The sequence below is a fragment of the Panthera leo genome, chromosome C2, assembly GCF_018350215.1.
Source record: "Panthera leo isolate Ple1 chromosome C2, P.leo_Ple1_pat1.1, whole genome shotgun sequence".
Taxonomy (NCBI): domain Eukaryota; kingdom Metazoa; phylum Chordata; class Mammalia; order Carnivora; family Felidae; genus Panthera; species Panthera leo.
Genome location: NC_056687.1, coordinates 19395010 through 19467098, shown reverse-complemented (window position 1 = coordinate 19467098; position 72089 = coordinate 19395010). Strand labels below are relative to the sequence as shown.

Here is a 72089-nt window from a genome sequence, read left to right as displayed (position 1 = left end):
TGCCCCTATTTATTTACCTTTTTAAATTTTTTTAAAATGTTTATTTTTGAGAGAGAGAGAGAGAGAGAGAGAGAGAGAGAGAGAGAGAGAGACAAAGCACAGCAGGGGATGAGCAGAGAGAGTCGGAGACACAGAATCCAAAGCAGGATCCAGGTTCTGAGCTGTCAGCACAGAGCCCGACGTGGGGCTCAAACCCACGAAGTGTGAGATCATGAACTGAGCTGAAGTCAGACGCTTAACTGACTGAGGCATCCAGGCGTCCCTATTTACCTTTTAAATTAATAAATTTAAACTGTTTTCTTTTCCTTAAACTGTTATTTGTTTACAGAAAAACTGAGTGAAAAGTACAGAGATTTAGCATATACCCCCTCAGCCCTCTGCAGTTTCCCCTATTATTAACGTCTTGCATTAGTGTGGTATCATTGTTAAATTAACAAGCCAATATTGATACATTATCATTAACTAAATTCCATAATTTACATTAGGGTTCACCCTTGGTGCTGAACATCCTTTCAGTTTTGACAAATATTTAATGACATGTATCTACTACCATTAGAATACTGTACAGAATACTTTCACTGCCCTAAAATATGCCCTGTACTTTACCTATCCCTCCCTCCCTCCCTCCCTCTGTAAGAACTCATGGCAACCACTGATTCGTGCAATATCTCCATAGTTTTGCCTTTTCCAGAAGGTCACGTAGTTGGAATCATACAGTATGTATGTAGCCTTTTCAGATTGGCTTCTTGTGCCTAGCAATATGCAGTAAAGTTCCCTCCATAGCTTTTCATGGCTTCATAGCTCTTTGATGTTGTTATTACTGCCTTTTTTGTTTGCTTGTTTGTTTTTTTAGTGCTAGATAATATTCCACCGTGTGGGTATACCATAGTTCGTTTCTCCATTCATCTATTGAAAGACATCTTGATTGTTTCCAAGTTTTAGGAACACACTTGCTGGATCATACTTTATGAGTATGTTTAGTTTGGTAAGAAACTGCCAAACTGTCTTCCAAAGTGTACATACTTTTGATTTGTATCAATAATAAAGGGGAGTCCTTGACGCCTCATATTCTTGCTAGTATTTGGTTTTGCCAGTGCTTTGGATTTTAGCCATTCTACATAGGTATGTAGTAGTATATCCTTGCTGTTTTAATTTACAATTACCTAATGTCCTATGATTTTGAGCACTTTTCATGTTTGTTTGCTGTCTGTATATCCTCTTTGGTGAGGTTTCTGTTCAGATCTTTCTCCCATTTTTTGGTTGGATTGTATTCTAGTTGTTGAGTTGTTTTTTGTTTTTTATTAATGTTTTTAATTATTTTTGAGACAGAGAGAGACAGAGCATGAGCAGGAGAGGGGCAGAGAGAGAGGGAGACACAGAATCAGAAGCAGGCTCCAGGTTCTGAGCTGTCAGCACAGAGCCTGATGCGGGGCTCGAACTCACAGACTGTGAGATCATGACTTAAGCTGAAGTTGGACGATTAACTGACTAAGCCACCCAGGCACCCCACTTGTCGTTGAGTTTTAAGAGTATTTTTTCCAAAGGATTTCTAGGATTCCAAAAGAGAATACACTACCTAGCTGTCAGAAGTAGGTAAGCACAAGGGTGCCTGGGTGGCTCCGTCAGTTAAGCATCGGACTTCGGGTCAGGTCATGATCTCACAGTTCATTAGTTTCAGCCCCCACAAGGCTTTGTGCTGACAGCTCAGAGCCTGGAGCCTGCTTTGGATTCTGTGTCTTCTCTCTCTGTCCCTCTCCTGCTCATGTGATCACTCTCTCTCTTTTTCTCTCTCTCTCTCAAAAATAAATAAACATTAAAAATATTAAAAAGATGTAGATAAGCACATGAAGTATAAACCTCAATAGTTTTTTTTTATTTTTGTAATGCAAATATTTTAAGCTTCTATTGCCAAAGCATCCACTTCAAAGAGACATTCCCTTCAAAGATGAGTATCTCAAATATAAACACTTTACCAGGCACACACCAGATAATGAGCCAGGCCACTTTCACCCACAAAGATCCTGGTTGATTTCAGTAACTGACCATTTGGGCCATTTGTTTTTACTCTTCGTGCACTTTAAATTCTGATCCTTATTTTTAATCCAACAATAAACATTGAGCCCATGAAATCCTAGATCCCCACTCTTACACCGGTAAAAGCAGAACCCCAGATTCGTGTGTTTTCTTTCTCTTTACCTGTAATCTTGCTATGTGCCCCAGATGTGTTGTGTAATTTCTAGGTCGTATACATAATAAAGCTTTTGTCTGTTTGTTTTCAAAGTTTCCTGATGGTTACTGCTGAAGGGCATCTTGCAGTAGTAAGAACCACAAGGGCCAATCCAACCACAACATTGGTTATTGAAAGGCTGAGACTAGAGTGTCTGGGTGGCTCAGTGGGTTAAGCCTCAGACTTTGGCTCAGGTCACGATCTCACCCTTTGTGAGTTTGAGCCCCACCTTGGACTTGGTGGGACCCTGGAGCCTGATTTGGATTCTCTGTCACCCTCTCTCTGTCCCTCCCTCCCTTGCACTGTCTCTGTCTCTCAAAAATAAATAAACATTAAGAAAAAAAAAGGCTAAGACCAGTACACAACAACACATCAGGCCCCAATGTGACCTTTTTTATGTAAATAGTGCTCAATTTTATTTTACAATGACCGTTCCTTTTTTTTGCTCCCATGGATTCCGTATTTGGAAAAATTTTGTACGTAAAATAAAAGGCACCTCTGAAGAGATTTCCTATGTTTAAAATTAATCACATATTTGTACTTAATTACAGCTTTTAAATTAAAATTAGATACATGGTTAAGGAAATCACTCAATTCTAACCAAAAACGAAGGAATAAATGATTTAAATACTACTTGGTGAAAATATTTTTGAAAGTTTCTATTTAATAATTGGAACAATCCTAAATACTTATTATTGCCTCAAGTTCCCAGGGCTGGTTTGGAAAAAATGATGAAATCCTGCCTAGCCCGGAGGCTCCTAAGAAATGTCTTGGTATTATAAATAAGCATTTTTAAATGTTTTCTTAGATAATAGCTTCTTTTGATTCATAGATAGTTTCTATGGAATGATTTGAACCATTCTTTTCATCAACACAGATGATGCTCTAGTTTATATTTCACTTTCAATATTTCATTAACAATGATGGTAGCTAATATGAACGGAATAACTATTGTTGTCCTGGCGATGTGATCAGTACTTTACATACACTTTGATATTTGTTTCTCTCAACAATCTGAGAGGCAGGTATTATGGTCCCTATTTGATAGATGGAAATACTAAAGTATTGTTAATAAGATCGGTGTGGGGGGCATCTGGGTGGCTTGGTCGGTTAAGCGTCAGACTTTGGCTCAGGTCGTGATCTCACAGTTTGTGGGTTGGAGCCCCATCTTGGGGTCTGTGCTGACAGCTCAGAACCTGGAGCCTGCTTTGGATTCTGTGTCTCCCTCTGTCTCTGCCCCTCTCCCACTCATGTTTTCTCTCTCTCTCTCTCTCTCAAAAAATTAAAATAAACATTAAAAAAATAATAAGATCGTTATGAGACCTCAGATGTGACTTTTATCGTGGCCCCAGTCAGTCTCCTCTTCTAATAATGATGTACACTCCAGCCATAGTAATTTATATAAGACACATATGCAATCACACCACTGTTGTTTTTAAAAACTTTGAGGCAGTTTCCCACTTCTCTAACAGGTCAAAATCCCTAAACTATAAAAAGAAGTTTCTAATCATTTACTCCCATCTAACTGTTGATTTTACTGGCCTAGATCTATGTCAAAGGTTGATAGAAAATTTTATATGAACAGAGGAAAGAGTGATTTAAGAGTTTAGAGGTAGAATATATAACATTTAATATGAATCCTAAAAAGTAGATTAGTTTTTACTAGCAAAAGATGATGGGGAAATTATTCAAGACAAAAAAAAAAAACCTTTACTCATTAAGAAATTGCTATTTACCACACATAGATATCAACCGATACATACGGATAGAGAGTGATGTCATATTAAATATCACTATCAGAAGGCCATCACTTGTAATAAAAAAGACTATGCACAAGTATATAAACTGAATAAAAAGTAAAACAAATAAAAATCAAGAGTTGGCATACACCATGGCCTTCATTTTGTTTAAAGCATCTCGATAGTACCAAAATCACTCTGCGGCAAATAACATTACAGGATAGTTTAAAACCAAATTCTTCCATTTATGCCTCTGAATAATTAAACATTATATCTAAAGTAAAAAAAAAAAAAATTACTATATATATAATGTGTGTGTATAGATACGTGCACACACATACATACACATATATACTAGTATATAATATGTACTACTATACATTTATGTACATGGATATATATATATATATACACACACACTAGTCTGTGATGATCTGATAACTAAATCCTTAATAAATATAAGTGGTTCTTGCTTATTAGAAATTAATAAGGGAGTTGAGGGATAAATGAACTGTTCCATGCTTAGCTCTCCCTTTTTTTTAATTTTTACAAAATTTTTTACTTTATTTATGTTTAAGAAAGAGAGAGAGAGACAGAGCATGAGTAGGAGAGAGACAGAGAGGAGAGGGAGACACCAGAATCTGAAGCAGACATCAGGCTCCAAGCTGTCAGCACAGAGTCCCATGTGGGGCTCGAACCCACAAACCGTGAGATCATGACCTGAGCCAAAGTTGGACACTTAACCTACCGAGCCACCCAGGTGCCTCTCAGTTCACCCCTTTTAAGGCATTATTACCCACTGGGTCAATGAGACCTATTGCCAGTCATTGTCCCTTCTGTTTTTCTGCTACCACAGTTATTTCAACCTGAGAAATATTAGTAAAAATTTTAAATGGGCCACTACAAATTAAATCCATCAGTGCTCCTTCTTTTCACTGTTCTCCATTGTACCCCCAGGATAAAAATATGGAAGAGAACAGAGAGATAGGGAGCACGGGACTGTGTACAACATTTCCTTGAACTTCAAATGTATTTGGACCATACACATGAACTTGATTCAAAGACTCCGGAAAAGAACACAGAGTTAATCATTGAGACCAAGTTTTGGAGGATCTTCTTTTGTGCAAAATGGGCAGGTGAAATTGTTACTGAACTGAACCCATGTAGTAAGTGCTAACCAAGTCAGTTATTAGACAAATGCCTGACCCGGCTATATACTCAGTACTGTTCTCCTAGGTGCTATCAGGAACACAGAAGGAGACAGGCTTAACATTATTTTGAAGAAAAAAAGACTAAGACATGTAAAGTAACAGTTTCCTAAGTGATAAAGCCTTGAGGAAACATTTGCATAAAGAGAATAATTTGTTCCAAGAAACACTCATCTTATATATGTAGAGATTTTATCACATGCAAAAAATTTTTCGCCTTCAAACATAGTCATAATTTTTCCATTTTTGTGTCTCTGTCACTCTTTTTAATTGATGCATTTTTCCTTCTATCGAAGACTGATGTGTTTTCATTAACATTTTTGTTATGACTGTTCTGATAAAAATTAAATGATAAGTCAGAAATTTATTATTTAAAACTTAAATTTAGTCAGTCCAGAATAACTAAGAATAGATTTTTATAGTAGCAGTACCAAAACCTTTCAAATAATATAGAAGAGAAAACAGCATTTTAGAAACATTATTTCCTTGGCGACCTTAGCTTTTACATTAATTTACATCTTCTTTATGGGTTCATAAATCAAGTTCTATAAATATTATCTCATTTACGAAAAGTTCCTGTGCATAATAGGATGTGGTAAATCTGCATTCATAATTCCTTTTATGAATATAGAGTAATTGACTTTGTATGAGATTTTAAAGAATTAAGCAGAGCAGAATCTATTCTTAAAAGAAGATGCATACAAATTTCCTCCTCATTGGAAATTCGGCACTGGCTTTCACAGCTATTAATTACACAATAAAAAATTACAAAAGTGGCTTCTCACAATATTATTAGGGTAGTTATTAAACTAAATTTTTTCAGTGCCAATGATTTCAGTTTTCATCTTTCTTAGTTACTGCACAACATTTTACAAGGCTGCTTTCTTTTTGCCTACTGACTCTTATAGGAAACAGTTATTTTTATTTAGTAAATTAGACCTTCATAAAGTCAATTTAAAAAAATTGTGGAAAACAGTTTAAATAACTGTGTGCATATGCATTCTGTGCACATCAACTTAAAAACTAATTTTTTTTTTTTTTTTTTAGTTTTCACCCCTTCTTTCTCCTCCGTGTTCTTAATCCAGTCTGTTATCAAGTCCAGTCACCTTCCTGGAAATGTCCTTTCCCTGAGTCCTCTGTCCTCTTCACTCTGGTAGCTCCTTCTTACCCTGTAACTGTCAACACTGATCGCAGTCTGGTCCCTGGCCCACCAATATATTCTTAAAAGCCAGATAAATTTGACTAAAACACTTTTTTTTTTAATGAAATTACTTGCTCAGAGACATGTGAGGATTGCCTAATACTCTCTCACATCGTGTAAAAGTCCTTTTCTCCCCAGGATGCCCGGGGGGCTCAGTCGATTAAGCATCTGACCCTTGATCTTGGTTCAAGTCATGATGTCACGGTTGGTGAGTTCGAGCCCTCTGTCAACGCTCTACACTGACAGCACAGAGTCTGCTTGGGATTCTTTCTCTCCCTCTGCCCTTCCTCTGCTTTCATCCTCCCTCTCCCTCTCACAAAATAAATACATCAACTTAAATAAATATATAAATATATTAAATGTATACATATTTATAAACTTAAATATATATAAATATATTAAATATGTATATATTTAATATATTTATATATATTTAAGTTGATGTATTTATTTTGTGTATATGTGTGTGTGTGTGTTTGTATATATATGTATACTTATATCCATATATATATATATATATATATATATATATATCCTGAATGTTCATTCAGAGAATGAACATTCTCCCTGAATGTTAATCCTTGCTTCAGGAAGAAGATTCCTTGTGCACATCCTCATAGCTGTCTCTGTACCATTGCAGAGATGTTGCCACAACCTGAAATGTCTTCCTCTAAAATCAGTAAATGTGTGTGTGTGTGTGTGTGTGTGTGTGTGTGTGTTATATACCTTCTGCATATAAACCTTACTCTTTAAATCTACAGTTTACATATAGATTCTAAAAGACCAAACTTTCAATGACTTTTCATGACAACTGTGTCTCCCTTTCTGTCACAAAGTCAAGGGATGCAGCCCTTTTTTTGCCTTGAGGGTTTCCATGGTGACCCCACCCAGCCAGTCATCTGAGACTTCAAGGAAGCTTCAGTTTTATTAAAACCATTCAAAACAATTTTTTTTAATGTTTATTTATTTTTGAGAGAGAGAGAGACAGAGAGCGTGCCGGGGAAGGGCAGAGAGAGAGGGAGACACAGAATTTGAAGCAGGCTCCAGGCTCTGAGCTGTCAGCACAGAGCCCCATGCCGGGCTCCAACTCACAAACTGCTGACCTGAGCCGAAGTTGGACACTTAACAGGCTAAGCCACCGAGGCACCCTAAAACCATTTAAATCCCCAGCTCACTCCCTGGTCTCTATTACTCCCAATAATAACCATCAGCTCTTGACTCAATCTAATCTGTAGCAGGTTGTAAATGCATTATATTGGAATTTGCTCAATACGTCCCTGCTATTTCATGTAATCATGTCAAAAAGGTGTAAGACTGGCAAGTTGATTATTATTTCTTTCATTTTGGAGGTCAGGAAATAGGAAATAAAGAGATTAAAATTTCCTCAAGATCACAGGGCAGATAAGTATTAAAAATAAATCCTGTAAACTCAGGTTCACATTTTTTTCCTTAAAAAAAAAAAAAAAATGACCTCTGCTACTTCCTAAGGAAACAAACCTGGCCTGTGCTTATTGTACTGACATTTTCTTAGCCTCTTTTAGATGATTATGTCAGCACTCTGCTGTACTCCAAATAGGCCCCAAATAGTTTGGTTTTAAATGATCTCCATGTCGATGAATGAGTTCAAAATTTGAGCTGCTAGAGTTGCTACTTCACACACACAAACACACACACAAGAAAATGATGAGGATGCTAAAACCAAACACAATTTTATTTCCTAACGGGCTGAATGAAACATAAATATGACAAAGTGCGCATTGGGGAGTAATTATCAGCCTTCCTTTCAGACAGTATCAGGTTCCACAAAGTCAATTGGAATATAAATGCAAAATATGTTGACAAGAACACATTTAGTGAAAAGCAATAATAGTTACTAAAACAGACTATTAAATTATCTTTTAATAACCTTATAATAGCAATGTAATACTGTGAGAAAAGCCTAGGATCTCCAAGAAAAATCACACATGTATGATTTAGAAAAAATAAGTATCATTTAAATCAGATCAAATTTTATAAAGAGTGCCATAAAGTGAATTTATTTTGCTAACATATCTGCTGGAAATGAGGAACCATGGAAACAACTATGTTCTTACAATTTATGAAATAGAAGGATCATAATAAACAGAAAAACACATTTATAGCATATATGTATAGAAGAGAGAGGCAATATTAGTATATTACTTTATGGTTTTTATATTGAGGTTTGATTTAGGATGTTCATCTGATGTTATAAATTTTAAAATATGGTTTACATTGGAAAGGGAATGTGTGTGTGTGTGTATGTGTGTGTGTGTGTGTGTGTGTGTACTGTACTACACAGGATTTTAATGTTTAAATTATTTGGTATTGCCTAGCAGTAGGTTTTATGCGCTAGCAGCTCTTATTTGGAGTTGATAACTAACTAAATTGATTGAAAATAAGAAAGAAGGGAAAAAATAAATATGCTTATCTATGATGACTTCTGAGCAAAGTATATAGGAGTATTTTGTGAGTTTGCATGATCAGGTGCATACATACGATTGTCTTACTTTGGAACATAAGTGCAGAAAAGGTTACTGCAGTAAATTGCAAGGATGGCCCCAACTTGTACTTCCTCTTATTTCTGTCCTTCCCCGTATACTTGCCAGCATCCTCCATGGAGTGATAAGAAGTGTAATTTCTCAACCCTGGGCTTAGGCAGGTGACTTGTTTTGGTCAATGGTATGTTACCAGCTGTGACATAAGTAGACATGAGAAAGGGGATTGCACCCTTGCCACCGTCACGAGGTAAACATAGTCAGATTCGCTTTTTGTTCCCATAGAGAAGACAGAGGAGACAGAGCAGAGCCAAGTTGTTTCAATGGCCCCAGACGAAGCCAGCTTATAACAGCTAATAGCTCTTTCTCCACTGGATATGAGTGAACACATCTGAGATGAGCCAAACCCTGAACTCAGAACTTGAGAGTTATTATAATAAATGACTGTTGCTTTAAGCACTGAGTTTTGGTGGTGGCTTATACAGGAATGGCCAGCTGACACAGTGACAATATGACCTCCCAGATCAAAATATCATTACGTACAAATGACAAGAAAAAGAAGCAGCTGTCTCTGGAAAATAACAGAAACAAACCTGCTCTGAGAATGTTTTGGGGGCTTTCTTCCCTTCACAAGATTGCAGTAAAAATTATTATGGTACAAATACCAAGACGAGTTTTGTCTACAGTTTTATAAGTTACCTTGCCCACTCGTATTCATTTTCTCATGTGACTGTCAAAACTACCTAGCAGATGGGGCACATATTTTCATCCACTTTTAAATAGACGCCTTCCAGCAGAGTCAACATTAAACCCAAGGCTTCTCAATCCTAGTTCATTCCCCCGTTCTTGACTTGCCAGGGTACATTTTCACACAATAGAATGTAACTTAAAAAAGAAAAGCAGGAAGCCCAAATGACAGTGACAAATAAAAACAATGCTACCACTTAGTAGCAGGGAAAAAAGTCACATTTCTGAAGACTGGACCGAGTAGATTCATCCAAGACTATGGCTCAGACAAAGGGCAGACTTCAAGAGCCATGTGGAGCTCACTTTGCAATACAAACCTGAAGCATCATCCTGAACCCCATCCTAAATCAGGCTTTCCACTCACCGGTATGCCCTACTCCCTCTGAGGGTAATTTTTACTTGCCAAAATTTAGGGACCTTCGTGATCACAAGAAAGCACCGTTGAAACATAGTTGGGAACAGTACACCTTTACAAAGAGGATTACATCAGTGTCTGAGTTCTAGGAGCAATGCCATTCTCTTCAAGGACATCAAACACACGTACTTCTATCTTACCTATGTCCTCACATCCATAGGCAGATTATTTCGATAATTCATTTCACTAAGATACCTTCTTGTGATGATATTGCACACTGTGAATTGAGAAGAAAATCACCTATATCCACTCCAAATTTTTCCTTACAGAATTATTTTCCACATAAACAATGCAATATCCTATCTCCCAAGCACGGTATGAAAAAGAAAATTCGGGCATGACTTCTGGCTGCCTGTACCAGATAAAGTAGAGGCAAATGAAATAAGTTTTTTGGTTTTTTTAAAGAAATATGTATATAATTTGTATTTTAAGAAAGAGTTTTTGAAATATTTCTAATATTTTATTTTATACCAGTGATTGGCACAAAATTGATCCAAATGTATCTGGTGTAGAAACAAAAAAGGAAAATCAGGGAGAAATGGAGCAGGCAAACCTCACTCAGAGTACAAATGACAATATCCAGAAGTCCCAGGTGGCTGAAGAAGGAAACTTTACAGAGAAGTTTGGGCTTCAGAGACTGTGAATGCCACAAGCTATTAAAACTGTAAAGATTGCTTCTCGAAACTGTTTATTCCTGAAAGTGAGTGGGGAAATCTTACGGCCAAAAGGAAACAGAATGGAATGAGTTTCCAGTGTCTTGGGATTTGGGGCTTTCTTTTCACCTTATTTTCTCGCAGTTGAAGATGAAAATACAAGTTTGTCTCTGAGATCCAAAAGGGAGGAGAAATGGCCAAGTTCAGTTGGAAAGGCCAGAGTCCGGCCCCAAGTTTGATCTGATGTTCACTGGAGTGGAGTCAACCTACAAAATGGTCAGATCCTGAAAGAAAAGTTTCTAGCAAAAAAAAAAAAAAAAAAGTTCCGCTTTGCATAAGTTTTGTAAAACTAAAAGTCTTACTGGTGCACATCAGTGTTATGCTGCTTCCGCACAGAAATAAAAATATTAAAAGGTATGACTGGTCTAGGCTTATTTTTAGAGACACCTTTGTGTATTAGCATTATTATTATTATTATTATTATTATTATTATATTTTTGGTCATTAGAGGTTGGAAAAAGAATCAAATGAATTATCAAGATGTGTCTAAAGTTTTTCTTTATTTCTTTCTTTTCTCTTCCCTCTCATGTGTCCTCAACACTTTTCCAGGGTATCTTTTCTAGGGACATCCTCTGCCAGGGTCCCGCTTATATGTAAAATTGTTTTGTAGGTTAACTGTCCCCAAAATGTCTGTATTTGAAATACTGAATGGAAAATAGCCCAACTGCATCTTGGGATTCAAGGTGCAGGGACTTCTCTTAGCTTTCCGCAAATTATATCCTACAAGCAATTAATAGTACAGAATGCTTCCGATAAGAATGAGTTTCAAGGGCTCCTGGGTGGCTCAGTTGCTTGAGTGTCCCAGTCTTGATTTTGACTCAGGTCATGACCCCAGGGTTGTGGGGTCGAGCCCTGAGTTGGACTCTGCACCGGGTGTGGAGTTTGCTTGAAATTCTTTCTCTCCCTCCCTCTTCCCCTCTCCCCTGTTCACGTGCTCTCTCTCTCTCTCTCCCTCTCTGTCTCTCCCTCTCCCTCTCTCTCTCTCTCAAACTTAAAAAAAATAATAAAATAAAATAATTTTAAAAAAGAGTGAGTTTTGTAGGTGGTACCAATGATAAGGATGGAGAGGAAAATTCAAAATTGTATATTCCATAATAAAATCATACTCACAAAACACCATCACTCAAAAAATGTAGACCATTTTCCCTTAATTACCTTCCCTTAATTGAGAACTTAAAGCAAGTTGCCATCCCACCAATCCATTCCCCAAAGCAAAGATGGTGAAAAAGCATAAAATCACTTCTCTCTAGTAAAGCAGACCAGGTTCCACACTGAAAATGAGTTAAAGTAACTCAACCAAGGCACAATCTGTTTCCAGTTCTTCTGTTGATTTGTGATATCACATTATCTTAAAAATCATATAAGTTGTTCCAAGTGTGGTCATCCTCCAAGCCTGAGTATTTTGCTCTCATTTCTCTCCTTTTCTTGATGAGGGGATCATTTCTGCCTTAATGACTCTGAAAGTTATACCTCTGCCTTAAGTTCTTTTTTTGTTCATTTAGATTTGTTTTAACTTAAAGTTCTACATCATGTTGTTTTCCATCTTACAAAAACATCACATATATAACGACTATCATTATTTCTTGTTCTAAACAATAACCTCTCTCTAGTTTGTTCCACACTATCAAATGGTGGTACAATTAACCCTTCAACCAGTTTGTGAAGTTTACTATAGACAAGGAAGCTAATTCTTTACTTCCGATTTTCCGGTTGGTAACGATATATCAAATGGTATAACAACCTCAGTCAAGGTCCACAATTTCAGTACTTCATACAAGCAGTGACCCTTCTTTTCTTACTGTAAAATCTTGGATCTTCGTACACTGATCACACATCCCCACTTGTCCATTGCAAAAGGCCCTACCTGGTCTAACTCAAATATTAACCATGAGCTACAAGGATTCTCCAACTCACTCCTTCCCCCACTGGCTTTTCTTGTCCACTATTCCTGACTTTCCTATCTTGAATTTACTAAAACATACATAACCTGCCTTTAATTTTTTCCCCATTCCTTAAAATGCTAGTTAAGTCTGACATTCTTCGTCAAGTATTCCATTAAAAAATTCTACTTAATTCTACTTAATTAAGTATGGCTAAGTATGTGACTTTGTGTTTTCTATGTAAGCTACTTAACTATATTCTTGGAAAATATCCTTTCTTTCTGAAAGATATTTTTAAACTTTCCTAGGTTTTCTGTATGGTAATTTTATGGGTAATATTTTCAAAACAAAATAAACTGATTTTAACTTTTAGCACTGAACAATTTCTCAAATATTTGGGAAAGAACGTTTTCTCTATCTCCCATCTCTACTGACTCTCTGTATAAAATGTAAGTATATCTGTTCTAGTGAAGAGTTTCCTACTCTACATTAGAAATCAACATTTATCCACTGAAACAATTCATTTAGGTATCCAACAAGTATTTATTGTCCACAAACTATAGTTGACTGTGACCTTGGGCTGTCTTTCACGTTGAGAACAATGAAGTCAGACATCTCCTTGCTCTCAAAGAACTCTTGTTATAGGGAGAGAGACAGAAGGCTGGTGGAAGAGAGTGAAAAGGCTGTTATGAGCTGCAATGTATCACCACCCCCCCCACCCAGAATTCATATGTTAAAGTCCTAACTTCTAGTACCTCAGAATGTGACTATATTTGCAGATAAGACTTTGTAAAGCGGTGATTAATTTAAAATAAGGCCATAAGGGTGGGCCCTAATTCATTCTGCCTGGTGTCTTTGAAAGAGGAAGAGATTAGAACATATTGAGAGACATCAAGGATACGGACGCACAGAGAAAAGCCCATGTGGAAGCCAAGGAGAGAGGTCTCAGAAGAAATCAACACTGCAGACATCTTTTTTTTTTTTTTTTTTAATTTTTTTTTTTCAACGTTTTTTATTTATTTTTGGGACAGAGAGAGACAGAGCATGAACGGGGGAGGGGCAGAGAGAGAGGGAGACACAGAATCGGAAACAGGCTCCAGGCTCCGAGCCATCAGCCCCGAGCCTGACGCGGGGCTCGAACCCACGGACCGCGAGATCGTGACCTGGCTGAAGTCGGACGCTTAACCGACCGCGCCACCCAGGCGCCCCAACACTGCAGACATCTTAAGTCTCAAACTTTTAGCTCCCAGGACTGTGAGAAGATAAATATCTGTTGATCAAGCCATCAAGCATATGGAATTTTGTTATGGCAGCTGTAGGGATCTACTTGGAACCCCAACGGTGGTATGAGGATTTGAGATTCAGTGGAAGACTGAAAAAGGCCTTCACAGAGGTTCTCTTGTCTGACCAAGTGCAACAACAACTGGGAAAAGAAGCTATCATAAATCCCCTCTTTGGAGAGTCTAATCCCAGGAGAGAAATGACAAGTAAACCTACCATAAATTCCTTCTCTGGGGAATGTCATGTCCATGAATAAGAAAAAACACTCACAGCTGCATAAATAAATCTATCTCAAACTTCCCTATCTCCCACTTGTTCTTAAAAAAACATTTTTCTTTGTAAAGAAAATGGTTTGTTTTTCCCATGGAAGTCTTTTCTCTCCCCTCCCTTTCCCCTACTAAATAAGGTAAGGTGTGCCTGTAACTTTAACCACTTAGCTAGCTAGATATTTATTTTGCTGATTGCCATACACACGTGTACAGACAAACCTGTTTTCTCCAATTAACCTGTTGTGATTTTAATTCAAAGGCCCCCCAGGAATGGACACTAAGAGGGTGGACGAAAAGTTTTCCATTTGCAACAAAGCCCTAGCAATCAAGCATGCCATCCAATGGTGATGTGTACTACACAGAAAAGGAAACAAGGGGATGGATGCTATCCATGAGTTTAAAGGCCATCGGAAATGTCTTTGAAGAGGTGACATTTGAGCTGAGACGTGAATTAAAAGATGATTTGAGGGAGCTGACATTTGAGCTGCTAACCGAATTACAAGATGATTTGGGGAAAGATGAACTATAAAGTGCAAAGCCCCCAAGGCAGGGCAAGCTTGGCGTGCTCTGGGATTGGAAAGGCCAGAGTGCATGAAGGAAACTAACTACCATCTGGGATGAGTGAGGGCCAATGTCATCAGCTTTGTAGGCAGGGTAAGGGGCTTGGTTTTCATTGTCACTCTGAGGCAAGCTGTTGGAGGACGTGAAGCAATACTTGAAAGTCAAGTTTAAAGTTGCAATTTGTGGAAATATTTAAACAGGCACACAGAGAGGGTTTCTTTTTCTAAATACTCCCCAAGTCTAATTCCATAGTCTTCTTGCCATCTTTTTTCAAAATCCCCTTTGAATGTTCAATCCTTGACCACAACTTTCCAGTAAGAATGGCATTATTATAGTTTATTTTACTGGGAAGAAATTCATTTTCAAAATGAACAGCATTCCCAGAGATAGTCTGTACTCTATCTCTCATCTTTTATTCCATTGACACCAAATTGGTTTTGTATTTTGTACTCATTAAAATCCCACAACTGTTTAGTTAATTGGACTATAGAATAAACATAATGGATGCTTTCAACTGATAATTTGTTTTTGCTTACATAGCTTTTCTTCTTAATATGACAACATAATATGGAAAACATTGGTGAAAGGATCTATCACAGAGCACTAATTTAAAAATTGGTTGTTGTTAGTAAAGTATAATAAATGAAGTATATTTAGAAGGAAATTATTCAGAAGGAAAATATCAGGCCCTTAGTATAGAGTTCTTAGCATGAGAGCTGAGCATCTTTAAGATATTGCATTTAAGACATCTCTAGGTAGGACCTGTAAAAACTCAACTTTGTTTTTATTATTTGGTTATCAGTTGGATATCTTATACTTCTAGCCTAACATAAATACTAATCACATTCTCATTTGATTAATTAGGGTAAACGAATTTAAGTGTCACTCCCAACTGTAGGTTGGTGAGTAAACATTTGCTAACACCTCTGCAGGAGCATTTATGCAGCAATGGGCAGGAACACTTTAGTTTAGTAAATACATTCTTCATAGAAATTCAGTTGGCGTTTGGTAGTCAGTAGTGTGTACATGCATTATGTATTAATTCTTATCATAATATGGACATCCCGAGGCTCAAAGTAACTGTGACTATTTAGAGCAATTGGTTTCCTGGGCTATTCTGCCTGGTAATAGGTTGTTAGTTATAATAATAGACTTAATATCTGCATTCGTAGTCATATTTATTGTGGTTAAAATTTTTCTCTGACACGGGTCCTTTGTAGCAGGCTGTAATTTCTCCAATTTAATTGCTTTGCAAAATGTGCAGTCATCAAAGCTGTCAGGGACGGAAATTCTTGGACTTAAGCACATTTTTCTCCCCAAACTAACAAGGTTTTTTGCATATTGAGAACTGCAAGGTCACTGTTCACGTAGAACACACGGAGGAGAAACAGAACAGGCAGAAGTTTGTAGCCATCTCTGCTTTGTGCCAGGCACTGTGCTGTTTGTTCTGAGTCTTCATGGAATCTTCATGACACTTTCTTGAGTTGGGGGTTATAGCAGGATGTAATTCACAGCACCAGCCTTTTAGAAATCAAAGCTAGATCTAGTCATGTAAATTGCTATCCACACGGAAGTAAAATGTGTTGACCCAAAGTCAGTAGAATGAAGACTCTTTAGCGATTTTTCCTGCAATAATAATAGAAAAAATAGAATAGCTAAAACAAATGAAAAAGTAGTGGTTACAGTTGTTAGTTTTCTCGCAGTCTTGAGAGCTTCTTGTAAACCTTCTCCCTGAATCTTTCTATCATTCTGTGAGGTGTTCATTAAACTGATTTTTATTTTGTAAGTAAAAATATTACTATGCAAGTGAATGTTTTTTTACCATAACCACACACAAAATAACTTGCCAAGTGAGAGCTTAATCCTAGGACTTTGATAGCTAAATATCACCTCTCTTTTAAATTTTTTTTAATGTTTATTTATTTTTGACAGGGAGAGAAAGAGCGAGCAGGGGAGGGACACAGAGCAAGGGAGACACAGAATCCGAAGCAGGCTCCAGGCTCTGAGCTGTCAGCACAGAGCCCAACGCGGGGCTCAAACTCACGAATGGTGAAATCATGACCTGAGCCGAAGTCAGATGCTTAACTGACTGAGCCACCCAGGTGCCCCTATCACCTTTCTTACTATAACATTTTGGAGATGGCTCTTTACTGAGACATGCCATAACATGCTTTGGTGAAGACTTTTTAGTTGAAATGAGAAAGCAGGTCCAAAGAAATAGCTGCTCCACGCAAGGTTAGCTCACATTTATAGCACCTTTACCTTGGGCCCATTTTACACCACAGTCTCCCTGATAGGGTCAACTTGCTCAGACATCCAGAACCAAGCACCTTGCACCTGAGAGCTTACTTGGAATTCTTTTGTGCTATACCTGATGTTCACAGTCCGTATCGACACCCTAAGATGTTGCTTGTAATTTTATTGTTCAAGTAATGATGAAGATGTCATGTATTTGTATGCAAAAACACTTCATCGGATATCCTAAACATATATCTTTAAAGCAACAAAACGTTCCAAAAGTGATTTATATTTATCACATGCAAATATTTTCATCACCAAAGAATATAGATATACAAATCATTTACTACACTTCATACATCTCTAATTACTATCTAGATGTTTTCTTTCAATATTGTTCTTATAAAATAGTGATGCTTTATTGTTAGAAACAAAATCAAAACACTTAGACAAAAAGAAGTGGAGAAACTAGAATGAGCTAAAATACAATTCACAGTAAAAGCAGGCTTGATGAGTTTGTTTTGATTTTTGTTTTTATTCATGTGAAAACAAGAACTCTTTGGAAGGAAAGATTTAAACAGGTTTTCTGTGAACTCACAATAGAGAGAAGGGGTAGAAAAACAGATAAACATGAAGAATTATTACTTATTATTTATATATCATTAATTAGATATCAGAAAAGATACACGACTTACTGTCACACATTGTGTAACTTAAATACATTTTGTCAATGATGACAAAAATGCTTCATAATTACCTGAGTAGTAGTAGGTTTTCGAAAGATTTTAGAACACATATTTTAGCACCAGGCTAAAGAATTAAATTCCCCTAGAGATTGATATCATTAGACATTTCAATCCCTGAAACATCTCGTATCTGTGTTTCATTCTCATAGATGACAGACGGCTTGAGTCTCTATCAGATCCAGTGTTTTTCCCTCTCATAGTTTAAATAATAGGTTGCTGCTTCAGATCAATATAGCAAGCAGATTAAGCCATGAAACTCAGAAAGATAAAGCATTCTGGTGCTATCCATCTCATCACATAATCTTTCCACCATTGCTTCAAAAATTGAACACATGCCTTCATGAATAACAGATAGGTTCAATCAGACATTACAAGAATCATCGGCAATACGCTTACAAATCTTCACTAGTCTCTTTCACGTACATTTGTTCATTTCCATGTCACTTCATTGTGATTTATATATTTCATAAGGAATTACTGAATTATCCATTTTGACAAATATTGCTAAGTGTATACTCTACAGCAGCCATTATGCGGGGGTTGGAATACACAGATGAGCAAAGGTAGCCAAAAACCTTACACTGAGAGAAATTAAAATCAAGCAGGGGCTGAGGAGCAATATTAAATGAAAAATCACAGAGATAAATGCAAAACCACATTCTGATAAGTGTTTAAAGGACAATATAAGGTTCAGTAAATGCTCCTAATAAGGGGACCAGAACCAGTCATGTAGTTAAGTAGAAAGGGTCCTGTGATGATTGAATTGAGGGTTGCAGAAGGGTTTGAATGGTACATTAGTGTCCTGGGGCTACTGCAACAAAGGGAGTGACTTAAAACAACAGAAATGTATTCCCTCACAGTTGTAGATGCTAAAGTCTAAAATGAATGTGCTGGCAGGGCCATGCTCCCTCTGAAAACCTTCATTGCCACTTACAGCTTCCAGTGTTCCTTGGTTTGTGACAACTTAACTCCAATCTCTGCGTTTGTCATCACATGACATTCCCCTGTGTACCTCTGTATTTCTTCCCTCTGTGTGTGTTATCTCTGTACTGAATTTCCCCTACGTGTAGGGACAGCAGTTGTGTTGGACGAGGGCCCATCCTAATGATTTCGTCTTAACCTTATCATCTCTGTAAATACTTTATTTCCAAAAAAGGTCAATTCACAGGTACTGAAGATTAAGACTTGAACACATCCTTTTGGAGAACACAATTCAACCCATAACAAATGGGGTGGACAGCATTTCAGATAGTCTCTGTGGCTGGAGAAAGCTTGATGCATTTGAGGAACTGAGGGAAGAGACTGTATGCTTAAGTGAAGGGGACACATTTCATGAAATAAATTTGCAGATGAAGTCAGATTTGGAGGCCAAGGGAAATCCAATCAAAGCATTTGAAAGGTTTGGAGAGCTCATGGCTTAATTTTTACATTCCCAAGGTAAGTTTGGCTTCAGTGCTTAGAAAAGCTATATGGATATGTGTCAGGCCATGTAAGAGCATTTGATGTGGGGAGGGTGAATTTAGGAAGATCAGTTAGGAAGTTATCAGAGTCATACAGATGAGCAACAGGTGGATGGGATCAAGATATAGCTAGGAAGTAAATGTATAGGTTTCCAGATGGATTGGTAAACCACATAAGGAAAATGGAGGTGTCAGGATTGACACTCATTTTTCTACATTGTGAAATTAGAAAGATGATGATATCACTTTGGGGTTAGAGATTAATTTTTGATGAACAAGATTGAGAGAAGATCGTAAGTTCAAGTTAGAATTTGTTGAGTGCAGAGTTTCTTGGAGGAAACCAAGAAGACCTATCTCGTAACTCATTTTCTTGAAGTTAACTAAATATGTGGAACTCAAAGGAGAGATCTGGGGTAGGGTAACACATTTTCAGGCCATCAGAATAACAAAGTAACTGAAGCTTTGCTTTCTATAGGCAACTGTATTTCTTATTTAAAATGAGTAGTGATGTTATGTAAGTCAATTAAAAACATTGTTAATTCATTTTTTAATGTGATAAAATTCACCTAGTATCAAATTAACCATGTTAAAGTGTAGGACACAGTGGCATTTAGTACATTCACCATGTTGCACAGCAACCACTTCTGTCCAGTTTGAAATCATTTTCATTATTCCCAGAGAAAACCCTGGACCCATTCCGCATTTCTATTCTCCCCCCTCTACAGCCCCTGACAACCACCAATCCATTTTCTATATCTACAGACTTACCTATTATGGATATTTCACAAAAAAAGTCACGTTATACGCTTATTTTTGTGGTAATAGTGTCACTACTTGGAAAATAAAAGTAACTTACAGCTTTACAATCCCTAGAGGCTTGGTTTCATGTGAACTTAGATAAAATAAATCTAGTAAAAAATAGTGTTCCTTTATTTACAGCTAAAAACATACAGTTGAAAAGCATCTCCTAAGGTAGAATTACAAAGTGTCATTAAAATCAGTTTAATTAGTTTTGCAATATCCATTTGATATATTCCAGACTTAAATAGTACTTACCATGACCCAGTATTATTCTAAGTTCTTTACAAATATTAATTCTCTTGATCCTTGTTTCCACTTTCTGAGAAAGTTACTATTATTTTCTCTTTTATAGATGAGGATTCTAAAGCATAAAGGATATTAAATAACTCACCCAAGTAAGCCCAGCAATACAGTGGAAAATCAGAAAGTCTGGCTCCAGGATCTGTTGTCTTAGGGTGACATAATTGTTCTCATTTATTGACTTCCTCCTGTGTAAAAGACTATCTATTACCAATCACAGCCATGGGACTCATAATGCCATACAAAGGATGAGTATATTCCTTGCCCCAGTGACTTTTGATTTAGTCTCATGACATATTTTGGCCAAGGAAATGAGCAGATGTGTTATATACATGGTTCTGAGCAAAGACTTTAAGACCCTTCTCTATGTGTTTCTACCACTTCTCTCTCTCTCTCTCTCTCTCTCTCTCTCGGGCAAAAAAATGGCATATGGGGATGATCTTTCAGCCTAGGGCTCATAACAAAAACACACAAAGAAAAAAAAACCCTACAGCCCTAACATGCAATGTGAGAAATAAAGTGTTGTTGTTATTTACTGTGGTCCATGGTCTTTTTGTTCTCACTTAGCCAAAGCTAACTTTTTGACCACTATACTATATTTCCTTTTGTATGTCCTGCTACTTTATTAAAGATCAAAGTTATACTCAAGACACTGAATGTTTTCGTTCCACGGCATCACAACACCATTTCTTCTTGACAGTAGACCTCATTTAGCAGTTGCATTTTCTCATTAAAAAATTTTCAGTGACCACTGGACAACTGGGGTATCCTCTGACAATATTATTTATTTATTTTTAATTTTTAATGTTTATTTTTTGAGAGAGAGAGAGAGAGAGAGAGAAAATCTGAAGCAGGCTCCAGGCTCTGAGCTATCAGCACTGAGCTGGATGCAGGGCTTGAACTCACAATCCATGAGATCGTGACCTGAGCTGAATTCAGACACTTAACCAAATGAGTCACCCAGGCACCCCCTGATAATTTTAATAAAAGTCCCTCATATAAAAGTCAGTCTATCTTCAAAACTTCATTGTATTTCAAATTTAACGGTGTTATATTTATTCCTAGACTTTTACAAAGAATTTAAAAAGTGGACTCTGTTGACCCTTACCATATGATTGTATTAACAAAACCCAAATGTTCAAGCAAAATTTTCCATGTTGCCTTGTTTATGGCATGCACAAATACCTACATGATTTATTAGGATTAGCCCATATATTCTATGCCCCCTTTTTAGTTTTTTCTTTATTTTCAGAATTAATTCTCTTTACTTTTTTCTCAATAATGGCAACCATGGCAAGAACACTGTTTAAAGCAGAGCACAAATCCTGGCCCATTACATGAATTTAATCACGGTGTAAAGAATCAATCATTTAACTCTTGATTAAATAAATGAATACATGTATCAATTTATAAAAATGGGCATGTATTCAAGATATTTTATATTAAAGTGAAACTGCAATGTGCATCCTCCATTTTCTCATAGCTTTGCTTGTTTTTTCATCATCCCATTCACGGTAATAAGCCAAAGTGATCAACTTCAGCTGTCTTTAACTTCTTCACACGTTTGTGCTTTGGTTCTCATCGGGACCCATTTTTATTGACTTTTAAGTAAATTCTCAAGTACAATTTTTTTTTAACACTTTGGTTCTCCTAGAGTGGGGGAAGCATTATTACTTTTTAAAAATTTTTCATTGATTACATATTTTTATTAAATCCCTACCATAGGTTAAGCTGAGTGCTTGGTTATTCTCAAAAGTATGGTTCAGAACTGCTTTGGATTGTTGAAGTGCCATTTTCCTTGAAGGTTTCTACTTCCCATGATTCATGTGAATGTCATTTTATGATTCATTAACATTTGTTCACAGGCCTTTATCCAGTTGAGATCCTTCCCATCTCTAAAACTTCAATAGGAGGAACAGTTTTTGGGTTTTTTTTAAGAAATTATTTATGTCAAATTAAAAACTTAACTTTTAAGAATTCCAAAACTAATGAAACACAAGTCACTAACCAGAAATAATAATGCAATCTTTATTTTTTAAAGCCTGGAATATATAAAATGTTTGGTTTGGGTAGCTTGAAGGATAATGTCTTGAAAGAAAAATTGATTTGAAGGATAATGTCTGGTTCAAACATTTTTTTATACCTTGCCCATAGATCAATACTGAGTACAATGTTGTTGGAATATTGGAATACCTAAAGTGAAGAGTGTACCTGGCATTAAGAAGTATGTGTGTGTGTGTGTGTGTGTGTGTGTGTATATATATATATATATATATATATATATATATAATTGAACTCATTTCTACACAATAATAAATTTTCCTAACCTCCCATTTTGTGGAAGAACATAATATTGTCATTGTTATTAGAATATTAGATAAGCAAAAAATAATCATTCTATGTAGATATTTGAATTCTTTCTCAGTTGGTGACTTTCATTGCCATGTCCTGTACATTAATTAAGAAGTCTAAAAAGTACAAAGGAACAAAGACTTAAGACAGCAGCAATGGGCCTCTCCTAGAGAGCAGCAAAAGAGTTGCACACTAGGTTTAGTCTCAATTCAGTATGTTTTCTGCATACTCTCTAAGATAGCTTCTTGTTAGAGAAATCCATGAGTACTGGAGTCATTCCTTTGGTTATTTGATGTCGCAGAAGCTGAGACCACACATCTGCAACTTTGACTAACACATACATTAAGAAACTCTAGCTCCAACATTCAAGGAAAATAGGGTAGAAAGAATGAGAGAGGAAACAAAGAAATCTGATTTACTATCCTTTCTTGATTATTTCCCTCTGCATTTATTTTCTACAAGGAATCCATCCATTTTTCCTGTTGATAAGAAAACTTGAATTTCCAGACTTCCTCCAATAATTTTTTTTAAATGGTAGAATCTGCCAGGTTTTTCTCCATTTGTAACATTATCAGCATTCTATTCCTAAGTAAAGGGAAGCAAGTCATTAATTATCATCAGCACTGGGTCACATTGAGAATCAACAAGCTTCCAATATGCAATCAAAGCCAGCCATCTATGTAGAATACAACCTATAATCAGAAGAGAGCCATTGTACAAAGCAGGTCAGAGATAAGTATAGCAGACATGTTTCAGGCTACAATAATCTAAGATTGTGCAGCATTAACTATTTTTTACCAAGGCCAATACACTTGCAGAAACAAAGACAAATGTACTTTACCATATTATTTAAGTGATGACCCAGCTGCAGAGCAGGGTGTGTACCAACCACTCAACCATTTCCAAAGATATCAATGAGTCCTGAGGATGCACTCCGGGGGTGTCATGGTGGCAGAAAAGCCATTTGAGAATTGGTTTATCCTTTTGATTTTCAGCCCTCACCTTTATAAAGTACCACTTCAAACTGTAAGTTTCTCCTCTCAAGCTTATTGTCTGTTGTATTTTCTTTCCTCAATTTGATTTTATCTGCACAGTAGATTTGATTTATATTGAAAAAGATCTACAAAATTATAGAGGACCAAAAGTGTTTGGTTTATGAACTGTGTTGCAGGAACTCCCTCTTGCTTCTTTTGAATAATAATGATGACACAAAAGACAGATGGATTCTATAGTCCAGTCCTTTTGTTGTGTTATATTTTATACTCTCTATACTGTATAGAGACAGTATGCAGTACAATACTCTATACTATACTATAAAATGCAAGTAAATAATATTAACCCTCTAATTATTTATGTTCTTAGTATTTAGCCTAAGTAGAGCCAGACAGCTGCTTTCTTCATTTATGTAACAACTCTATTATTGTTTTAAAATATTAGGCATGAAAATAAGCAAAGTACAAAATAACTCTTAGTTTGGAAAAAAATATCCATACTACTTAAATATTAAAGGGCTCTTAGATAAGTTCTTTAATGAAGTATAGGATGAAAAGTCCAAGAGGCAGATTTGCACAGCCCAGTGGGAACAAATATGCTTATAATGGCCATAAAAACTTGCTTTAAATATATGACCATTTTCTTCAAAAAAATGCTAGGAATAAAATGAAATGACATTGTAGGAGTTGCCTTCACCTCCACTTAAGTGTAAAAGATTCTTTGTCCTATTGTTATTTTGGTTGCCATGGCCAGCAGCACCGACTTTGTGGCTGGTGAGTCCTTGATTCTGCTTATTGCAGAAAACTGTAACACCCATCTTTCTTACATTTTGAAGAGTCAACCATAGGAATACACGATGATATTTTCAATAACTAGTTATTTCCCATCCCTTTCATACCTGTGAAACTGACAAAGAATTATCCTGTCACCTGTACTAAAACTATTTTTTCAAAGGTCAGCGATCACTTCCTCACTAACAAATCCAATAGTCTGATCACCCATTGTAGAGATGTGATTCAGAGATGGGAGTACAGAGGCCTTGCTGATCTATGGAGACAGAAATGGGAGTTTGCAGGTACTGAGGAGACTTGACTTGTTAGAGAAGACACCAAAAAGACAGGATATTCAGAGAAGGAGATCCAGAAATCTATATGTAAAGCTCTGGCTAATCTTTGACTGATTATAAGTGCAGAGGCACAGGTTAAGACTTCATGAAACCTGGCAAATTAAAATAATAAAATAAAAATAAAATAAATAAAATAAAATAAAATAAAATAAAATAATAAAATTTTAAAAAGAAAAGAAAAGGGAGAAAAGGGGCACCTGGGTGGCTCAGTGGGTTAAGCATCAGACTTCAGCTCAGGTCATGATCTTGCAGTTGGTGAGTTTGAGCTCCCACATTGGGCTCTGTGCTGTCAGCTCAGAGCCTAGAGCCTGTTTCGGTTTCTGTGTCTCCCTCTCTCCCTGCCCCTCCCCCACTCATGTTTTGTCTCTCTCTTTTTTTTAAAAATGAATAGACGCTAAAAAATTTTTTTAAGAAAAGAAAACAGCATCTACTGAAATTGTGCTGAATAACTGTTAGATGTCACAAAGGGATAAAAAATATTTGTGTGCAAACCACCCAGGGTGGAGAGACCACCTTCTACACCATGGATATTGAGTAATAATATTTCCAAAACATTACACTGTTAGAGAATAGGTATTTTAGATCTAAAATAAAGGCAATTCTAGAACTGACCGAACATGGCTGAAAAATAGGATTTTAATACATATGCTGATTGTTAGTATTAAATGAACTGCCCATAAGAACCAAACTCACTACTTTATTAGGGAAGATAATAAAATGAAGATACACAACGTTAAGGATTCTTAATATCTAGCATGCAAAAATAAAAATTCTAAACATGTAGAAAATCAGAAAAACTGTGAGCAATAGATATGAATAGGGGATAAATAAGGAACCTTAACAAAGACATAGAAACTATAAAAATCAACCAAACATACATCGTCTAAAGTGAAATTTTTTTGGATGGATTTGACAACAGACTAAACCTGTAGAAATAAACTTGAAGTGACTTTGAAAATAGATTATGAAAATATCCAACAGAAACAGACTATGAAATAAAAGTTGGAAAATAATTGAATAACACTTCATTAATCTATGGTATGTTATAAAGTGGCCTATGTGTGATTAGAATACCATAGTAAGAGAGAAAGGAGAGAAGAAAATCATTGAAGAAACAGTAGCCACGATTTTTCAAAGAATTACGATAAACACCAGGCAACATAAACATACAAAGCCATCTCAGTCAATCATAATCAAACTGCTGAGAACTAATGATTGAGATAAAATATTGAAAGTAGACAAAGGAAAAATCCAAGTCACATGTCAGGGGGGAATCGTTAAGGATAATTCATAAGTCCTTGTCAGAAACAATGGAAGCAAACCAAACAAACAAACAAAAACATTGGAAACAGCATAAAGACCTGGGGAGAAAAAGTGACCTACAATTCTATACCTATTCAAAATTGAAAAAAATTCAACCTAGAATTCTATAGCCTTAAAAAAATAAAGACCAAAAAAATATTGTCAAATAATAGACGCTGAGAGAATTTGGTACCAACACTTGTACAAAAAGTGTTCAAGAAAGTTGTTCAAAATGAAAAAAAAAAATGATATTAAATGGAAACACCAAGAACTGGAGTGCACCAGAAATGATAGATATGTTAAACTGATGGACTCTTTAAAACAAACTAATAGTAAGTTTGGTGTTATAGAATGTAAAAAGGAAAAACATGTCTGAGAATACCGGCACTAAAACAGGGAATGAAGTATGCTCCTAAAAGGATCTTACATCGTACATCAAGTGATAAAATATGATTTCAGTGGAGGCTGTGAGAAGCTAAAGGTATGTATTAAAAACTGTGCAGAAACCATAAAAAACCAGGGAGAAGATGTATACTAATGAGACAATAAACACACCAAATGAAATGCTTAGAAGACCAACCATTCTTTGACTTTAGGACCTCAGAGACATTCTACACACCAATGCAATGGTAGGTTAATAAAACAAGTTTACCAAAGGCAACTGTTGGGCTTAACAAAGTTTTAGTAAAGATTTTGAGTACACAAAACAAATAGGAAAACAGAGACATGAGAGTCCTGGAATCAAAAGCCTAAAAGCAGGAAGTAGAATGTTGACACCAATGCAGCTGGAAGCCTCAGAGCTGTGTTGCCTGATACCAAGAGGAAAGTTTCTGCCCCATTAAGGCAGTTAGAATTCAGCGTGACAGACTTCCAGTTACACAGGTAATGAGTAATGAGAGGAAAACGAGCAAGTTCAGGGACATGCTGGCTGGGCTGAGATAAAATGTTAGAGATAAGACCAAGAGAGGGAAACCTAGAAATGACTGAGGGTCATGGGATGCTATCATCTCTGGAAACCACGTTGTCTCTCAAACCAGAAATTTGGAGAGCAAGATTATCTTCAGTTATAATTTTCAAAAAAAATAGATGTTCTCTTTCTCAATGCTTCATGCTGAAATAGGTTATACAATGTTCTTCTCATACAAAGAGCTATAAAATATGAGCTTAGTAGAATTTTTAACAACTGATGATTGGTGATATATGTTCTATTTTCCAAAATCATGTTTCCAAACTGTGGTTGAGAGTTCTCTAGATTTCCTGAAATTTTTGATACGTGTGGGAATGAATTTTTTTTGGAATATTTTTTTTAATGATTTTGAAGTTCTCAGTAAACTGCTGAAGGAACTGGTATCAGAGATGGACTTGTTTTCTTCTAGCTGAAGAATATAGGAAACACACTTTGGAAAGGAATGAATGTTTAGAAATTGAACATCAGCTGTGCATATATCGTAACAGAACATGGAATTCATAATGCTTCTTTCATTCCATAAAAAAAAAAAAAAAAAGAAATGGCCTCTTGGTAAGAGAATACATCTTGCAATCCCTAGAAAGGAGTTTGGTATGATATATAACTCAACTACTATTAAAAAAAAAAAAACAAAAAAACAAAAAACAAAAAAAAACCTCATTGAGTGTTGGGAAATAATGAGAATATTAAGATAGACCAATAAAAATACTCCTTGTCTTTTCTAATTCCAGTAATTCTTGTGAAAGTCAGAAATATAACTTAACTTTGATCACATTAGATTTAAGAAATCTGTTCTCTTTCCTAAGATAAGTAGTGAGTACATAGAGAATCATTGCGTTTTATTTTTATTAATCTTCAAATTATATGTTATATTTGATATACTATCTTATTTGTATGACATTTTAAAATAAAACATTTAACACAATAAATACATCAGATATAAAGGTTATTTAGCAGGTACAGTTGGTAAGATGTGCATGTTTCTGATGAAGGCTAGGAAGAGATTCCTTATAAAAGGATCCTCAAAAGTTCAAGCCGCTTGCAGATATATAAGGGAAACAAATTCAAGCCATGACTCATTCAGTGTAGAGCAGGTCTGGTATCCAGGTGTGCCGGATGGTGAAAGAGAGGCAGCTTCTGTGATGCAGGGAGATGAGGTTGGCAACAGTCAATGGACTTCTGAGGTGCAAGGGCATATCCTAGGCCTTCTCCCCCAGCAAAGATTCACAATGCCTTTTCCACATTGTAACACACACAAATGCTTCACTTTAGACTTTTCTACGTAGGCTTCCCTGACCACTCCTTTCCCCGGTAGAATTAATAACTCCATCCTGTGTCCTCCCATTTTACCTTCGATTTCTTCTGAGTTCTGAACTTACCAAGCATACTGTAGTTTGTGTGTGTATGTGCAAAATTTCTCTCTAGAACAATTTTGAGTACTTCAAGGAGTCTAGAAAGAAGATGAGTACCTAAGTAGTCTCTCTATCCCTGGTGCCTGAGTACCTATCAATGTGTAAATGTATAGAATGAATTATCAGTGTAGCTCCTCATTATTCTTACCTTTTTTCCTTCCTTCCTCTTCATGCCTATATTCTTTTCTTGGAAAGCTTTTTTTTTTTTTCACTTTATTTATGCAAGTCCACCCTCCATGATGGCTTCTTTCACATTTTTTTAATTTTTTTTAATGTTTATTTATTTTTGAGAGAGAAAGACAGAGTGCAAGTGGGGGAGGGGCAGAGAGAGAGGGAGACACAGATTCTGAAGCAGGCTCCAGGCTCTGAGCTGTCAGCACAGAGCCCAATGTGGGGCTCAAACCCACAAACCACAAGATCATGACCGAGCTGAAGTCAGACATTTAACTGACTGAACCACCCAGATGTTCATCTCACAGTTCGAACCCACAATGGCCACCTCTCTTCTGAAAAACCACAGGGCTAATATTATGTGTCTTAATCAGCTCAGGCAGCTATAATGAAATAACACAGACTGGGGTGCTTAAATAGCAAAGGCTTGTTTCCCTATCACAGTTCTAGAGACTTTGAAGTCCTAGGTCAACGTTCTGACAAATGAGGTCTCTGGTGACAGCCTCTTCTTGACTTGCAAACAGCCACCTTCTCACTGTGTCCTCACGTGGTAACTCTTCCTCTTATTACAACACTAATCTCAGGATGGGGACTCTAGCCTCATGACCTTATCTTAACCTGATTGCCTCCAAAAGGCCCATCTCCAAACACCGTCATATTGGACATTAATGCTTCAACATACAAATTTTGGAGAAACAGAAACATTCGATCCATATGTGACACACAATTTAGTATAAATATAGCTGATGATTAGAGGTCAGAAGACATATTTCCTCCCTTCACATGAGGCACGGGTAGTTGAGGAGCACTCCAGTCATAGGCTCTCAAACTGTTTGCTAATCCCAAATCATGGTCAACAGCAAAAAAACATTTCATGCAGCAGATTGCTTGGGTTTTTCTAATCATGTGTGCATTAACAGTCTTGGCTCAAATTTTCCTCTTATTCTCGATGAATAGGTTGCTCTTAAGAAATATTTCACTGTAAAATTATTTCATGCAAGTTGACCCTTAAGAGATCTGTTTCCAATAGTTCTCTCCTTCTTCCCATCTGTCTCACCCAATAAACAATAAAAACATAGATGATAGATAGATAGATAATAGATAGATATTCAGGATGAATGTATGTATGAGCATTAAGTTTCTCTACACTGACAGTTACAGGCATATAAGATTCCAATAGAGATATGAATGAGCACTTTATGAAATTTATTAAAACATTCTGAAGAGCTCAGATGTTGATAGAAGAAGGGGCAGTCTAGAGAGATGTTCTTTTTCAAACTGAATTCCAAAATGGCACACAGCAGAAATCATGATCATTCATCTCAATAATATTCTGGTAATGCATAGTTGAAAAATCAGTCTTTCAGTCCCCCTGGCTTCTCCCCTGACTCCAGCTCTTGGCTAATACCAAAGGCAAGTGGAGAAGGCAGCCCTCTGACCATTTCAAGACTCCATAATCACTTGGAAAAGAACTAATCCCTGAACTCAGCTTTTAGCAGGTAAATAGAAAAAGCAATCTGTTTTAAAGGCTAAAAAACAATCATAATCTTTATGTGCTTTTCTCAACCTCAGTACAATTTCATTTATAATATGCTGGAAATTTCAGTGGAAAGGGTATACTTTATGAAGTAGAAAATTGTATTTTTTATTTTCCCAGAATGCTGCTTCTATTACTAACCTCTGATTCTGTTAAACCCCACTGTGATATTTTTCCTGCAGTTGAGCCCATGAAAAGTATAATTCTTTAGGAATTTCATTAAGAGCCCATGAACTGCCTCCAGACTTTTTTTCCTGTGTGGACATTGTTCTTCTCATCTTCTCTCCTCCTGGTGCTCACCCTCCATTGTGTCTGGGGAGAGAAACCTGATTTGCAATTTTCTGGGCAATGAAGAGGGAATTTCTCTTTTTCCAAAGCCTAAAAACCTAAGTGTTACTTACACATTTGTGAATTATTCTAGGTTACCCCCAGATAAGGTTTTAAAGAATTGCTTTAATTGGGGCTGTGGTTACAAATAAACAATTTTTTTTTTTTTTTTTTTTTTTTTTTTTTTTTTTTTTGCATAGAGGGGAAAGCACAATCATGGCCACTGCATTCCAAAATGAAATTTAGAAACAAGGAATATATTCACTTTCTATACTCTTAGAATAAAAATTGGGCTGGCATAGGTCATGATGATGTCACTCATGTGTACCCTCTCCAATCTTATCGAGGAGTATAGAATAAATACTTGCAGCTTTTTGTATATCAATCATATCTCAATAAAGCAGTTAAAAAAAGAATTGGGTGGTGCCTGGTTGGCTCAGTCAGTTAAGCGTCTGACTTGGGCTCAGGTCATGATCTCACGGTTCCTGAGTTCAAGCCCCATGTCGGGCTCTGTGCTGACAGCTCAGAGCCTGGAGCCTGCTTCGGATTCTGTGTCTCCCTCTAACTCTTCCCCTTCCTGGCTTGTGCTCTTTCTCTCTCTCTCAAAAATAAATAAACATTAAAAAAAAAGAATTGGATTGGCAATCTCTTCATGTTATTAATCAGTGCAGCACTTAAAGAGAAACCATATTTCTAAAATAAAGATGTATTTAGGGTGACTATGAAACAAAATATTTTTAACTTATTAAAGTATTGTAAGTCCACTTTTTTTGAAACCCTCACCCCCAATTTATCTGTAATCTGTAGTCAAAGCCTCTCTATGTCTAAGTCAAGGCCACCTCAATATCCTTCTCACCTCATTAAAGTGACAGTATTCTTCCATGCACCCTATTGGTTATGACGTGTTTTTTGAGAGAAATTTCATGACTACTCCACACCCCATCTTCTGTAGCTACCAGCTCACAGGCTCCCCTGCCCACTTGGATGGCACAAGAACTACCATAAGCTCAGGAATTCGGTCCTTCTAGAAACCACCCAGACACCACCAGTGTCCAGCTCTTAGAGCTCTCTGGAGACTGAACCCACAGGATGTCAGATAATCCTTGGATGGACTGTAGCTCCTCTTACATGCAAAACTGCCACCGAAAGCCATAAACACTGTGTCCTCATGTGGGTTGCTGATTGTCCCTGCAGCCTGGCCAGGTCATGGAAAGTGATGAAACTCTAGGGCGGGAAAGATTCCTGTCCTGATCCCACCCTCCACAAGCCATCTTGCTATCGTACTGCTTCTTCTTGTCAGTTCAGCTCCTATTAGCTAAATATAATTTCCCAGGTTCCTCCTGCCTGAACTATTTAAATGCCACACCTATTTGGGACTCATGCCCCTTAAATCTAGCCTCTGCTTAATTCCCAAGCCTCATTTCTCACTACCTATCCTCACTACTCCAAGCTTTCATGCTCTCCTGCCAATCCTCCCACTTTCTCCCATCTGCTGGCTCTTTCTGCTTTCCAATCCTCTGTGAAGGACACTGTCCCTGCCCCGCTGGGGTAACTTTATCTCATTCTTCTCTAGGCATTAGTTGAATCTTCACTTGCCTTGGAATGTGTGTCAGGAACCCTGAGACTTACGTGGGCTCCCGTGCCTTAAAACTCATAACTTAATTGCCTGTATTTTTGTGTTATAAACTCCAGAAGAGATAGGACCATCTTTATTTTTCTTTCCTGCACTCTGATACTTAATTTGTGCAGTTATATAGTTTGCACCTCAATGTACACTTAATGAATTGAAGGTGGCAAGATTTTATTTATGCACCATACTGCAGAATTAAGCTAGGATGCAAACAAAAATACCTAAGGTATACTTTTACCACTGTGGTATTTGTTATCATGGCTCTCATTTATATTTTATGGTGGTTCTTCACACATGCTGGCTGAGATATTGTTTGATGAGTGTACCATCACGTATCTCTCCACTACCAGTACACTATGAAATTCTATAAAAATTACTAATGTTTTAAAATATGAAATGTGGCTGTCAGGGAACCAGAAACTCCCTAACTCCCACATCAGTTGGGATTCAAACAGAGAATGCCGAAGTTTGGGCAGTGACATTCTGAAAAGGGGGAAATGGGGAATGAGAGATATCACCAACCAATCAATCTGAGAAATCGTATACATTCAGCCAGTGACAGGCAGCATGAAGGGTAATGCAAAAATCCATAAGAATTCTTTGAGTCTGCAGCCAGGAACATGGGATAGGTCTCGTTGGTCAGCAGCAGGAGAGGTGAGCTGGATACAGAGCCCTGGAATATTAGGATATGCTAGAATCCTCTTGCCTGTGTGAGTCTGTCACAACCACTGACCACCACAACCTTCAGAGATCAATGGGCAATGCCTCACTCCTGCTTTCCAAATCTCGCACAAGAATCTCTTTCGGTCAATGCTGCCAAAACCACTTCAAAAAGGATATTCTGGGAAACATAGTTCCAAGTTAAAAATATAACAATGCAGCCAGTTCCTTTTTTTATTATAGGTAAATTTCAAGGTACACCCACACCCACACCCACACCCACACCCACACACACACACACACACACACACACACACACACACACAGTAGCTTGATAATTCTAAATGAGACAAACTTATAAACTTAGGAAAACTTTAAGGAAAACCTAACATAATGATCCTCATTGTTTAACATTGCTATAATAGACATTTAATAAAATATTTTACAATGTTTATTTGTGTTGTCTTCTGCACAATGAACTGGTCCAAAACTCAGTGACTTAAAACAACAGCAATGATTTATTTGCTTACAATTCTGCAATTTGAGCAGTGCTTGGTGGAAATGTTCCAAGTGGGGAGAATCAAGCTGGGAAGCTCTACTGGGGACAGAGAATTTACTTCCAAGATGGTTTGCCTCTCAGTGTTGAGCTCTCAACACAGCATTGGCTCTCAGGTGGAACTCAGCTGAGTGGGCAGTATTATCCAGGCCTCAATTCTGTCACTATTTGGGCTTCCTCACAGCATGGCTGGTGGGTTCCAAAAGGGGAAATCTTTTTCTTTTTTAATGTATTTAAATCTAAGTTAGTTAACATATAATGTAATGATGATTTCAGACGTAGGATTTAGTGATTCATCACTTACATATAACACCCAGTGCTCATCCCAACAATTGCCCTCCTTAAAGCCCATCACCCATTTAGCCCATTCCCCCCACCCCACACCCCCCAGCAACCCTCAGTTTGTTCTCTGTATTTAAGACACTCTTGTGGTTTGCAAAAGGGAGATTCTTAAGTGCCAGTCTTCTGAAAAGTTTAAACCCTCCACTGGCACCATGTCGATTCTGCTATATTTATTCTAGATTAAAGTAGTCACAGATCAACTAAGACTCAAGAGGATGAAGAAATATATTTTAGCCACAAATAGATTTTAGAGACAACCCGCCAACAATTGCTTAGGTTTGTTTTGCAATTATAGTATGTAGTCCATTTTAACAGGTAAATTTTAAACATATGCATCATAGGTATATGGTAATTAATAATTGCTAGAAAAATGTGGGCGTACGCTGGCCTTACATTTGTATGCAGTTTTTTTTAAAGTTTATTTTTATTTATTTTGAGAGGTAGAGAGTAAGCAGGGGAGGAGTAGAGAGGGAGACATAATCCCAAGCAGGTTTTGCCCTGTCAGCATGGAGCCTAATGCGGGGCTTGAACTCATGAACTGTGAGATCATGACCTGAGACAAAGTCAAGAATCTTCAGACGTGTAACCTACTGAGGCACCCAGGTGCCTCTGTATGAAATTTTTTACTTTCTTTCTGATTTTTGCTATAGTGAGAGGCAGATGGTGAAAGGGTAAAAGTATGGACCCTGGGCATGTCATCCAAGATTTGAAATCCAGATTTGACCTTAAATTATATAACCTATCTGTGTCTCAGTTTCCTACTAATAAAATGATGCTAATAATAGTACCTACATCATAAGCTTATTTCAGGATTTTAAGTAAACTAAATGTAAATATAAATAAGTAAATTGGCAATACATAAATCATTAATAAGACTATAAGCAGTATTTAAGCATTCACTGTCACTACTACTATGTCTTTTAGCAAATCTTCCTTGAATTTGAGATGAATATGGCATGTATTATTAGTGAAATGCAAAGGAAAAACAATGTAATTGTTTTAATTAAAATTAAATATTACTACTTAGAAATATATAAAAACCTACATGGACTGAGTTTACTTTTTTGAGTTGTAATGCAAGTGATATGAATGTACACAGAGATGTCTACTTAACACGTCTAGAAAGAGATAAATCTACTTAGAGCAGTGGCAATGAAATATGGAGATGTTTCATGATTTTTGGAAATACTTAAAGTTTCCATGGTAAGGCAATGTGTTACATTATCAGTAAACACACTGCCCTGTTTTGACCCAAGTTTAACACATCCTCGTTTCTTGACTCTTACCTTGGGTCTATGTTGTATAATTGCTGTGTTTCCATTTCCTCACCTGTAAGGTAGATAAAGTAATAGTTCCTATTTCATAAGTTGTGAAAAATGGTATAAGCTACCAAATGTTAACTACATGGAATACTGCCTATCAGTTAACATACCAAAGCTGTTGCTATTATTATTATTATTATTATTATTATTATTATTATTATTATCTTTAGCAACATTTTATTTATAAGAATATAACACAATCGTCAGTATTAAAACTTCCATAACAATCAACATATTGATTCCAACAGCATAGTAAACATGGTTTACTATGGCACTCCACCTTTGCATGATGTGGTTTCAAAATAAAATACAATCACTTAAAAAAAAAAGAACTTGTCGAAATGGACGTAGCTCACTGTTTCACTAAGGGGGAGGAATATTCTGTTCCCTGACATAAGGATAAGGGCTGCAGATTTTCCTCGTTGGTGGGGACAACTATTTAGGAAATCAGGCTACAATTTCCACCTTACTGTTGTTGTGAAAAGTTAGAGAAAACCATACCCTACTGAAATGGGGGGAGAAATGCAAAATGTTTCTGAATTATAACTGGAACTTCTAATCCTGGGGAAAAACTAATAATGGAGTTGCTAAATAAATTGAGAAATATTTTTTGTCAGTTACTGGAAGTGAAATATAAGAATAGCATTGATGATGATAGGAAAAAAATCCAACAATGCTTTGTGCATTAGTTTTCTAGGGCTGCCATAACAAAACACTGTAGACTGGGTAACTTAACTTTGTTTTCTCATAGTTAAGGAGGTTAGAAGTCTAAGATCAAGGTGTCAGCAGGTATGGTTTCTCTTCAGGTCTCTTCTCTCCTTGGCTTGAAGATGGCTGCCTTCTCTCTATGTCTTTATGTGGCTTTCCCTCAGCACATACACATCCCAGTGTCTCTTTGTACGTACAAATTTCCCCTTCTTATAAGGACACCAGTCATATTGGCTAGAGCCTATTTTAACAGCCTCAACGTAATCGCTTTTTTTAAGACACTACCTGTAAATATGGTTACATTCTGAGATATTATGGATTGGAATATCCATAAGAATTTTTAGGGGACACAGTTCAGCCTAAAACATTTACCATTCAGATACTAGAGAACAGATTTTGTATTAGTATTCTCCAGAGAAAGAAGCACAAGTGTGTGTGTGTGTGTGTGTGTGTGTGTGTGTGTGTGTGTGGAGAGAGAGAGAGAGAGAGAGAGAGAGAGAGAGAGAGAGAAATATTTTAAAAAATTGGCTCACACAGTTATGGAGGCTAGTAAATCCCAATTCTGCATAGTGGGTCAGAAGCTCAACCTAAACAAGAGCCAAAGTTGCAGTTCAAATCCAAAGACTGTCCACTGCAGATTCCCAAACTGGTTCCCTGAACTGTGGAGTCAGGGCTATTGTGGTGGAAAAGGCCAAGAGGAAACCACTAGAACTGCTTCTACCCGGAAAAGTAGTAAACCAAAACAGTACTGTATTCCTGGAGGGATTGCAGCGATTAGTGCCATCATCAAGGACTTGAAAGATGCAGGGGTGGTGATTCCCATCACTTCTCCATTCAACCAGTCTATCTGGCCTGTGAAGAAGACAGAAGGAACTAGAGAATGACAGTGGATTATCATAAATGTAACCAAGTGGCACCTCAAATTGCAATTGCTTTAACAGATGTGGTTTCATTGCTTGAAAAAATTAACACATCCCCTGGTACTTGCTATGTAGCTGTTAATCTGGTAAGTGTTTTTTTCCCCATCACTTTTCATAAGAATATGTCTGGAATACAAGAAATTCCTTAGGGTGTTTCTTGTTATTATCATTCCCTGTGTTTAAAGTCAGTGGAAAACTACAATAGCCTAATCCGGGCAGGACTACTAATGAAATAGACCCTTCAGGAACAAAGATTTGGATCACCTCACCAGGTAAAGAACCATGACCAGTTGAGAAGCTTGCTGAGGACAAAAGGCATACAGAATGAATATTGGAAGGAGGTATTTATTAATACCAGATGTGACCACTTACCTACTTACATAAATGAGGACTGTAATTATCATGAATATTCTTCCACATTTTGTTATGTTTGTGTGTGAATATGTATTTAGTAATGAATAGATCTATCTATCTCTTTGTTGTTGTTTTTTTCTCTTAACCCCTTGTAATGTAACTTAAAATGTATTGACTCCATCATGGTATTTAAGTATTGTTAACTTTCTATCATAGTGTTTAATTTACAGAATACCAAAGAGAAGAGTAAACATCACCCGAAGACTTTTTGTCTTCTGGGGAAAGGGTTAGTTCATTTTCAATTGTACATAGGAGAGCTGTATAATGTTAAGTTGAAGTATGACCTTATTATTGTCTTTATTTATAGAGTAAGTATGGCTTAAGGAAATGCATATGGGAGCCAGGTTGGCAAAGGATGAATTTGCGATGGTTCATTTTTATATGTCAACTTGGCTGGGCCACAGCACCCAGATACTTAGTCAAATATATTCTGGATGTTTCTGTGAGGATGTCTTTTTTTTTTTTAAACCCACATCCAAATTGATCAATCTGAGCAAAATACAGGTAGTAACAAAGAAAAGTAATTTTCGTATTTTATAATTTTACAATATTGTTTATCATAGAAAAAGCTTTAATATCTTTTAATAAAATACAAAAGCAAATTGTTAGTGTTGCCAGAGATTGCTTGCCTGCCCTTAAAAAAAATTAACAATACCTGTTTGCAAACAAAAGCATTGCTAGAATGTAGTCAAACCTTTTGTTCTCTTTTCAGGACCCAGCCCACTGATCTCTTTTCTGTTCAGTGACTAACACATAGTAGGCGCTGAATAAATATTTGTTGACCGATGGTGTGTTCTTTAATCCCTATCATTTATTTCCTGACCCTAAATTGGATCTTCATTCACGGGGGAAAATCCACCACCCTCCACCCCCATTCCTAGGGTAGCCCAGTGTCCTTTCATTGCCTTTGATCCACGACATTGGCCCAGACACACTTGCCTGAGGGGAATGACTGAGGGTTTCCGAGGGTAAAGGAAACATTTAGAGGATAATTGTCCTCTTAATCCCTTTCACCTATTTCAGCCATCCCTGTGGCAACCATTAGTTTGTTCTCTGTATCTGAGACTGTTGCTATTATGTTCTGTTTTTTCTAAGCCACTAAATTTGTGATAATTCCGCACAAAAACAATAGGAAACTAATACAAGCAATAACCCTGGGATAGTTAGAGTCCCAACTGTTACCCTGTCTAAGCCTAAGGGATAAGGGGAAAGAGTAGTTAGTGGAACCTCAAGGAAGGAAGCCATGTAGAAAAACATGGACTTAGGTCTATAGATCGAGCAAACTCAAGTCAACCTTGTCAAAATGGAGCCAAGAGACTAAATGCCTGGCCATTGCCCCACCCTTCCCCCACTTCCCTCCAATCTCCTTCTGAGCTTTCCCAATTGCTGGATCCAAAGGGAGCTATAGGGACAGTGGTTTTGGACAATGTACCATAGGTCAGGAACAAACAGCAGTGTTTAGATGGACAGAGTATGGAAACAGAAAGATAATCTGACAATATCATGAACCATGGAGACATGAGACATGAGAAGTAAGGTGCCACATGTGCTGAATCAGAAGAAGATGCACATCTCTTCATTGTGAGTCTGGCGTTTATGCCCTGTTGCAGTGGATTCTCAACTTTGCTGTGCATCAGAATAATGAGAGGAACTTAAAAAAAAATCTCCGGATGTCCAGGCCCCACTCACAAACAACTCAATGTTTCCCAGGGAGCAGCTCCAGAAGCTGTATGCTTACTATTATATTGTCTTCCCAGTGGTCATTTTTCTGGCAAAGCAACTTCATCTTTTCACCTTATGTCTTTAGACTCAATATCTTACTTCACCACCAAAATGTTCTTCATCCTGAATCAAATAGACAAATCATTTGTCTTAATTCACATGAACATTTCATCACCTGAACTATGCATTAAAATGGACTGTTGTGCAAAGATTTTCAAGTGAAATCTCTTCTGGTTTCACAATAAATTGAATGGGCCTTGACCTTAACCCAAGCGTGCTTGGCATTATGTTTATCCTGCGTATCATTCAGTTTCTCTTAGGGCTTTCTCAAAAGTAAGATGGCTCATATTTGTCCCTCAAGAATGCAGAATCATCTTAACTAAAAATGAGATGCCTCCACGTTAGTTAAATTGTCAAAACAGTGGTGTTTCTTTGTCTATGGCTTCAACTAGATTTAGATTTAACTCATGTTTTCTTGTATGCTCATGAGCTTATACATTTTTTTAATGTTGCATAAAATGAGCCATTTATTCTGTAACTATATAATTTTTGTCCTAACTGGAGGAATTTTAAGAGTGAGAAAGGAACTAGTAATAATATTCAGGCACAAACCAAGCATTAATCAGGCCTGCCCAAGGGCACACTGGGATGTGCGTTCACTCTTGGTGGTCATCACCCAGAGCTAAGGATGCAGGAGGTCAAGGGCAAGGGGTCTGGTGTGCATTCATCACGCACATGTTGAGGTCCGGTTTCATATTTAACATGGTTAGGTCTTTGGTTACAGCATCCTCTCTGGCTGCTGCATGAAATTAGATGGGGAGCCTAGTGACAGTGACCTAGGGAAGAGATAATAGTGGTTTGCATTAGGATGATGGTCATGCAGATAGAGAGAAGAGACTAGAAGGACTTTGAAAGTAGAATCTATAGGAATCTGAATCGATTGTATGTAGGCATAAGGACATGTCAAGAAGGGTAGCAACTGAGTGGGAGTAGGGCTATTACACAGGACATTTTGGAGGTATAGTGGGTTATCCACAGCTGGCTTCCCCAAGGGTGACAGCAAGTCTGTGGTCCATTGTGCTCCTGTGAACAGATGATTTTCTGGGGACAAAACTCATTCATGGTAGATATGAATATTTGTGAAGATAACGTATCTGGCCCTGCTTTTCTGCCTGAGTCCTGAACTCCAGAACATTAACTACACAAACCTGGCCTCACCCCACCCTCCAGACCAGGCTGCTTATGCCCTGTGTGTTTGTTTGTGCTATGCCTTCTGCAGAAATACCCCTCCTCCTTCATCTTTCCCTCACTCCTACCCCACAATCACTTAAAAATCCTCACTATTCCATGTCTAGTACCCCAGCATAGGCATCATCTGGGAGCGATGCAGAGTCTCAGGGCCACTCAAGAGCTGATAAATCAAAATCTACATTGTGATAATATATGCAAGTGATTCATATATCCCTTAAAATTTGGAAAGTTTTATAGATAAATCCTGTTCATCCTTAAGTATTCAGTTCAGGGGCTACCTCTTCCAGACAGGCTTTTCTGACACTCCCTTCCCCACCTTCAGTCTGCTGCAAGAACTGTTAGAAAGCCATACATGGTGCCAGCTATGGCTGTGTGCACCATATTCAGGACCGTATCTAGTTCATGAGTCTTTTCCATTAGCTGTGCACCCTGAGGGTCTAAACTTATTCATCATAGTATCCCCAACTAGTAGGGATGATGCTGTAAATGCATCATCCCTGGGAATCCTCATCTTGCACTATTGTTGGACCACCTGACGGGTGAGACCACCTGGTCCTGAGGGCCTTCAGGTATTGTAGAAGCCAAACTGAAGTCCAAGACAGATATGCTTTACACCATATTTTGTCCTGTAAAAAAAAAAAAAAAAAAAAAAACCAAGATTTTTTTAATAAACCTACACCTTGCTGACTTTTTTTCAGGGATTTCATGCAGAGATTTAACTATGACTTTTAAAGTAGTGTCAAACAGTATCCAGGGTAGTTCGAAAACGTCTAAGAGTTGTATTGCCCTCTGCAAAATCTGTCCTCACTATTCCAGATTCATGATGACAACCCCAGTGTCAGCCCCCAGTGCTCTCTTGCAGACAGCTTTCTGTCCCCTCAGCAAAATACCCCTCTCCAAATTCCAGTTTTTGCTCAACCAAAGAGATATATGCAGAATATACATCACATCATGTCCCCCCTCCCCCTGATTCCCCATTTTCCCCACAACAAGGACTAAATCTCTCCCTGGTGTTATACACTGAACCAAACACAGTAGCTGTGCAATTGGCCCTATGCAACCTCCACCATTCTCCTCTATGCTGTGACCTTTGCTCCATGTCCCTGGCTCCAGAAACCAAGGTCTCAGGGCCTTTCTGCTACCACCGTTTCTTTCTCCCTGGAATATTGTGCTCGCTGACATTCTTGGGCTGTCTTCCTCTCATCTGTTAGATCACACCTTAAATGTGACCTCTGATGTTATTCTATAACCCCCATTATCTCTTCACCTTATTGTAATTGTCTGCATAGTACTTAGCACTATCTATTTGTTTATTTGTTCATTATTATCTCACTTACTCCTTACCAGATTATACGCTCTGTGGGTCCACAGGTCTCACTGGGTTGTTTTTCTATCACTGAATTCCAAGCATCTAGAATAGTGCTGAAAACACTGTGGAAGCTTGTTAGGAATTTATTAAATAGATGTTAATGTATGCAATAACACACACACACACACAGTTTCAATCAGATAGAGCCAAATGTGCTAGTCATTGTCCAAATTCATCAAATTTATTCTGTACCCATGACTTTTTGCCCTGTTCTGTCAAAGGGGCATGTGAGCCAGGGACCTGCCCCCTTCCCGGGAACCCTAATAACCCATGGGATCCCTGGACCCTTCGGGACTTCTGTGGGCTATTGGTGGAGCAGCAGAAGCAAAAGGGCCACTTGAGAAAAGCCAGAAGCTGGACTCGAACTTAGTCCAAACTTACATGTTATAAATCATTTTGATCTTTCAATCGACAGAGCTGCCTCCAACTTTCTTAACCTCTTTTCTGATAGAAGAGAATCTCCTTTTGATAGGAGGGAGTGATTCTTTCCAATTCTTTGTTCATGTCTTCTGCCAATTTCTTATAAAAGTTGCATATTTGATGTTTCTACACACATTGAGAAATTTCTTCTCTATTTCTAAGCAGTGTATTTCCTCCTCAACCAATTTTCTGTCAAGTCACATTACATGTTCTTGATGCAGGCAGTATTTGAAGCTTCGGCTTAAGCTTCTGGATCTCACTTTCCAACTGGGAAATTTTCAGACTGCATATACTTGCTTGGTTTGAATTTTTTATTTTTCCTGTAAGCTCTTCATTCATTTGGTTTTCTTCACACAATTGCCTGGATATTTCTTGTTGTTTTTTTTTTTTTTTTTTTCTCTTTCAGGACTTTTAAAGGACATATTTAAGATAACATCGTCAATGAGACTCTTTAGATCCACTTCTAACTAACAGACTAGATGGTGGCCATTTTGTGCTTCCCTCTGTTTCTCTACTTCCACGTTTCTGCCATCCGTGTGATTTCTCCCAATATCAGGAAACATCTGGCCTTCAGTATGGTTTCAGCCAGAGATTTTAATTGTCTCGCTTTATCATTCATGACCCGGTTCACTCGTGCATTTGAGTGTTCTGGCATTTCTCCATGTTCCTTCTTTTCCCACACTTTTTCTTCCCTCCCTCTTCCTCTTCCCTCTTGGGCACCTCTGGACTGTGATAAAGATGAGCATTTTTATTCAAATATTTCTTCATTTTCTTCTGAAGCTTTTCTCCATTATTCTGTAATGCTTTTACAATGTCATTAACCATAGTTATTTGGGAAAGTTTACAGGGCTTGCTTTTCTGTCCTTTGTCAAGAAAGTCTATTATGTCATCAGGTGAAACCTTGTTCAGAATTTGAACTTGCAAACACAAAACTTGCAATATTGAAGGGCTTGCTTCCAGCCCAGGTGACTGGAGGGCTTTGGTGACTTCTGTCATTAGTTTATTCTTTTCACTGCCTTTTCCACACACTTCAACTTAAGGAGAACACCCTTTGGCTGGCTCTTTTTTTTTCTAAAGGAGACCTGGGACTTGTCTCAAGCATTCACATGTTATCGGCAGAGCACTTCAAAGCTCCTCCAAGATTGGCTGAAAAAACATCTCAGTGGCAGGCAGTGGATCCTTCATGGCTCTGAAGGGCTCTGCAGTTCTCCTTCCAATGTCCAGTGTCCTATAGGCCACAAGTGACCACATGGAACCCTGTGAAGTATTCAGTCTCTAATGTATAGAAGTGCCCAGCAACCAGGGCAATCCAGTAAGTAGTTGGGCTGGGGGAAGGGGAGGCCAACCAGGTTCTAGAGAGCAGTCCTTCCTAACTTTGTTCAGCTCACTGCATAAATTGAAAGTTATATTACCTATACAATAAACCAGAGGAAGTGGAAAGGGCTGAATGCAGCCTAGAGCTCGGCCATTCTAGGCCCCACCTGGCCTTACAGCAAACCTAGAAGTCCAAAGCAATCCCATGCCATTACCCCTCCTCTGCACACAAGTCTGTCAGGGCATAGCGGTGGGGCCACACTCATGAGTGAGGCCTATTCTCTTGATTTCAAGTTTCCTTTGATTTTGCCTATAAAGTTCCCAAGTATCTCCCTCCTCTGAAGTTTCCTTCCTCCTTTGTGTTTAGTCAAGGTGGTCAGACAGGGGCAGAAGATGAAGGGTATACCCACAGCAATTAATCAGAATCCTGCATTTAAATCATAAGGACTCAGGATAAGTCAATTAGAAATGGCAGGGCCTTAAAATTTCATGAATTTTCTATGGAGTCAGCATGTCCCTGTTTGATCCAAGTGTTCCTAGAAGGGAGCGACTCTGCTTCTGGGCTCTTTCTTTCACAAAGCCCTGCTATTTTTAGCACATCCTCCCAAGGTTGTCTTGAAGACAGTCTCCAATCCACCAATTCATCTTCAGAAGTATACCTCTACAATCAATTGTATTTTTTTATTCTTCATAATATGTTCCTGAAATAATGATGTGCTTTCAATAGTCCCCTTTTCTTGACTCTAGATTTATGTCTCCAAATCTGAGAAATAGTTGTTTCTGCTCTTGGATGCTTAATATCAACTATGGAAGTGTTATATTGTAAATTACCAGGCAAACAACAGCAAAAAATACCACTTTGTTTTAATTAGGTTTTAATAAAGACTTAACATATTATTTTGTTTTCACTTTCGATGAAAGTAATCAATAGTGCATTAAATTTCTTACAATGACCATGACGTTTCAGAAATAGTGACAAGTAGTCATTATGGTTTTCATTCAGTAACAACACAAAAATGCTCTTACCACACACTTTATAGGTACAATCTCATTAGTGTTTGTCAATCCTTCCAATTTTTTTATTCACCAATAGGGTTAGGAAACAATAGATCGTCTACATTTGTCATTCATAAATGTGGACTTTCCATCACCAATAAGAGAAATGAGACATTATAATTTGAAAATGCCTAAAGTATTTGCCAATAGATATAAAATATAGAGGGAAAGCAGATGTTCAATGAGTAGTCTTTCACTGGGGTAAAGACTACCCTGGGACAGCCATAAGTGATAAAAAATAACAAGGACTCAAAAGGAATAAAACACTATCAAAACATATGAGAAGGAAAGAAGGAAGGAAGGGAGGGAGGAAGGGAGGAAGGAAAGAAAAGGTAGAGGATCAATTTTGATCTGCAGTGTCCCCAGAACACTTGACAAAGAATAACATGAGTAGTGTGGGAATATAAAAATTATTGGATATAAGACTTCTGAAGTCAGAAAAATGTAACCTAAATTCATCAAATCCTTGTCTTTATTTTTTTCTTTTAATTTTTTTATTACAAAATTTATTGTCAAATTGGTTTCTATACAACACCCAGTGTTCATCCCAACAGGTGCCCTCCTCAATGCCCATCACCCACTTTCCCTTCCCTCCCACCCCCATCAACCCTCAGTTTATTATCAGTTTTTAAGAGTCTCTTATGGTTTGGCTCCCTCCCTCTCTAACTTTTTTTTCCTTCCCCTCCCCCATGGTCTTCTGTTAAGTTTCTCAGGATCCACATAAGAGTGAAAACATATGGTATCTGTCTTTCTCTGTATGACTTCTTTCACTTAGTATAACACTCTCCAGTTCCATCCACGTTGCTACAAAAGGCCCTATTTCATTCTTTCTCATTGCCAAGTAGTATTCCATTGTGTATATAAACCACAATTTCTTTATCCATTCATCAGTTGATGGACATTTAGGCTCTTTCCATAATTTGGCTCTTGTTGAAAGTGCTGCTATAAACATTGGTGTACAAGTGCCCCTATGCATCAGCACTCCTGTATCCCTTGGGTAAATTCCTAGCAGTGCTATTGCTGGGTCATAGGGTAGATCTATTCTTAATTTTTTGAGGAACCTCCACACTGTTTTCCAGAATGGCTGCACCAATTTGTATTCCCACCAACAGTGCAAGAGGGTTCCCATTTCTCCACATCCTCTCCAGCATCTATAGTCTCCTGATTTGTTCATTTTAGCCATTCTGACTGGTGTGAGATCCTCGTTTTTAATAAAGTGGTAATTTTATTACAGTTTGACTTTGTGGCTTTCATGATATTTGATCACATGAATATCCAAAAACTATTTAACTTTTGATTTATCCACTCTAATATTCAATTACTATTTAACCCGGTCAACTATAAATTTCCTTTAAAAGACCGTGACAAAAATATGATGATCAAGCAAAGCTAAATTCACCACTTGTGTGACAGAGAGATTTCTGTCTTCAGATTGCCAATTGTGTTTCAAAAGGGGAAATTTAAGATAGGATATTTGTAAGGTTTGGGGACATGTTTTTGCGTCACTTAGGTAAACTTTTTTAAGGTAGAGAACCAGGATTTGGATTTGGGAAAGTTCACAAGATAATAGTTCAAGACTTGGTGGACATGGTCAGTTAAATGCCCTGTGTGAATTTTGATGAGCAAACTACTACCCTAAAAAAAGCATTATTTTCCCAGATGAGCAAACTGCTTGCTTGACTAATTTGGTTAGCAAACATTTTCTCAAGTAATGACATTATTTACTGGCTTTCAGCCTGGTGTTCCAACATAAGAACTCAATGTAGCAAATCATTGCTAGATTGACAGGCAGTCTTAGCCCTCCACCTTCATCCAAGTTAGATGTTTGAGTAGCCTCAGTCCAAACTACTTCTCTCAAGCCTCAGCTGTCCTTTCATCTAGGACAATTCATCCAATTTTCAGAGATTTTCAATTTCCCAAGTTATCTTTTCCATGGTGTACTAGATGCCTCCTTTTGGCAAACACCAAAGAAAAAGCAAGTGCGGTTCTCTAGAACAGTGATCCATACATCTCTTATCAACAACGGTTTAGGATTTTTTAAATGGTTCACACTTTGTTTCTTTATGATATTTCCATTACTAAAAGTCTACAACAGTCATTCATAGAGGAGGAAAGGCTTCTAGTACACCTTTGTGCATACAGACGTGTGTGCCTGTGTGCATGTATTTCTAGTTTATATGGAAAGGTTGCATTTTTCAAACTTACATACTGGAAAAATATATATACAGCCCCATAATGTGAAATTTTATAATTTACTATTTGATTTTCCTGAACAATTTGTGTTATCCAAAAAAAAAAAAAATGATTTTGGCTACCTTACAAGAAAGTCCATGTGCTTTTTCGATTCCAACAGAGGTGAGATAAATCATATATACTTATCTGGCGTCTGATGTGGTGCTTCAGAAAAAAAAAAATGCTAAATATATCTTTCCTTTCAATTCACGTAATTTTCCTTTTGGATGCATGCCATTAAAAAAAGGTAAGTAAAAACAGAGTATACTCGATGAAGGCAGAATATGGTGCAAGCTACCAATGTGGAAGGCATTGAGTGAAATCTAATTTCAAAATGTAAAATCAGAGTAAGAGCCAAGAAAAGATCATTTTCATTTCTTCATATGCCCAGCAAGTTCATGATTGTGACTTTATTGAATATTTGATGCATCAACCTCACTATTTACCGTAGAATATTTTGAAAGCAGCTACAATATCTAAAGTTGCAAAGCATCACATAAATATATGTCAAGAAGCCCTGGACACCATGATGAGCATAAAACAAAAATTTACCATGGAGATTCTTCACTCTGACTAACCCTCTTTGAAATGTTGAACAAGGCATCTAGTGTTTAATTACAGATCTATAAGACTTGCTTGTAACACGTAGGCACATTAATATTCTTATAGATTCAAAAAGATACTTTGCACAGAAAAGCTTTGTGAAATCTTTCTTTTTTTCCCAATTTTTTAAAAAGTTTATTTGTTTTGAGAGAGAGAGAGAGAGAGAGAGAATCCCAAGCAGGCCTCGCACTGACAGCACAGAGCCCAACGCATGCCTTGAACCCAAGAACTGTGAGATCATGACCTGAGCCGAAACCAAGAGTCGGAGGCTTAAACAACTGAGCCACCCAGATGCCCATTTGAAGTCTTCTCAGATTATATTCACATCCACATAATAAGTCCTTTACTTTAGATTATTTTAACATTTATCAATTTGGGCCAAAACCTCTATAATATACTTACTGATGAATTGTCTTAAGGTTATTTTTCCTATATTTCTCACACGTATGTTGTGTTTCTCTACTTAGCTTCAAACTTCCTCCAGAGCTGGAAGAATGTCTTTTGTGGCCTGTTTTTCCTCTACACTGAGTATTACATGCCCATTTTATGAGTCACTCCTAAAGGGCCAACTTTTCCCTTAAAAATCCTGAGAAAGTGAGTTCATAGATTGGCATTTTACACTTTTCAAGAAGCATCCTAAACACCTCACAGCCTTGTTATAGAGCACCTCTCGGGGTTCCTGCCACAGAAACATTATCATAAATCAACGCTGCAGATGTCATGGACACATAGGTGTCTACCACAATTTTATGCAGCCTGGAAAATGGAGAAAAATAAGGAAAGAGTAATAAGTTCTCGTGACTCTAAGGTCTGAAATTTAAAGGGTTCTGCTTTATTCTAAGATTATGTTCATTAAGGGCTGATCTTAAGTGTCACTCACCAGTATAGTTTAGCAGCTGATGTCTGTTCTGACTGGTCAAGTAGTACGAGCACCATACCAGTAGCTTAGTATTTTGAATGTAACCCAGAGAATGAATTACGCTTTTATCCATTAAACCATTTTATCCATTCTTTCTTTTATGAAACAATGGCAATATTGGAGTTCATTTTCTCTTGTTTCTTTTTTTTTTTCTTGAATATGGACTTAGTCGAAAAACATCGACTTCCCTTTCTTAGTCCTCTTTCTCTGTAGCATAAAAATAATTTTATAAACCAATGAAGTCTGAAAGCCTGGGAGCCATACGAAACTACTTATTTCACCTCTCTAACACTCCTTCTTCACAAAAGTAATGTGTTTATGGCCTCACTTACAAACTTTTAGCACACAGCTCAGTTTTCATGCCTGCGTATTGTGTCCAAGAAGCTGGATGGAAACAAAAGGTTTCAAACTCAATTTCTTTGCAAAATCCTAGATGTCTGGAATTTGGCATAGGCATCGTGCACTAGAACATGATGAAAATAAGCCCAGCTCCTACAAATAAAACTCATCTATAACTTTACACTTTATGCAGCTTCCATGCACCGTACTGCAAATGTGATATAAAAAATTCTAGGTAGTGAAGTTTTGTTGAAGTATATGTTGATTTCTGCCTTCAGATATTTATAAGCATAGCTGTGCTGGTATTATTAAGATAAATATATTTATTATCAGGGAATACAAATTTTAAAATCAAAACATCTTAAAGTCATCTAGCCTAACCAGGTTAAGTTCAACCATTATGCCTATATTTGCTTCCCTGGCCACCTTATTCCTGCACACATAATACTAAAATGTCCACCACCTCATATGGCTTCCCGTTACTGCTAAGGAAGCACCCAGTGTCCTAAAACACTGACTGAAATGGACCTGAATCTTCATATATCAGCAACATCTTGATCTCCAGTTAGTCTTTACAGATACACAGACTGTATAGTTCTTTCCCACAAACATAAGAGCATTTGAAGTATCTGGAATATTAGCAGATGTCTGTAAAGGTTAAAGTCTTTTAGAAAATCTTACACCAAGAATTGCAAGCCCTTGCCCTAAAGTTTGTTTCTTTCCTAAACCCCAAGCTGGGGAACATGCTTTCTTGGAGTGGTTTAAACCTTCCATTTTCCTTGCAAAATTCCCAACCACAGACTTGCTTGTTCTCAGGTCATATATTTCTGAGAAGTGAGACAATCACCTGCCTTGCCTCGTACATCATATTCTTGTTTGTTGGTTCCTTTTAACTCATGACAAAACACAACTGCCTGTAACACGTAAATCTTCTGCTAACTGCCAAAAGATAGGGGAATCTCACTTGCAGGATACTTCAAACACTTTAGGTTTTTTTTGTTTTGCCTCATTTCTGTTTCTGTTATTGTCTTAGCAGCTTTAATGAGATTTAATTGACATATAACCTTGTATAAGTTTAAAATGTACAATGTGTTGATTTGATGCATTTATATAAACCGTTTAGTTTTTATTTCATTTTGTTGTCCTTCTCTTATTGCTCTCCATTTTTCTCTTACTATCCATACTAAGATAGCTCATTTTTGGATACCATGATATCTAGAAGGGAAAGTTACATCATCCTAACTGGAGCATTTCTATCTAAAGGCATGTCTTTAACAGAAGGCCTCCTTCTTTGCTAAACTTATCCTCATTTCTTTACCCTGAATAGGTGGTCTTATTAGGGAAAAGTTGTAGGTCATGGACACATTTTCACTGACTTGTTTGTCCTTTGCCCCATTTTTAGAAATGTTCTTCAATTTTAAATGCAAGATTCTCAGTGTATGTGTGATAGTTAATTTTATATGTCAACTTAGCCAGGTTATGAAGCCCAGTTGTTGCAAAATACCAGTCTCCATATTGTTGTGAAGGTAATTTTTAGATATGATTAACATTTGAATCAGTAAACTTTGGGTAAAGAATATTACCCTCTGCAATGCAGTGGGCCTCGTCCAGTCAGTTGATGGCCTTAAGAGCAAAGACTGAGATTTTGAGAAGAAAAAATTGTCCTCCAAATTAAATTGCCTTTCTGTTATTTGACTTTGTAATTAATATTGACTTTGTAATTCTGTTATTTGACTATGTAAAACAATTGACTTTCTAGCCAGGCAGGATATGGATGGATGGATGGATGGATGGATGGATAGATAGATGATAAATAGTTGGCTCTGTTTCTCTTGAGAACATAGACAAATACAGTGTATGAATACATATATTTTTATGTGTATGTGTAGATAGATAGATGGATGATAGATGATAGATAGATAGATAGATAGATAGATAGACAGAGCCTGCTATACAGGTAAGCAATTCAGGCTTAAGCATACTACTTTTTAAGTTAGTTAAACTAATTACTATATACCCATAGTTCAGCATTTAAAAATACAAGAAAACATATACCAAAAAAGCACACAATCCCCTCCCCTTTCCAAACTTCTCAGCCTTTCATTTCCCCTTCCTAGGTTAACTATTATGACCAGTTGCCTATGGATCCTTTCAAAGGTAGCCTTTGTATAATCACATATATGTTTTTCCCCCACATAGTAATACATTATACAAACTGTTCTGCACCTTTCTTCTTCTTGTTAATATTTCATGAAGATGCTTCCATGTAAGTACATATAGAAGGATCTCATTTTTTCATAATTTATCACCATAATTTTAACTATGGGAATTCATTTAGGATATTTCTAATTCATTGCTATGTAAAACAATAGTGAAACCACATTATTCTAAAAACTCTCTTTATGTGTATGAAAGTTATAGTTTACCTGTACAATATAATACTAGATGTGGAATGTCCTTGTTTTAAATTTGTGAAGGAATGCTATGTTGATAGTTATATGACAAACTTTTTTATGTGATTAATATATCCTGGTACCATTCTGATATTTAAATAACATTTATTACTATTTGGTGTTTGCCGTCCTATATCAGTATAGGATATTTTTTTTTATCTCGGTCAAGCAATTAATTTGGAAATCGGTGATTCCTGATAGTGTCATAATTCCCAATTTGTTATTAAGGGAGTAAGCCATTGAAAAACCTTTAAAACAGGGGCGTATGGGTGGCTAAGTCAGTTAAGTGTCTGACTCTTGGTTTCAGCTCAGGATAAGATCTCAGTTTGTGAACTTGAGCTCCATACCAGGCTCTTTGCTGACAGTGCAGATCCTGCTTGGATTCTCTATCTGTCTCTCCCTCTGCCCCTCCCCAACTCGTTCTCTCTCTCTCTCTCTCTCTCTCTCTCTCTCTACCTCTCTCTCTCTCTCTCAAAGTAGATAAATAAACTTAAAAAATCATTTTTTTTAAAAAAAGAAAAGTCTTTAAAACAATAAGTGCACTATCCCAATTTGGGCTATTAATGTCACCATAAGAGGTTAGCGGTAGTAGGATTGTAGCAATCGTGGCACTTAGGTAAAGCTCAGGGGCATGATTAGAGATATACACAGGGAGAGCTCATAGCTACATCAAGGAAGGGTGGGTGAAAATGTTAGCCTTTGTGAAAATATTTTGAGTTGTTAAATCAAATTTCATATGAGATCTCAAGCAATTGCAAGAAAAAACAGAGCTGCAGTCTCTAAGAACAGATGCCTTCAGTGTCTTGATTTCCATAAAATTCTAAGAGGAGGAGATGGAAAGGTGTTTGATTTTGGTTTTGTTTTACTTCCAGCCATTGTCCCTTGTCTCTTCTCGTGCCTTCTCTTAGTAACCAGAGCTTCTACCAATCCTTCTGCTTGTAAGGAGTTTCTTTTTATTTTGTCAATTTGAAGAGAGAGAGATCACTGTACTTCTTGTACTGATGATGACTACACTTCATGGCAGTTTCACTTTATATTCACTCATCCAAGATGAAACTCTGGTAGTAGTTTCAGACCCTTTAGCCGGCATCAGACCTGCAGGGTGATGTAGGGGCAGGGGAGCCATGTCCTCTTGTGAATTTCTTCCTCAGGCTTTCCCTTCAATCCACCAACGGCCCAGTTCATTTTATTTCCCAAATAGCTCTCAACTATGTCCACCCCCTTTCATTTCCACTCCTTTCTGTGTACCACCTTGGAGTTGTCTTCTCTCTTTCTCCTTGCTGATGAATCTCCCTAAGTCCATACTGTCCTTCTACTGAAAGCTCTCTGGTGACATCCTTGTACCTTGAGAATAAAGATTAAACTAAAAGGTTTCCCAGGAAGAAGGGGGCTCGAGCCCATCCCAATCCCCAGCACCACCACCCTGGTTGCTCTGGTGAATGCTGTGACACTGAGGCAAGATGGTCATATAGCTCTTTTTTAGGACAATTCATTACCTACCAGGAGTGTCTCCAACTATGGGCATCTCCCCCTGCCCCCTGGGGTTGGCTGTTTAAGTCACAAAAAGCTGCACCCAACCTCATTTGGCGTCTTTCCTCTCAAGTGTCCATGATGTAGGGCCCTGAGGAAGTGAAGGCTTTGAGGTCAGGCCTGTCCCAGTCCTGCTCTGCTAAGGATAAGCAGAATTTGCTTTCTGACTGCACAATTCATGCTGGGGTTGCAGACATTCATTTCATCTACACTAGAGAAGGCAGGCAGAGTGGCGAGGCTTTTGTTGGACTTGAATCAGAAACTGATGTAAATGTGGCCCTTAAAAAAGACAGAAAAAGCATGGGCACCGGTACATTGAGGTGTTTAAGTCACACAGAACTGAGGTGGATTAGGTCTTGAAGCCACTGATGGCTTTGTGTGGCCCGAGGACTCCCATTTGGATGACGAAGGGAGAAATTGTTCTGTTCTTATGGTTGGAATTGTGGACCCCAAGGGCAAGATTATAGGGGAGGTCTTTGTGTAGTTTCCCTCACAGGAGTTAGCCGAGAAGGGCCTAGAGAAGCACAAGGAGAGAATAGGGCACAGGTATATTGAAGTGTTCAAGAGCAATCAGGAGGAAGCTAGGTCGTACTCGGGTCCCCCTCTGAAGTTCATGTCTCAAGAGTGTTGGGGGCTTTATGACCACCCTGGCATAGCCAACAGGCATATTGGCATCAGCAAGCAAGCGGACCTATGGAGGATGAGGTCTGGTGCTCATAGTGCAAGGTATGGGGGCTCTGAGGACTACCGGGTCCTCAGCGATGGCTTCAGCTTCACCACTGATCTGTTGGGGAGAGACCTCAATTACTGTCTCTCAGGCAGGTGTGACCACAGATCGGAGGTGGCGATTTCACTGCCCAGAGTACCACTGTACACTGAGTCCGCATGAGAGGGTGGCCATACGATGCCACAGAGAATGACATTTATGACTTCTTCTCTCCACTTAACCCTGTGAGAGTCCATATTGACAGTGGCTCTGATTGAAGAGTAAGGGGCGGAGCCCACATGGAGTTTGCCACTCACGAAGAAGTTGTGGCAGCCATGTCCAAAGACGGGACCAACACGCAACGTGGTTCCGTAGAACCTTTCCAGAATTCTGCGACTGGGGCCAGCAACCAGATGATGCAAGGCATGGGCATGGGAGTGTCCACCCAGTCGACTCCCAGAGGCCTCGAGAGTCAGTCTGTGAGTGGCTGTTACAGGGCTGACTGTAGAGGCCAGAGCGGCATGGGTGGATAGGACTAGTTTCCTAGGAGCATTTGAGTTATTGCGATCAAATTTTCACAGGCAGCCAACAAGCAGTGAAAAGCAATAATTACTCTAGAGGAAGCTGTGGGACCCATTTTGCACCATTTTGCATCGTGTAATCTGCATTAAAAAATCAACTCTTCAGTGTTTTCTCATGCAGACTTTCTTATCACATTATCATGTGATAATGAGTAAAAGCTAAACTACTTTCAGCTTTTCTCAATTAACATTTTCGTAGTGCACTTCAGAGTGATGTTATCTAAGTTAAAGTAGTTTTAAGTACATTACATGGATCTTTTATATCACATGACATGAACACACTGAGAGGAATACTTTTCTGGAAAACTCAAGGTGCCAGATCCCTAATTTAAAGAGGAGTTTTTTTTCATGTTTGTTCATTATAGTTCATTTTTATTTAAAATCTTTTCAGTTTAAATTTCAGTTTTTTAAAATAAGTTAGTGTTTTTTTAAATTATTTATTTATTTTGAGAGAGAGAGAGAGGCAGAGAGAGGGAGGGAGAGAGAATCTGACAGTGCAGAGCCCGATGTGGGACCCAAACCCATGAAACATGAAATCATGACCTGAGCCAAAGTTGGAAGCCTAACCGACTGAGCCACCCAGGTGCCCCCAAGAATAGGTTAATTTTGAAAATGGAGACACATTGCTAATACTGTAGGACTTAGTGAGGCCTTGACTTAAAACTTTTTTTGTAGTTTGATTTCCTTTTGGGTGTATTTTGCTAAGTGAAACTTGTTAAATTTTTTAATTAATTTTTTTTCTTAAAATAAATATTTTCTTCACACACACAAAAAGACTAAACTAAGTAATAAAGCCTAAACTAAACTCTTAAGTATGATCTTCAAAACTGAATAATTTGGCCACTGACAAACTCTTCAGCCTCATATGGAACTCCCCCCCCCCCCCCCCGTCAATTCCCAAATCTCAAGGCTTCTTTTACCCTGTCTTGCTACTTTGAACACAAATATATAATAAGGTAGTCAGTAAAAATGGTTGAGTAAAGACTTCCAAAATTATTTCTCATCTATAAAAGAAATGACAAAACTCACAAAGATTTTCAGAATTTACTTTTTCAAAACTCTGGAAATTAAGAAGATACTTGTAGTAATCCAAGATACGTGTGAGTGTTTATTCAAGAAAAGTAACTGAATCTTAGAACGGCAAGCATTATAGTAATTTAATTTGCCCTAGTTGAGTCCCTAGGTCTCCAGTTCTGAGATAGGGTTGAAAATCAAAGCACAGAAACATGATCAAAATCTACAGCCTCATTAGCCACTGGAGATTGGATGGGAATGGGATTGGAGCTCCTTCAATATCTCATTTCCCAAGAATGATTATTTAACCTGTCCAGTCATTCCCTAGAAGAACCCCTTTGCAAGGCTATCTTTAACTAACCTGACTCTGAGCTCCCTGCATGAAAAGTTTTTGCCCCAGTGCATTTGTTTTTGAATTGTAAATCTTTTCTATCTCACTTAAGGTACATAAAGAAATGAGTATAAATCTGTGTTGGTGGGCACGTGGTGATTTATATGACAACAGCAGTACAAAGGATAGGAGAGGAAAATGAGTTATATAAGAGTAAAATTTTTGTGTATAATTGAAATTAAGTTAGTATTAAACCTAACTAGATTGTTAAAAATTAAGCTGTTAACTTGACTCGCCAGCGCAAACACTAGGAAAATAACTCAAAAAAGAAATATATAAAAAACACTTACAACTAAACGGTAAACAACCCAGATAAAAATGGGCAAATCATTTCAATAGATTTCCCTAAAAAAAAAATACAGAAATGGCAAATAGGAAGCCTGGGTGGCTCAGTCGGTTAAGTGACTGACTTTGGCTCAGGTCATGATCTCTCAGCTTGTGGGTTTGAACCCCACAACAGGCTCTGTGCTGACAGTTCAGAGCCTGGGGCCTGCTCTGGATTCTCAATCTCTCTCTCTCTCTCTCTCTCTCTCTCTCTCTCTGCCCTTCCCCCCACTCATGACATGAACACACTGAGAGACATGACATGAGAGACTCATGTCTCTCAAAAATGAATAACATTTAAAAAATATTTTTTAAAAATAATTAAAATTCACTGTCACCTGTAATAGATACTATTTAAAATCATTTCATTTGATCAAATAGAATTCAGATACATAATCGCAGGCTTCTGAAATGGATGCTCTTTTCAAGGAGAAAACAATAGACTACAGAGTCTGAGTTTTTAGTGAACAATGTTAATAGATGTACATATAACAAATGCAAACAAGGCAAAATTATATCTTTTAGACTTGAAATATGAAAATTTCTATAAATAAAAAGATATTGTTGAAACAATTGAAAAACAAGTACAAATGTCTTGTTTAATAATTTTTAGTGAGCATTTGCTGAATGAAGGCCCATGCTATTGGTATTTTAGAAAAGGCAAATGTAATAAGTACATTGACATTATTTTGTAAGCTGGAATCTTATCCATTCATATAGCTTAGAAGATTTTGGTAAAATCTGGAAAACGATGCAGCAAGGAGATACTTTTGAAAATTAATTGGGCATAGAATCATCAAAGAAAGTCAAAAATGAGAATCTGCTTACCACCTAGTTATGAACTGGGTGAAACTATCTGAACCAAAGTGAAAAGGAAAAAATGATATCAAGAAAAGAACCTAAGCATCTCTTTTTTTACACCATTACTGTCTCCTTTCCTCTTTATGCAGACTCTAGGAATATTCTGCATGTGCAAACCAGGCTTCAGGAAAAGCAAAAGAAGCTAAGACAGATGAAAGTAGTCTAGGTACAAGAAATTTAACTGTTCCAGGGTACCAGGGCTCAGCTGGTTGAGCATCAGACTTTGGTTCAGGTCATGACCTTTCTTGAGGTCAGCCCTGCATTGGGCTTGCTGCTATCAGCCCAGAGCCCACTTGGGATCCTCTGTCCCCCTCTCTGCCCCTCCCCTGCTCATACTCTCTCTCTGTAAAATAAATAAACCATTGAGAAAGAAAGAAAGAAAGAAAGAAAGAAAGAAAGAAAGAAAGAAAGAAAAAAGGAAGAAAGAAAGAAAAGAAAGAAAGGGAAGAAAGAAAGAAAGAAAGAAAGAAAAAAAGAAAGGGAAAAAAGGAAGAAAGAAAGAAAGAAAGAAAGAAAGAAAGAAAGAAAGAAAGAAAGAAAAGAAAGAAAGAGAAAGAAAGAAAGAAAGAAAAAGAAAGAAAGAAAGAAAGAAAGAAAGAAAAAAAAAAGAAAGAAAGAAAGAAAAAGTATCTGTTCCTGCAAGAAAGAAGGTTTGTACCACGGTTTCCAAGGGTTCCTATGACAAGTTTCTGAACATTGGAAGGTACTGACTGGGACATATCCCACATCCATCAGCAAAGGACACTCAAAAGACAAATCATTCTTCTTCACTGATGAACTTCTGGGCAATCTGAAGACAAGTGCTTATCCCCATCCCCAAATTTGTGAAGGTTAGTGTAAACTTTCCCCAAAGGAATCAATGAAAACAGATTCTGGTTCTGTGTATTAAGTGGGCTAAGGAACTGGGTTGTCAGACATCTAAGGTCACATGTTTTTCTGACATTTTTTGAAAGGAATTTAAACAGTAAAGTGCAAAGAACAATAGAGCCACAACATCACTAAGGTGAAAAGGCATTTGACATCACTGAAAAATTGGCTTTTCCAGTTTCATGTAGCACGCATTCACTTTTGTTATGATATAAAAATTTCTGCTTTTTGGTCGGCTTTTTATAACTTTGTCAAGACTGTAAAGACAGAAGTAGACTGCCTGGTTCTGTATGGTCTCTACATATCATATACTAAAATGTTGGGAAATTCACAAATTCATTAAAAAGCTATCATTTCTAGCAGTGATAGCAAGTAGTTTGCACCTCGTAAAGAAAAACACAGTCTCCATCTTCAGAGGGTTTGCAATCTAGTGGTGAACCCAGGATATGTACATCAAAAAATAAGGCATTGACATCATTAGTAACAAGTCATACTTGTTAACATAGGCCCTTAATATAATGCGATGAGAAAAACAGCTCACCCTTGTGTTTTGCTTCCCCAAAATCCATACCCTTGGTTTAAAAACATTAGACAAATTCCAACTGAGGGTCATTCTACAAAATAACTGATGAACCCTTCTCAAAACTGCCAAGGTCAGAAACAAGGAAAGTCTGAGCAATTGTCACAGCCAAGAGGAAGCTGAAGAGAACTGACAATTAAATATGATGAGATGTCCTTGCAGAACCCTGGAAGAGGAAAAGTATACTAAGTAAAAACTAAGGTAATCTGAATAAGACATGGACTTTGGTTAATAATAATATGTCGGTGTCAGTTCTTTAGTTATAGCAAATGTTCCGTGGGTAAGGTAAGACGTTAACAATCATGAAAACTAGGCATAGGGTATATGGGAACTATGTACCATCTTCAAACCTTTTCTGTAAATCTAAAACCAGTCTAAAATTAAAAAAAAAAAAAAGCTTAAAACCATAAAGCAAAGGAAGACATGTATCCTATAAGAAAAACTCAAACCCATAAATTTATGTGTAGCTTTAACCTAGACTTGGATTAATCAGATATTAACTGGGGTTGCTGCTACTTGAAATTCATCTTTAAAATCATCTCCATTAACCAAACCCACTTTTTGTGAGAAATCTAGCATTCTCCCAAGATTTCTCAACATTTCCAGGCAGCTTAAGTACATCCAGTCATTTCTAGTTATAAAAACCTCTTCTGATGAATTATTGGTCTTGTTTTGGCTTATCACCTGTGACTAATTTCTTCTCTCCTTTCTGCTGAAGAATTCACATATCTCCTCCTTCACAAATACCATTAAAACCCAAAAGTCATAGACTTACACCCTGTCACATACTTCCCCACCTCCCACCCAAAAGCTCAGCAGCTGCTGGTAGGTACAGTTTGGATAAATAGAGATTTTTTTTTATTTGTCTTAATTGTTTCAATAGAGGAACCCCTGAAGTAAAAAGCGTATGGCATTAAATTCACAATGTTGACATAGTACATGTAAGCAACAATGAAAGTACACAAATGGTCTCTTCTTGCTCTCTGGATATAGAAGGTCATGAAGTTTCATGTCAGTAAATCACTATAACATGGAGACCAGACCAAATATGAGTGCAGTTGCTTTTCTGTAACACCCCATCACCACTACCAACAACAATCACTTCCTATTAATTGGGGTCCTGGTGGGAGGTGGGTCTTCCCAGCAGTGTTTACCTGAAAAGACTTTAATAAAGAGACAAGTTAGAGGTTTGAGAACCAAAAATGGAGACAGCAAGAGTCAGAGGTCAGCAAAACAGGGAAGCCATTGCCACCCTAAGCCTGAAGGGGCAAAGGAAGGAAGCAGTGCTATCAGATCCAAATGCTTTCAGTGATATCAGGGCTTACCAGAATCCTGGGCAGAAGAGGGAAGGGGGAAGGGAAGGACGCTGCTGTCTCTCTCTCTCCTTCTAGCACCCCCTTTCCTGCAAGTGCTTTCCCCTGACCAAGACCAACTGGAAACGTAGAAAAATAGACTCTACATGAACCATTCTTCTATGGCACAGAACAAGAATAGAGGAGCAGAGGATGGAAAAGAAGCAGCACATGGCCTTACCGTAAATACCAAAAGCATTGGGTTACATCAGGCTTTATTAAAAATTACTCTTCTTCCTAAGACTGTATGTCATACCTCCCTATTCATCCAACTGGTTCCCTCTTACATCATTATTTGGAAAAAAAAAATTAGCTTTCCACTCTCTGCTTGCTTCTAGGCTTCCACTGCCTTCTGCACCACCAAAGACTAATCATTGATGGTTCTACTGTGTAGGTCGTCTCTTCAGGTCCTCTTCATAACTGTAACATTGGAATTTCCAACTTTCTTGTTGCAATCTAAACTCTGAGAAAGGAAGGAAAGAGTAAGAAAAAAGAAAAAAGAAAAGAAAAAAGAAAAGAGAAAACAGAAAACTCACTCCCTATCCATTGGAACACATAAATGACTGCTATCAATTTTAATTGTAAATATTTTTCTCCATTATATTGTCTAATGGAGAAAATTGAGCAAAAGCATGAGGAGGCAGATACCTGTGCAAATGTACTCTAAAGTTAACAATTGATGATAAATTGGTATTTTTAAATTAAAGAAAAATAGATGAATGAAAAATGAACATCCACTTTTCTTTTTTTAAGTTTCTTTATTATTGAGAGACAGAGAGAGACAGAGCCTGAGCAGGGGAGAGGCAGAGAGAGGAGGAGACACAGAATCAGAAGCAGGCTCCAGGCTCTGAGCTGTCAGCACAGAGCCCGTCGTGGGGCTCAAACTCACAAACTGCGAGATCATGATCTGAGCCAAAGTCAGACGCTTAACCGACTGAGCCACCCAGACGCCCCTGAACATCCACTTTTGATAGAAAATTGCTGATGAGTTGAATGAGCAAAGCAACCTGGATCTCTCATCAAAAGGAACTTACTAATACTTACCTGGCAGGGGAGATACTATGATCACAAAAGGAACTTACTACTTGGTGTCCCTATTTCCACTGAGAAGTTTCTAAAGGATCATAGTAAATAATGTGCTACCATGTGATTCCTAGCCCCTTACCTTTTTTTTTTTTTTTTAATGAGATTATTAGTTTGGGCAATGTTAACTGTTGAAATGAAGAGTTTATTTCCCAGTTACCTAACAGCTATTGGACCCTGGATGCATACCTTTACATGGAGACACAGAGACCCAGTTCTTTCCATTTTGTGGCTCTGCTATCCCTTAGGGTCTTCCTGCCATCTGCATCTGGGCAACAGAGGAAAAAATAGATCTCTTGCTGTTGGAACCATATGTCGTTCCAAGAAGCATTGGCACACAAATGGCATACGTTGTTCGATGCCCATTCCATTGGCCATAACTCAGGTTTAAGGCCACATCTAACTTTAGAGACCAGGAAATGTAGGCTGGTTCGGTGCCCAAGAAGTGGAAATTGATTTGGGGTGAATAGCGCTACAACATGAGTCATGAGAATGGATACTTAAACATTTAACAATGTCTAAACAACCATTTACACTTTTGATATTTAAAGGTAATATTGCTGCAAAGTTAAATATTACTTACAAGATAAAGTAAGTCTTTAGGTATGTATGCTAATGTAAACCGTTAATGTTTAATTGGTAGAGACTGAACACAGATAATGTATCTTTAAACTTTAGGGAAACAACTGGGGCAAAATGTTCTACCACATTCTATTTTCTCATTTGGGTTCATCCAAGGAAAGATGGGCTATGAAACAATATTGACAATTACAATAACAGAATAAAACATCAAAAAACATACTTTTATTTCTATCTATCTAGATAAAATAGTTTATTCTCTTAGAGCTCCTGAAAACTGGAATAAAATTTCTCTTATGAATAATGAAACACTTTCTATGATTTAACTGGGAATAATCAAATTTCTTTTCTAAGGAAAGAGAAGATTGAAATAGCCAAGCACTCTAAAGTACAAGATTAGTAACTAATTCTTTTTTACACTTGCCCTGCTTCTTGTTTTAGTAAGAATCATCTTTAAGCCAACACAAAATTCAATTAAGTTTTGTTTGTTTCGTTGGTTTATAGAAATGTAATCAGATTCTACTTTGCTTTTCTAGGGTAGGTAGGCATTGTGCTATTCAGTGATCATAGATGTCTTATTAAGAAGATTACCAATGGGGTGTCTGGGTGGTTCAGTTGGTTGACCAAAATCTGGCTCTGCTGAGCATATGGCCTGCTTGGGATTCTCTCTCTCTCTCCCTGTCTCTCTCCCTCTCTCCCTCTCTCTCTCTCTCTCTCTCTCTCTCTCTCTCTCTCTCTCTCTCTCTGCCTCCCTCCCTCCCTCTCTCTCTCTCTCTCCCCCCCTTCTGCTCCTCTCCCCCTCTCTTGCATACTCTCTCTAAAAATTTTTTTTAAAATAAAAGAAGATAACCAAAAACTTATGGTCCAGTATTATTATTACAGTAAAAATATTTAGACTCAGAGAGAACTTAAGCAACTTGTCTCAAGGTCTTGCAGTTGAGTTGGAACCCAAACCCAGGTCTCTGGTTCATTCCTCTGGTTCAGTCCTCCATGTGACTACAGCTGCGTTCTATTTGAAATGGGCTGTTCCCAAAAATTCAGTGTGGTCAGTAAGACTGTTTTCTACTCTTTTGTTTCCCTTGTCTAATTTCAAATTTATATTGTCTATGGTCATATTTAAAAAATCGTGATCACCATATATATATACATACATATATATATATATATATATATATATATATATATATATGTGTGTGTGTGTGTGTGTGTGTGTGTATGTATATATATATGTATGTATGTATAGTCTCACTTCCAATTTCTAATAGTATTATGCATTTTCCTAGCAGGGAAAGCGTTGTTTCTTTTTCTTTAAAGTAGAGGGTTTGCTGACCTATTACTAATGAGTAAACAGTGCCATCTTCTGTCTATATTCTCATAAGCAGTAGGAAATAAAGTCTTGAAAGACTAGGCTAATAGAGATCCGTGTCAGGAAGCAAGGAATCTGGAGAGTTTATAATCTTGGCAATGTGTACCATATCTTTGAACACTTGCAAAGAAGCTAATTGTCTGAAAGGCCTCTCGGGACAGATTCATTTTTAAAAAAATAGTTCTGTGTGATTAATTATCACACAGGGTTAACATAGTTGGAGGAATAAAATAAGCAATTCTCCTATTTGTTCTATCATCAGTCCATTCATTCCCCTCAATATCCATCTTTAAAGAGAAAAGTTTGATGTTTGTCAAAAAGGAAAAAAGGAAAAGAGGAATGAAATAGTGTATTAAGCCCTTAAGATTCAATACCAGAAAAAAAATTTTTTTCTCTCTGCATAGGAAGCATGATTGTCAAAACTGAAGCATATGTGACAACTTACATTAATGTGGAAATCGTAGTGGGTTGGACATTCAGCCAAGAAAATATTTGTTTCTGGTGGATTTGTTTGTTTGTTTTTGTTTTGTTTTGTTTGTTTGCAAATCTCTGCCAGGTGGCTCAGAGTTACACGTCTGACTTCGGCTCAGGTCATGATCTCGGGGTTTGTGAATTTGAGCCCCACATCAAGCTCTGTGCTGACAGTGCAGAGCCTGGAGCCTGCTTTGGATTCTTTGTCTCCCTCTCTTTCTACCCCTCTGCTCATGCTCTCTCTCTTTCTCCCAAAAATAAATAAATGTTAAAAAAAAAATTTAAATATCTCTATCTCACAATGCTTATCTTTCACGAATCTAGGCTGGTTTTTAAGCCTTATGAGTCATAGCCACTTTCAGAAATGTTTAGCATACTAATCATATTAATCTGCCCCAACATAACTGTTTTTCTAAGGAATTTGAAGAGATGATGGGAATCCCCAAGGGAAGTAACTAACATTGCTGACACTGTCTTGGTCTGGGAGCTCCAGACGGTAGCAAGTCACGAGCGTCGTGAATGAGAAGCAGCTTGAGTCCATGTCCGAAAAGTACGGCTTTTGTGAGGATGCCACTTTCTATATCATTTTGCATTTTCAGAGGCAAAGCAGAGACACTGACCATGCATTGTGGGTAAAATAGATGTATAATTGGAAATGTTCACACGTTGCCCCAAGGGAAAGTGGTTGCTTGATTTGAGGCAAATAATTATAATCTACCTATTTATGCTCTTCTGCTTTTCCCAGCCTTTTACTAAAATGATGTCAAGTGAGTTTTCTTAGTGTATATCAGGCTACTTTTCATTGTCAAGAGTTACTCCAAAGGTTCTCCAAATCCCCACATTTCAGTTCATTTTAATTTGGATTTTATGTGATGCTGTGGAGTGATCAGTGCTAGACAAAGATGCTTAGACTTGAGGTATTTACCGAAATTACCAGACAACTTAGTAAGGTGTCTGCAAGAAGGCTGGGTCTCTAAGGTCTGAAAGGTCATCCAATCTGAAGAGAATCTTTCATCCAGTGCCGGGGTACTCCATGCGAGGGTCCCCCCCCCTCCTCGTGCTCCCTAAACCCCATTTTATTCCACATTAGCCAGAGGTTTCATACTTTGATTTTATAATATTAAAGACACTTTAGAAAACCCAGAATTTCCTATTAATTTGTAAGTCAACACAAGAAACTTAGTTTCCTACATTGGCATATCTATTTCTACAGGTTCATTAATGTCAACATTTCATTGTTTCTGTTGGCAGGACAGCCATTATGTCATGCCAAGAGCATGACATGTTGACATTTGAAGTGATTACACCGATACAAAAAATGCATATACATATTCATTTCCCATTTTGTAAAACTATAGTACTCTCTACAATTATTTTCCTTTTTTTAAAATTTTTTAATGTTTACTCACTTTTTAAACACAGAGAGAGACAGAAGTGTGAGCAGGGAAGGGGCAGAGAGAGAGGGAGACACAGAATCGGAAGCAGGCTCCAGGCTCTGAGCTGTCAGCACAGACCCCAAGGGCTCAAAATGGTGAACCATGAGATCATGACCTGAGCCGAAGTTGGACAATTAACCAACTGAGCTACCCGAGTTCCCCTACAATTATTTTTCTTTTAAACAAGGTCATTTTCTAAGCATACATAATGTAAAGCATTATGAAAATCTTAATGTTCTGTTGTCTCTCTCTGGCTGTAGGTGAGCAGAAATAAAGGCAAAGGGATCATGGTAAGCCATGGAAGGCTGGCTGCACATGCTAGGAAGCTCCAAATCTCCTTACATAGATCCCCAGGGGAATGAGGTTCTGCCATTTTGTATTAGAACATGACTCCCCGGCTGTGATGCCTTGAGAGGCAAAAACCCAGGGTACATGCAATAACACGACTGAGTAGTTACACCGCAGTGTAAGTCACTGAGAGAAATATTAGGCTTCAGCTTGAACCAGAAGCTCTCTCAAACATATGACAACCTTTCCATACATGAGTCAAGTTTTCTCTCTCGAGAACTCACCGTTGTTCATGGCCCTGGCCCACCCCAGCCACTCTGCAGTGCTTTCTCCAAAGGGCAGCTCATTAGACCACTTGTGGCATCCTCTGTGATAGCATCCTCTGTGTACCCTCTGTTTACCCTCTGTTTATATCCAATTTATCCTTCCTGTATTTCTAATACATGAATAACATGGATGGAATATGAGAAACACTGTTACTACAGCAATGAATAAAGCTGTGCTGAAACCCAGAAGTCGAGAATGAGGGATGGTAGGAAATGAGCATTTACAAATCTGTGTAGATCAGGGGCGCCTGGGTGGCTCAGTCGGGTAAGCATCTGACTTCGGCCCAGGTCATGATGTCACACTCCGTAAGTTCAAACCCCGCGTCAGGCTCTGTGCTGACAGCTCGGAGGCTGGAACCTGCTTCCGATTCTGTGTCTCCCTCTCTCTGACCCTCCCCCGTTCATGCTCTTTCTCTGTCTCAAAAATAAACAAACATTAAAAAAAAAAAAACAAATCTGTGTAGATCAAACGATAAACTTGATACCGCAGAGTTTTAGTCAAGGAGAAATGACCACTGGATTTAGTAAAACATGTCATGGAAATTTGATAAATTAAAGATATAACCCCAATGATAAAGACACTACTTGTAAGAACCAAGAATAATCACTTCAAAAGAAAATAGGTTGAAAACAAGTAGAGGAAGTTCAATAACAGTAGCAGCAGCAACAAAACCTATTTACAAGACCTCACCATAAGCACCTTAGAATATCTAAAATTTGATGTTCGAGGGGAGCCGGGGAGGCTCAGTCAGTTGAGCCTCCAACTCAATTTCGGCTCAGGTCATGATCTCACAGTTCGTGAGTTCGAGCCCCACATCACGCTCTGTGCTGATGGTGCAGAGCCTGCTTGGGATTTAATCTCTCTTTCCCTTTTTCTGTTCTTCCCCTGCTTGTGTTCTCTCTCTCTCTCAAAATAAATAAGTAAACTTAAAAAAAAAAAAAAAGAATTTGATGTTTGACAAGGAGTAGGAAAGGGATGTGGAGAAAGTCTTCCAGTAGAGTTGCAGATGTTTGAAGGTGGATGTGGGCAGAGACTAAAAGCACATCCCTTGTCCAGAAGTAAACCACTGACCCTCCACTCCCCTACCCCTGGCGTTTCTCTCCGACTCTGTGGTCTCTTTTCCTCTGAGCTGATTTCTCCATTTAGAAAAAGGAATACCATTCATTTGGAGTATTTCTCAGATTTAATGGTTCTAATTTAGAGATTTCCAGGCAGTGGAACTTAGACACTTGGAAGCAGACATGGGGAGAACCTCAAATTACATGAGAACTCCTTCAAATCTATTTTCAGACCAAGCATCATTTGTAGAATTAACTATTTATTTCGATATTTTTTTTAAAAAATTGATGTTTAAAAGCAGAGTCGTGGCCCATTGGTGGCTATGATGTTCCTTTAAATAAAATTTTCAAAAATTCATGAAAGGTTCACAAGTATAGAAAGAACATGACACTTTTTTGACAGTGTTAGATTTAAATGTCTGCATACAATTTAAGTAGACTACAAGTGAGAACTGGTATTGTATTTGGAACATTGTTAAGAATTATTTAAAGAGGAAACTATTTTAGGGAGATTTGGCTTAAAATTTTGAGATTAAAAAATCGTGTGGATCGGAGCACCTGGGTGGCTCAGTCGGTCAAGCATCTGACTTCAGCTCAGGTCATATTCTTCTGGTTTGTGAGTTCGAGCCCCGCATCAGGCTCTGTGCTGACAGCTCAGAGCCTGGAGCGTGCTTCGGATTCTGTGCCTCCCTCTCTCTCTGACTATCCCAGACTCACACTCTTCTCTCTCTCTCTCTCTCTCTCTCTCTCTCTCTCTCTGTAAAAAATAAATAAACATTTAAAATTTTTTAAAAACAATGTGGATCTTTAAAATTCTGATAGTTTACCTATAAAGAAGTTGCTAGAAAAAAAAAAAAAACAAGTGTCATGGTGCAGATATATTATGGACAGAGAAGATATTTTTCTATTTGGGGGAAAGAATTAATGTGGGATATACTTCATATTTGGTGCTTTTTAAAAAAAAATTTCACGGGAAAATGTGGCAAATATAGATGAGCTTTTTCCCAGTAACTGAGAAAGGAAATCACACATATATATATTTTTTATGATTTTAAATGGGACAAATCACATTTGGAAGACAAGACTGCATCCGATATAAGCAAAGAACAATTTGAATGGTAAGATAAATTCACAAATAATGACACATAAAGACAGACACCACATTGCAAGATTCAAAGGAGTGTGAATCATAAAAACAAGAGCTAAAAATTGTCATATTCACAGAGATTTGGATAGTCTTTTATGACTATAAGACAGTGTATTAAAAGCTTTATTCTATAGAATCCAAGGAACTGTTTATTAACTCAGGGCTTGATTGGATATAGTTACAGTCTTAGAATGTAACCCCCATGGCAGTAGCAGATATAAGAGATGCCGACAGCTAGAAAGTATGTTACAGCACAGTGAAGAGTTTAATAGAAATAGAAATTTAAATTAAATAAATAAATAGAAAATCGGGCACAGCCAATGGAGTGGAAGAGAAGGATATACTTGATCCAGTAGAGTAGCGTCATGGTTATGAATGAGACTCCAAGATGTGGGCCAACGAAGTATTCGGGACAACATTGAACTTTCTGGCTGAGATGGCCAAGCAGATGAAGAGGCTTTTAATTCAGGAAAGCAAGAAAGAAACAAATTAAAGGCAAGTCAAATCACAGGAGTAAGGGAGGGAGAGAAAGAATGTAATATGAGTAAAAACTTACACATCATGAGAGTGAGATGGACAAGTCTAAGAGACAGAAAGAAAATGAATATACTCAGTATGGCCATTTGAATATACTCAGTATTGCTGTGTCTTTTTTACATTTCTTATAGACTTGTGCTCAGCACTTTGTACACACTTTTGTCTGATCTTGTTGGCTTGCCTCATTGGTAACACTCTCATCTCTGTACCCTGTCTCTTGCTTCTCATATCTAGGGAATAAAAAAACAATCACAAAAATAAATACACACTTTGAGGTGGGGAACTGTCAAATTAAATTAATGAATTTACCCTTCATTTGTGATTGAGAAATACACTTTTATAAATTTGAGTATTTATATATAGTTGAGTATTTATATACAGTTATGCGTTTATTCTCACAGGCTTAAGCTAGAAAAGAAAAAAAAATAGAAGAAAATAGAAGGAACCTAGGATATTAGCTTCCTGTTCAAATAAAAATAAAACTTGGAATTTTTTCCCCCGACCTATCAGACATTTTTATGGTGCAGACAGTGGATACCTGGGTGGTTTTATGATTCATGTCATTTTAGAAGAAAAAAATGTGTGTGGCTTTAGCCTGGGATAGTCACATAGAGGAGATAATTAAAAAAGACATTTGATTATGTGCAACCTATGAAAGTGCTCACTTTCCTAACATGCTTTTTGTGCAAAAATATCCCACTCCCTGTGGGGACTGCCTGAAATTAAACAATGGTTCTTTGGGAACAGGGAGGATTTTAGTACCCAGGCAGAATCCCCTTGAAGGCTGCCTTGGGCTTTGCCAGGGGGCTGTTAGGAAGGGGCCATCAACAGAGAAAACCTGCCTGCAAAACCCAGTATAAAGTGTCTATTGAAATCTCAGGAGATGATTAATCCATTGAAAATATCTCTGAAGGAACTTTCCAGAATCTTGGAAGAAGAAAACTACCTACTTTATATAGTCTGTATCAACTTCAAGCATCCATGCTGTCCTTTGGAGCAGAGTCGAAAAGGGTCATTTGAGCAGCGGGAGTGTTTGGCTATACATAGCAGCCTCCTCGGGAGATTACTTTCCCCTCCTGATAGAGTTCTTTGTCTAGGGTTGAGGAGTCATTTTTAAAATTCCCATGGGGATGTTTCTCTCACACACTGAGAAGCGACATTAGTTAGAGTCACAGAAACTGATTTTATACTGTTTATGTGGAGTCAACTATGTTCAGAATTATACATTTGATATCCTTGAAGTGTGACTTGATGAAGCTTCTGGGGTCTTCGCTTTACATTTGCAACAACATTTTGAGCAGAGGAAAGGGACACAATAGGACCAGTCATCCTGCCCCGTTGGATATTATTCAACAGCCCCTAAAGCTGATTAACTCACTGCAAACTCTACTGGAGAAGGAAGTGAACTTGCTTGCTTCAAAAGGGTAGTCACAGAATAATGACAGCTGGGATAAACAAGTTGTGTGAGACGGTAGAAATGATTGCATTTTTTTTCTCTGCTAAAGACAATGCTGGTGAATTTGCTGGGCTTAGTATGAAAAAGATGACTTTTCTTTCATTTTTATTCCAGTCAGTAACTATCCCATCAACCAAAAAGCCCAGAGCTTTTGCCACAAACTTTGGTGACACTTTGACCTTCAGCTCCTCCTACTGAGATGCACAACAAATTGTGTTTAGAAAATTGACTTTCTCATGATGAAAACCCATGAAAGAGAAGTGAGGAAAAAATTGTTTTTCTCACCTGAAGAATATCAGCATAACGTTTGAGGCCTTTGACTCATTTGTGAAAATCATCACGTTTTTCTGATTGATCACGTCCACAAGGCTAAAAATTATGGCCAAATACTCTTAACTTTCAAAAAGAATAACATTCCTTTCTTTTTGAAGAGATACCTTTCCATATGAGCTTGAAAATAGGATGGATTTCTGATTTTAAAATTTATTATTTTTGCTTTTCCCTGAATTGAAAAAAAAAACTTCTATACATTACTGACGTGTACAAAACATGTCTTTAGTAATTAAAGGGTTTTGAAATACATCAGAGAAGTCATTTCTGCATGTATAAATAGTGTCAACATCCGTAAAGTTTAAAAAGAAATGTAACTCAACATTTTATACAAAAAATATTTTTTTTAATTTTTTTTAACATTTATTTATTTTTGAGACAGGGACAGACAGCATGACGGGGGAGGGTCAGAAAGAGAGGGAGACACAGAATCTGAAACAGGCTCCAGGCTCTGAGCTCTCAGCACAGAGCCCGACGCGGGGCTCGAACTCGCGGACCGCGAGATCATGACCTGAGCCGAAGTCGGATGCTTAACTGACTGAGCCACCCAGGCGCCTCTACAAAAAATATTTTTTGACATTTGGATTTCCTAAAGTGACTTGTAACCGATTGAACTTTAGGTATGAGGTATGAAAAATAGAAAAAGCCTCTGCTTACAGTTGAAACTTTAAGACTAGATGATAAAAAATTGTGAAATAAATGGCTCTGAGTTCTAACAAATGTGTGACTCTAAAATTTCAACTTGACTCGATAAAGAACTTTACTTTGATATCTTAAAATCATTTTAAAATATTTAGTTGGCTTACTTCATCATGTTCTAGGTATGTTTCCTTCTCTTTAAAAAAAAAATTAGCCTTTGTTGGAGGGCACCTGGGGATCTCAGCCAGTTGAGCATCCAACTCCTGATTTTGGCTAAGGGCATGATCCCAGGATCATAGGATTGAGCACCATGTTGGGCTCTGTGCTGAGTGTGGACCCTGGTTAAGATTCTCTCTCTGTCACCTCCGGCCCCTTCCCCCACTTGTGCCCTCTCTCAAAATAATAAATAAATAAATAAATAAATAAATAAATAAATAAATAAGCAAGCAAGACTTTTTTTTTCACTCTTGACTCCCATCCACCAATCATACTATTTCTATAATGAATCAGAGTTCTTGACAGAATTTTCCATACATTGTTCCCTCTTCTTGAATTTGCCATCACTCCTCAAATCATGGAAAGCTGATTTCTACTCCTTCCATACCATCAAAAGTGCTTTTGAAAAGGTTGTAATTTCCTTCATGATGTTCACTTCAATGGGGCCTTTTCAGTCCTCATCTTTCTAGATCTTCAGCAGCATTTGACATGGTTAATCCTCCTTAGAAAAAAATAACTCTTTTATTTTTCATTTTATAAGAAAACACCTTCTGGTTTTGCTTCTACCATTCAAAGTCTTTAATATCACCTATAAGGACTTCCATGATTTTGTTTATATCACAACTCTGGGTTCACTCTGCCTCCAATACCATCCTTGGTCAATGGCCCAAACTTGTTTCTTTCCTTTCTGGAATTCACCAAGCTCTTCTCAACTTGCGTTACTTATAAATATGTAGTAGCCTAAGAATATTCTTCACCACACTATCCATGTGACTAATTCTTTATCATCTTTAAAGTTCAACTTAAATGGCTGGAATGGAAGACCTTTCCCGAATTCCAATTCAAAATCTAATTCTATCCATTATCACATCTACTCATAGATTTTTTTTGGTAGCACAGGGAAAGAGTTTCATTCATTCCTCTATTCCAGCACCTATCCTATTACATATTAGGTACTCAGTAAATGTTTATGGCATGAATTAGGCATAGATGATATCTACTTTCAAGGTGAATCTAATAATGGATATAAACAATAAACTTGTATAAATATTTATTATACTAAATGTTCTATTAGGAAATACATAGGATGCTTTCTGACCCCCACTTAGAGTGAAATTCAAAGTGAAAATGAAAGTATAAATATGAATCAGTCAGGAAAGAAGCATAGGTAGAAAAATTTTTCAGGTATATACAATTAAACATATAAAAAGTCAACAGGTTGAGCATATGAATGTGATCCAGCCTTGGGAACATCGCTACCCTGTATGTGATAAAGGTGTCACTGAAACCTGCCTATCTGACATTCTTAGGTGTGTGGTGCTATCAAGTCTTGTTCTTATGGAGCAAGACTCAGAACAGAGTAATCAATAACATGCCTGCACCTACCACTTTATGTCAGTGACAAAGAAAAATATCATAGATTTTTAGAGTGCTTAAACATCATTTACCTACACAGTCATCAAACTATGAACACATTGTGCTTCAAAACTCATTTGCAAGCTGGTTTGGATATAGCAACATATACTGCCAATGGTCATATTTTTGTTTTACCTAAGTAGCTTTTAAATCATTTAATAAATAATTGTGAATATCATACATCTAATGCCATCTGTATTAGAAACAGAGTTTGGTGCATTACATTAATCATCTTGTTTATACTTACCACAACACAGAATGGTAGAAAATAGAATCACCCCTTTTTAAAGAGGGTGAGAAAGTGTGAGAAAGAACTTGATTAATGTGCTTAAAATCACAGAGGTAGAGGTACCTGGGTGATTCAGTCAATTGACTCTTGATTTTGGCTCAGGTCATAATCTCAGGATGTGAGATCAAGCCCCACCTCGAGCTCTTTGAGCTTCACACTACGTGTGGAACCTGCTTGAGATTCTCTTTCTCCCTCTCCCCCTCCCCTGCTCATGCACTCTTTCTCAACGATTTTTTTTTGGTTGTTTGTTTTTTTGTTTTATTTTTTTTGTTTTTTTTTTGGGGGGGGACAGAGAGAGACAGAGCATGAACGGGGGAGGGGCAGAGAGAGAGGGAGACACAGAATCGAAAACAGGCTCCAGGCTCCGAGCCATCAGCCCAGAGCCTGACGCGGGGCTCGAACTCACGGACCGCGAGATCGTGACCTGGCTGAAGTCGGACGCTCAACCGACTGCGCCACCCAGGCGCCCCTCATGCACTCTTTCTGAAAAACAAAAACAAAAACAAATCACAGAGGTTGTAGGAGT

The 72089-nt window shown here is 37.6% G+C and overlaps 1 pseudogene; it reads left to right on the top strand.

Annotated features, from left to right (window-relative positions):
• Nucleotides 1–36587: 36587 nt before the first annotated feature.
• Nucleotides 36588–53488, top strand: LOC122229229 (annotated as a pseudogene).
• Nucleotides 53489–72089: the final 18601 nt, after the last annotated feature.